Below are 68,586 nucleotides of genomic sequence, written 5' to 3'. Positions count from 1 at the left end.
TGGAATTCAAGGATAAATAAATATAAGAATAAAATTTAGGCTGAATTCTTTGCTGTCTGGCTCTGGTAGTGAAATTGTCTCAGTCTGGCTACAACAGTTGTATCTCTTCGTATTTTTTGAGATCACTGTCACCTACAGCACAAGTCCACTGATTACACTTAGATTTTATCCGTATAGACGAGGCTCAACATTCACCAGAAAAAGAAAAAAAAACTGATTTACGACCTCGCCCTTAAAACACTGAAGGAAAACAGGCATCTTGGTACAGACTTTGTCACTGTGTCTCCCAGCAGAAACACTATTCACTACTGCCCCCTGCTGTGACCATAAATGCTAACGTGGACCCTTATGTATCTCATACTGTGGACACTTACACCAGGGATGAATAGGAGGCTAGATTATCCTACTGACATTTACTTATTTGTACGGGAGACTATGTAGCACATTTGAACACATGAGTACAGCCACAGGTTAAGTACAGCATCGTATCTATTCAGTCTGAAGGCCTCTAGCTAGGTATGTTCTCCAAGAAGAGACAATCATCTTAAATAAATAAGGACATTTTCAGAAAAGTGGACTAAAAGAAAAAAACTAATTTAAATGGAATAGCCTATTCTTGTCTTTTCAGAAGGAGATGGTCAAAATATGCTATCAAGGAACAGAATAAGTAGAAGCAGAAAGTGCTTTTGTCCAGAAAAAGGCAGAGAATAAAAGTATTCACTTTGGGCTGTCATGTAATTAAGTGTAATTTGATTGTCAGACGATAATCTGCAGAGTGAACTCTGTAATCGGTCTCAGCTTTTCAGTCAGAGAAGGAAACTTTAAAGTGATTTTAAGGCATCATCTTATCTTAAGCTTCTCACCTCTGGATGGAGTTGAGCACCAAGGTGGACGTCAGACAGATTCTTATATCTCCATCAAAAGGCTCAGTTTGAATCTGCTGAGGAAACTATCATTGACACTTCAGTCCACACTGAAATCTCTCAACTTCTTTTGGCTGGATTGCGATGAACCAGGGGTCAGACACTGGAAATCTTCAAATAATGAATCCTAATGTCTCTGATGATCTCCTGACTCTTCTTCTTGTGCCACGATGAGGTTGACACTTGTGGTTTTGAGTGAGATATCTTGAAATATTTTGGACAACTTGAAATTATTTGAATCATCCCATTCATTTATCACCATCACTAGCTAATTTTTTTTGTTCAAATATGTGGGTTACGATGAAACATCTGCAAAAGTCACCTTTGGCTGGACTTTGTGTTTAGTGCCACCAAATGCTAGCTTGCTAACATGTTAAATAACACTGCTAAACATCAGCTGTCATGCTGTATTCCACTGACTTTGGAAGTCAGAAGTAGAGTTGGGAATAACATCACATCTGAGTTGACTGGGTTACAGTCACAGCACGTATATAACAGATGGATGTAGTAACAGTGATGTCACCCAATGGTTTGAGGACTATCTTTATAAAGCCTTGAATTTAGCATTTGGCTATTGCCAGCCTGGTCTTTTGAAACCGGATACATTGAGCCTGTCAAGTAAAAAATAACCCTACTCAAAAATACAACCTACTTCATCATCTATTTGACTTTAAATGGAGCTATAATTTACCAAATGAACACCACAATATGTTTGCTATACTCCTGAGACTACATATTCAGTAGGAAAATGTTTACCGAGGTAAAAATCAAGATAGAAGTACGGTTAATTATTTATTGACTTGAATACAATTGGACATCTTTCTGCAGCTAAGGGAGCCACCCCCTGCTGGCTATTAGAAAGAATGCAAGAACGTACATGCTAGATTTCAAGCACAAAAAGTCAGGAAACCAAAGACACACACTTTTAGGAAAACAGTTCGTTACAGATTAGCCATTGTTAAGCACTTTTATCAGTTATCAGTTCATTCACAGTCTATGGGTTCCTCCAACTTTCCAACTCAAAATTCAACCACAGTGGGCATCAGAATTTCCAACTGGGATCTCAGTCTGACTTCCTATGAGCATTTTCTTTGTGACACTTTTAGCGTTGTGGCATTAGCATTTAGCTCAAAGAACTGTATGAGCAGCCTCACAGAGCTGCTATTTGTCTTTAAAATATTTGTATTAATTGTATTGTTTAATGTTTAAATCTGTGTGTTCTGTCTCACATTTCTGCAAAACACATTCCCCGTTTAGACAACGAAAGTAGGTCACAGTGTTAGCATAGCATCCATATTCTGCAATTACTTTTGCAATCCTGAGTAAACTTTACTCTTACTTTACTTGAACTGCTGTTATTTCAGTGTGACAAAGAAATAAGTTACGAAGGAAGAAAACATCCCTGCAGCAGCCTTTTTAAAATGTAGCATGGTTTATGTAATGTAGATCTCCATTCGTCTATCCAAGCTGACATCAAGGACATCCTCTGATCTCTGTGGTTTAAGCAAGGGGCTGCCGTTGTCAGTTTCATAACTCATGACCCATAGTGACAGATGCACATGTCAGCACTTCTGCAAACAGATCTGCATTTAATAACACCTACCACATCCATCTTTTCTCCAAATATCCTCTCCCATATCCTACTCTCCTACCACTTAAGCATAAAAAATGAGCAGCAGGGACTTGCCAAATGGATTTTTTCCTCATTACTATCCATTTCTGTGTCACGCTTCCTCACATCACACATCTTCTCCTCTCAAATACAGAGTGACCCAGCTCCTATTCTCCAGCCACAGCTGATTAATTAAGGGCAGAGAGATGCAGATACAGCGGGACAGATCAGATCCTTGAAACTTTGCGGCACGCCGTAGTGCTGGTGTTGCTGAACTGTGGAGGCAAGATAGCCGGTGGGCATGACTTAGATGGGGACCTTTCAAATCCAATCGCATCGCGTTGGTCCCCGTCCCGGCCTGGCCACGCTATCAGAGCAGATAACGTGCTCCAGTAAAGGTTACGACTCACCATGACATTTCTGTTGAGACCCAACAAACCCTGATTCCTGTGGACTAATCTTGAATTCATGTAAGCGTGCGTTTGTGTGAGCGCTTCCCTGCTGTGTGGGAGTGGGCTGCATACTCTGTTGTTTATAATAAAAGGTTATGGAATAAAGAGAAACAGTTGGTAAATCAAAACAGGGGGAACAGACAGTCGATTAAGATAGCGGAACAGGAGCCATGAATCACATTAAATCACACTTCATGTATTCTGGGTTCAGAGAGCATCGAGGGAGCAGAGCACTTTCCACAGGCAGGAAATCACTGTTGCACCCCTTTTGTTGACCCTTTTTTATAAGCATATAGTGTAATATAGTGGAATTATCTGTGAAGCTCACATCTGTGCTCCTTGTCTTTGGAAGAGAAGTCCGTCTCTTGAAAATGCATTTCCTTGGAAATGCATTAACTGACGCTACGATTTCAGAACTGAAATCAGAAACATGATAAGAGGACAATCATTTCAGAGCATTATGAATCTGAAGCAAGAGTCATTATGGTGTTAAGGAAGGTTGTTTTTTTTAGCTACATCTGAACTCTTTCAACTTTAATTCAACCCACATGAAAATATGAAAACAGTCTTCTCTTGGTGTCCCATGTATGTACCGGTGCATGACTGTGTGGATATAAGGCAAGTATGTGGGTAAATATTAACTATATTTTGTTTACTTGACATGAATAGTCTGTGGTCAGCATAACAAGGGTACAATATCATGAGACAGGAAAGTAGGTGAACGCTGAGGCTGAGGCTTGCATTCACGTGACTGTTAAATATTAGCATGCCTCCTCGGTTCTTGGAAGTCTTTGCACAAGATTTTGGAACCTGGCTTCATTCTCATTCATTTACAAGTGAGATCCGATGGTGGGTGATAAGATCTGGCGCGCTGTCGATGCTGCAGCACGTCAGTCAAGTTCTTCCACACAAAATCATGAAAAGCAAAACATGGCTTTGTGTAACTGGATATTGCAATGCAGAACTAGTAGAAAACAAGTCTGAAAGCAGCGCAGCGTTTTCAAAAAAGTGATTCTCAAGCGAGGTCGGCGAGATTGTGAAGTGCCTCAGCAAAAGTGCCACTTTTAGCTGATTAACTGTCTGAAAATAACCAGTTCAAATGAGCACATTCGTAACAGGATTGAGGGGCATTGGCAAAACCATGACAGCAGGAAAACTACTCAAAAGTATGTGGACTTTTGGCCACATGTGTACTGTTCATCATGAGGGTGGCAATTAAAAAAATAAGCAAATTGCATCAAGAAATAGATGCTTCTAGAACACTATGCTCATCACTTTTGACATTCAAACTTTGTCCAAAAATTAGAAATCATTGTTGGTCCTCTGTATTAGATTAAATCTGGTATCCAATCAGCAATTTCCCTGCTGAGGTGACCACTGTGACACTCCTTTGTGCCACAGCTCTCTCCACTCTCATAACAAAAGCATTTTTCTTCTGAGATCCACTTCATTACCCAGACTAATATGGAGCAAAATGTTTATTCAAATGAGCCAAGATCAAATCCTATAAAATGAATGAGAAAACGCTGAAATGGATTATATGCTTGCAGAAAAAAATCACATTTGAATTAATTACAAACTGAAAGGGCATCGGGGTTGGGGGGAGGAAAAAACGCTTGTTCTTCTTCCATTTCCTTAGTTATTTTCTCATTATCTTGCATTTATTTATCGTCATCATTCGTCACTGCCCAATGTCATCGATAGGTGTCCATGAAAACAGGGAATAATTGCATTTTACCAGGATCAACATGACAGCGACAAGCATTGTGAACTAGTGATTGGCTGTTGTTTCCAAGAGAGGCCACATTGTGAGCTTTTGATTGGCCTGAACCAGAGGAAAGACTTTCTATTAGCAATTGATTGGGCAGTGTAATTTTCCACCTGAATGGCTCCTGGGCGCGCACGGTTATTGTGCGACTTCGGCTGGGGCCACCTTTGTGTAGCAATGTGTGTGAGTGTGAGTCTGCTCTTGCTCTTAAATGGCGTTCCCTGAGTTCTGATGGGGTCTTGCGGGGCAGGGCTGGGGTTGAGCGCAGTGCTGGATAAGTCACATGTGACAGTCTGTCAGGTCACCTCTCATCAGGAAGCAAACAGCAGAGAAAGCAAATCCTCAACGGCAATAACAAACAGATATTATGCTTAACACACAGGAAAACTAAACGCATTCTGTGATCAGTCGTTGCTGCACATCCCTTTGATATTTTTATACTTGAACTTATGTGCAAATACATCGATCACAATCAGCTCGCCTGCATCCAGCCGTGTGACGCACGACTGCAGGATGTGGCCTGGTAGTGATTCTGCCAGTCGACGAGCAGCTTCTAAGTGGAGAGATATCAGAGCTCCATCTCCTAAGAAATAGGACGCTGTGACCTCCCCAGCACTCCGCTTTTTTTTTTTGCCTTTTCATTTCTCGACTCCGATTCACCGCTCAGATTTCATTTACTTACATGGAGATGCGATAAAAGGTGATTCAAACACCACTTTCTATCAGTTGTTACAGTCTTCTCACTCACAATCAGCTGCTTTTGGTTTGAAATAGAGCCGTGCAGTTTCAGTTCATACAAAAGGTGCTGTTTACCATTTGCAGAATCCACATAAAAGGTCATGCGCTTCTTTTTTACTTGTTATGGTAAAAAGCTGAATGTTCCTTGTGGCTTTCAGGAAAGGAACAGCATTCTGGAACAAAGACTGGAAACAGCTGACGTGGGTCTGTTGAAAGGATCACAAATTAACATGTTACATTTTGTTTATTTAATCTGAACAAAAACCAGCTGACACCGACAAGTCACAGCTCCCAACCAAAAGGCAGTTGATTACAAGTCCTCCAAATTAACTCCAGAATGAAACATCCAAGCATTTTATGATCTGATGCCAGTTTTGACAGGATGAGGTTTCAAATTTAAAGTCTTTTTTTTTTTTTTCTAAAAGTGCAATGGAATAGATTTGGCTAGGCTTAGGCACAAAATTTCAGCATCATACACAAAACCATACCCAAAAAGACACAAAATGACAAAAATGAGACACAAAATGACAAAAACAAGACACAAAGCAACAAAAGTGAGACAAAAGGACACAAACGAGACACAATTGAGACACAAAGCAACAAAAATAAGATACAAAAAGACAAAAGCGAGACACAAAGCAACTAAAGTGAGACAAAACAACACAAATGAGACAAAGAGAAACAAAAACAAGACACAAAATGACAAAAGCGAGACACAAAACAAAGAAAACGAGACACAAACGACAAAAATGAGACACAAAATGACAAAAACAAGACACAAAGCAACAAAAGTGAGACAAACAACAAAATGACACAAACGAGACACAAAGCAACAAAAACCAGACACAAAATGACAAAAGCAAGACACAAAACAACAAAAATGAGATACAGAGAAGCAAAAACAAGACAAAATGACATAACCAGACACAAAACGAAGAAAACGAGACACAAAACAACAAAATGACACAAACGAGACACAAAGCAACAAAAACGAGACACAAAATGACAAAAGCGAGACACAAAACGAAGAAAACCAGACACAAAACAACAAAATGACACAAACAAGACACAAAGCAACAAAAACCAGACACAAAATGACAAAAGCAAGACACAAAACAACAAAAATGAGACACAAAATGACAAACGAAACACAAACGACAAAAATGAGACACAAAATGACAAAAATGAGACAACACAACACAAACAAGCCACAAAATCAGACACAAATTGACAAAGAAGTCACACAAACCACAAAAATGACACAAAACGACAACACTTTCAGGTCGGCGGCTAGCAACATCTGGCTGGTAACAATAACCACTGCTAACAAGAAACAAATGCTGACTGTCATCTTCTGTGGCAAGGCAAGACTTTTTGTTGACCCATCCCTCCAACCCAGCCTCCTCCCTCACATGTTACACCACTAATTTATTTTAAAATTCTCAGTAGAGCCAAACTTGCAGTTTCCCCTGACTGCTGTCTACGCTTAGCTACCCACCAGACATCTGTAACTTCACATTTAGTGCAGACACATTAGAACAGTCTCCGTGTTTTCATCGTCTCTGCAGTATTTATCGCCATGTTTTCAAGGCAAATATCGAGCCTTTAACAGCCTGATCAATGCACAACGCTGTAGCTGCAGTGACGAATGCACGCACAAATCATGTAAACAAGCGCTCATCAGATCTTTAAGAAACCTGATCAGAGAGTCGGCTCCTCTGAAGGACAGACACAGAGCGTGACAAAACAGTTATTAAACCAAGAGCGCACAAGACGATCTCTAGACCGAGCAGCAGGGAAAGGAGAGACGTGACCATGGAGGGGTGACAGAGCGAGACGCCAAAATGAAGAAATGCAGAGATGAGAGGATAGAGTAATAGAGGGGCCTGCCAGGCCTGACAGAGGATGGAAGAAAAAGAGACGACCACTCCAAGCAGACAAACAGATCTGAAAGGCCTCTGTTAACGTATTGAAAGATCATTTTCAGGTTTTTGATATCATTTAAAAAGGCTGCTTATGAAGCGTGAAATTTAGTGTCTTTCATCAAATAAAACTGCTTTTGAGGTCAAACTGTTGTGAAATGTCAAACACAAGGTGGCAAGGTCTAAAATTCAAGTTTGGCAACAACATCGTATTCTGAACTTGAATAAGGCAAGCTTTTTCCAAACAGCACAGCATCATTTGGCCATTATTTCTCCTCTATATTTGGACAGGCAGAGTGAAGTATAGGTTGCCAAGGTGAAGAAAATTATAATAATAAATATAAGGACAAGCACCGTTGAATGTGAATGTGTGCAAGAGCACTGTTGTGTTTTTTCCTGCCATTATCCAGTTATTACAGGTAAACATAGTGTTTTAGGACATGTATTACATTTTGTCTTGTTCAGAAAACTGCTGCACAATAACCTGCAAAAACCCACATTCATTTAAAAAAAAAAAAAAAAAAAAAAACCACACAGGCTGCAGATGCCGTTTTTAAAAAAAAAAAAAAACATCCATCTCCTCCTCATTTCCTCACAATCCAGCCAGTTATGATAAAGCAGGAAGTAGGAAACAGCAGGGCCTTGTGGGAAACTGTTCTTCCAGTCGGCTGAGCCTCAGGGGACAGAGGAGGGAAATTACTGTCAATGGCACCAGTTTGAAGCTGTGGTGGCTATCAGATAAGACAGCATTGTAAACGCTACACGTAAATCAATCAAGGTCACCTTATCCTGTCTTGGGTCTGTTTGGTTCTCTGTTACAGTGAGTTTAATTCATTGCTGACACTCCAGCTGCTGCAGAGTTTGGGTATAAACTTATTAAAATCTCACACATTGAGTCAAATGTGTTTTTTCCGCTACAGTTATTCGACTCTTACTGCGGTGGTTACTAGCAACCACAGCCCTTGATGTTTGGTGTCTTTCTTTTATGTTAGCTGTCCCATAACACCACCTGCTGGTCATAAACCTGAAAACAAACATTTAAAATGAAAACCTCAGGATGCAAATTATAGGTAAGTGGAGTTTAAAAATAAAAAAATACAACGTAACGTGTCCAGTTAATATTAAACATCCTCTCCAAATAAAAGCAGGAAGACATATTCAGATGCTTCACTGAAAGCCAAAGTAACAACAGACACCTGAAGAACAAAAGTACAATCAGTTAAAGTGTCAAAAGTGCCATTCAGGCAGAGAGGCTTTCTAACATATGTAGTCAATGTACAGACAATTGAACTACTTTATATATTGTCAGGTAGTTTTGTCTGTAGCAAGAAATCATCGTATTTGTATGAAAAAAAATCCACAAATTAACTATAAACGTTAAAAACATGCACCGAAGTGACATTACGTAAACTTAATTACTTTCCACCACTGGCTGTCTTAGCATCAGCAAAATGTGTTTACATGAAAACTAATATTCCCAACATAATGCTATAGACTTTGTTTCACAGCAGATATTTGAATATGCTGAAGCAAGAAGTGCACACGTACAGTTAATAACATAAATGATGGCTGTGTTCCACAGAGCAGGTCCAGGGTCTGCTATACAGAACCACTGTCAATGTTAGTAGTTCCACTTGTGAGTCAAACTGTCTGCCGTGGATAAGTTCTATGACAATTAAGATTATAAATTCCTTCAGGAATGTTTGAAGGTGTAGTAGTGCCCCGCTTTGAAAACTAAATTCCACAAAAAAGCTTCAGTTAACTAGTTAAAAATTCTTAACATAAAATCATAACTCGGGGGTGCACAGTGCATCAGTGGTTAGCACTTTCATCTAGCAGCTAGAAGATCCCCGGTTCACGTCCTGTCCTTCCCGGGATCTTTCTACATGGAGTTTGAATGTTCTCCCTGTGCATGCGTGGGTTTTATCCGGGTACTCCAGCTTCCTCCCACAGGCCAAAAACATGCTGAGGTTAAGTGGTAACTCTAAATTATCCATAGGTGTGAATGTGAGTGTGATTGTTTGTCTCTATGTGTAGCCCTGTGATAGACTGGTGACCTGTCCAGGGTTCCTTCACCCTAAATCATAAAGGATAGACTCCAGCCCCCTGCAATCTTAATGAGGATTAAGCATTGTATAGATAATGGATGGATGGAAAATCATTACTCAGTCTTGTCTTTTATCCCATATCTTAGTTATAGTAGTGTTGGTGATTTGTACATATTAATGTTTTGCTAAAATTAATATACAGAATAAATAAATCTTGGAATTTCAATTACTTCCCCAGAAACCAGAATCTATGCAAATATTATTAAACTGCAGGACACAAGATCTGCTTTCTTCACTGACGAGTGACAAGCTGAAAGTTTCCACATCACAGCTGAGCAAGTCGCTCATTGAACCATGACTGGCCTCCAAATCATCTCGGATGAACACGTCCTGAACTCAAATTAAAGGTGAGCACAGAGAAACTTTTTTCCTTCGGCAGATGTCGTGCCAAACTTTCTGCACAGTGAAGCTCAAGGTAGCAAAAGCAAAATGTTTGACTGGAAGTGTATGCATAAAGCTGAGTTTCACCACTCAAATGAGCACATTTAGCGTCATTAAATGACACATTCTTCACTTAGAATGAAACAGTAATTGCTCAGTAGAAAGCAGTCTGCATACACTGTAAACTGGTGTTTTATTTTAAAAACTAATATTATCAAGAAGAAAAAGCAAGTACAAAAGCAATTCATGAATAAAATCTGACAGTCAAAAATTTCCACTCACAAGAGACCACATTCACTCTTGTAGTTCTTAATTTCCTGACTTTTACAGATGTCACTGCTGTTCATTAGACTAATACTGTCACTAACTTACGTACCTCCGTAGAGAAAAGTCTCATCCCTGAGTTGGCTCGGAGCAGCTCTCACCACCCCAGCCAGGATAACACTTGCACTCAAAGTCAGACTTCATCAGCTTTACGTTATGTGTCGACATCCGTCCTAAAACTCTGTAGTTCTTCCCTCCTAATGGTCTCTTCTCAGACACTATCTTCCACGCAGCAGGGTCGAGGTGAAGGTAGGCCGTTGAGTTCGGGTTCCTCCTTTGGCACCTTCCCTGGGAGGAACAGAGTGTCTGACTGCAAAGCACAGTGGCCGATGTTACATTAACCAGGTAAGGACCCAGATACTCATCGATGTAGGACTTGACAGCTTCACAGGTAGCCTGAAAGTAAGACAGAAACAAAATACAATGAACTGCAGATGCTAAGAATTATGAATAAAAGCTTCTGTTTTCAAGTGAAATACTGGTCATTACCAAGAACAAGAGTTGGTGACATAATAACATTAGTACATGCGCATGAGATGTCATATGACTTTGGTCCATAGCAAAAAAAAACAAAAAAAAAAAAAACAGCTGCACTAAGCCAACTGAAGATGGTCTAAGCTAGTGGTGTCAAACATATGACCCACGATCCAAAACTGGCCCTCCAGAGGGTCTAAGCTGGCCGCTGGAAGACTTTGTAAAGTGTAAAAATCACAGAGAAGACAGAATTACACTACAAGTATCACTCAGATTGTCGAGTAGTCATTTAGCAACCTATTTGGCAATATTTTTGCTTTAATACTATGAGTCCAACATCAGCTGTTCTGTGTGGCCAAATATAATTTAATCCTCTGTGCTATAGAGCATCACTGTTGTCCAGAAACCAGTAAAGCCATAACAAAGAGTCACACTGTTACACTGGTGTTCTTTCACTGCCATGAACACAAGCACTGTATGTTATTCTGACTCAGTCCCATTTACTGGACACCATCCTGCTGCCATAAATACTTTCATCTGCAGCAGAAAATAGTCTCAAGCAAAGGATCCTTTTACTTCGGTTTGAGAAGTGTTTGCTAAAAATCCCGGTACCCAGCTGTGCAGAGAAATACTAAAGTTTTTGGGTTTTTTAAATGAAACTGTATATTTGTAATTTGGTGCAGGATCAAGCGGGCTGAAAGCCACAGGTAACAAAAGAGATATAGAATAATGCCACAGATATTCTGACAGAACACCAAACTAAAGAACAGGAAGGATCATTTTAAAGTCTCCAAGCACACTGAAGTTCATCTGGAGGGATCACATTTTTTTAGATTTCTAATTTTAAGAGCAAGATGAAGAAACTTTTCATTTACCTGTTATATTAGACAGGTGCAAAGGCAAATAAGAGGGTTTAAAATTTCCACAGACATCCACATATTGTCTAACGCACAGAAATGCATTTATTTGCAATGTTTCTGCGCTTGACCTTTAATAGGTGTAATGAAAGACCAAATCAAAACTCTGCATGAAACATCACAAATAAATGTATTCAGCAAGTTAGACAGTATGAGGAAGTCTGTTTGCAACTTAAAAAACAGACACATCCCGTGACTGCAGACTTAAAAAGGAAGTCTTCCTAATTTCAAAACATTTTGCAAAAGTCACCACTGTGCTTGTTTAATCAGGGTTGTGTCTGACGTTTGTTTCCTGTATCCTCAAACACACTCCAGTGACTCATAGATCACCATAGATACAAAGTATACAAAACTTTGTCTCTGTAGAACAGTTTGTTAAAAAAAAAAGCTATTTTGTATAGAAATATAACTAACCATAAATGCAAAAAATATACACTGTTTTAGCCAGTGTGAATTCAGTCAATTGATAAAAAGGTTCAATCTCCATTTTTCAATAAAAAAAACTTTTGTACTCTCCAAAACTATTATCTCCTTTGCTTTTACTAATTTTACTGTGAAATCTGTCTACATTTAACATGAACACATCCCTCCTTCAACTAACGGATAACACTCTAATATAGGCAAGTTAGCTACAACATTTGTGTAAATAAAGCAAAAAAAGCACAACATACTGGAGAAAGGATGCATTTTAAGACTTTTTCTAAGATTTCCAAGATTCAAGACTACCCTGCACCCAGATATAAAAAGACACTGTCCGCATAGTTCAATTATTGGAAAAGTTTGGATACTTTGTTCAAGTCAGTTATTGTACCTGAGATCTGGATAAGAGGTGGTCGCCCCAAAGCACCACACCTGCAGATCCTAAGGCAGCACTCTCTCCGATAGTGTAAACCAGGTGCTCCTGCAGAAAGAAAACAAGAGGTGAGCAAAATATTAAGATGAAATTATGCCAACAAATAAATGTCTCAGTTTTAAAAATTTGCTGCTTGCCTGGGAGAGGAAGTCTAACGTGTAGGTGTAGACAATGCGAGCGTAGGGGAACACAGGCGGCGTCCACGGAGTCACCTGAGCTCCTGCTCTCATGGCCTCCAGGATGCGATGGTGAGTGTAGAGCAGAACTTCTCTGCTGAGGCCTCGCATCTCCAGGCTCAGGTAGATGTCAGGATACAGAGCAGAGGAGGCGGCCCACAGCCAGAAGAGCTTGTCGTTCCTCTTTCTCTCTACAGCTGGACACTCCCCTGTGTAGTTAGTGCTTTTGCCACTGTAGTAGTTGTAGCAGTTGGGGAAACTGTAAAAACCCCACAAACCATTCGGCCTTTCCTGCTGCCCCAGTTTCAAAGTTTTCTCCATGAAATTTCTCCCAGCTTCTTCAAACTCCTTATGTGCCACAGCGTCTACCTGTGCGGGGCTCCAGTCCGGATGCTTGGACCTCACCAACGCCCTCGACCCCTCCCAGTACACTTGCTTACTGTCCCAGTTTCTCTCCCACACAGGTCTCCAGTTCTCCCAGTCCACCACAGCCAGGCCCTGGAAAGCCCTGTCAGGGATACAGGTGTGGATGTCTTCAGCGGCAGCTCTGAGGTGTTCTTCCAGGCTGCTGTTCTGTGGCACCCCGCCGTTAACAGCTTTCCCCTGACCGGAGTACCTCGGGTACAGACCAAGCTTTTCAGCATAGAAGATGGTTATGTTGTCACCCATAAAGGTCTGGTTCTGGTTCTGGACGATGCTGAACGTCCCCAGGTCAAGATCGACGCCATACTGAGAGAGGCAGTTGGCAGTCGGGGCGTTCCACACAGAGAGGAAAGGCACCTGGGAGAAAGATGAACTTGCAAACTGCAGCCCAGAAACAAGGCTGATCAGACTGAAGAGCAACAACACCTCAGGATGAAAAGACCTCATCTCTGGAAGGAAGGAACAGACATTACTACTAATATTACCCAGCTGAGCAAAATGGCACTGTAGCTTGAAAAAAAAGTGTTTTAGTTATAAGATCAAAACCAAAATTAAACATGGTGCTTTAAAGCTTTCACAATCTACATTTAACACCAAGAGTTTGAACTTTTGACCACACCATGATTTTCTAGATAATAACAAAAGGTGTTTGTAATGTAACTGTACTGGACTAAAACAGTCAGCTGTAGAGTAAAAATGTGTATAATAGACTTAAGAGCGAAGTCTGACTTACCTAGTAACTTAACCTTAGGACTGTGGTTTGTGGTGAAAGCAGAAGTCTCATGATCTGAATGACACAAGCAGGAAAAGAGGAAGGAAAAAAGAACCAATCCCAAATGTGCACAGGATTTCTACCAACCAATAATACGAGACATGCAAATCAGTTGAAGGATCAGGCAGATTTAAAGTCACAGGGACTTTAAAACATAGTCCCGTTATTCTGTCTGTACTGAACACAGTTTTTAGTGTTTTGATTAAAAAAAAAAAGCAAACGTAGCCAAAAATACACATTTTAATGAGGAGATTTGGAAAGACTACACAGTCTTCCACTAAATGACTGTTAGGCAAAGCCATAATGAACTCTTCCTCCTTTGCTCGACTCTTAAAAGTAGTAAAAAATAACTCTTGGTTAAGACACCCTACAATTACATGGGGAAGGGGTATGAGGCTGCAGCCTGCAAAATGTGTCCCTCCCTGAGAACTAGCTGGTTTTGACTCCCCTGGGCAATGGTGAGTCACTGAGGGTTTCTCCTGTAGCTGAATTTTGACTGCACATACAAAAGCATACCTGTGTTATGCAGAAAAAAACCAAGCAACTCATTTCAACTTCACGACTACTTTTCACGGCAAGATGATGGTGCAAACACATCTTACTTTCTGTAAATCTTTAATGAAAACACAAAAAGAGCTCAACAAAGGAGTTTATTTACTGTCAACTTTGAGAAAACAGCAAATGTTTGCATACGAGAGGCATTAACGTCAGTGAAACTGCTGAACATATGGAGTCCAAAATGTAATTTTTATACTGTGAAGATCAAACAGCTGCTGAAATAAACAGCTTAAATGGGAGAAATGTAGTATTCAAAGAGAAAACTAGTAGTCATGTTTTGGACATAAAAATAAGAAAATGTCATATAAAACATCTAAAAAATACATTCAAATAAATAGTAATACTGTAATTGCCTCCATAAAAATATCAGATGCCAGAGAGAGAGGTCATGTTGAAAAAAGATCAGGCACTTCAAATACATTGTGCTATTAGCAGATTTAAGTGCATCATTTCCGCTTCCGCCACTTTCGCTACGACATACATCAACTCATTCATCACATTTACCACAGAAGCATCCTCACGATGAGAAACATGGAATCTGACACCTTGGGAAACAGTGACTGAGAGGAAACTGACAGCAAAATGTAAACAAGGTCATTTCCAGCTAGCCCTCCACTGATTAAAAAAGGATTGAAGGTTATAAACAAATATTACTTTGCAATTGCCACAGTGTTTCTTATAAAAATTTCACTTTGTGCCATCCATATTTTACAGCAACAGAAGAAGGGGGAAAAAAAGGCACTCCTCTCTCCATTTAACTCCTGATCTCTTGTGCTCCAGTATTTACAGCTACTGTGTGTTTTTGGTGCATCAACAGAGGAGCAGAAAGGCTATCAGTAACATCACACACTGTGAGGCTGTGGCTCGTGCTGCCGTCCCTCTTTGGTGCTCAGGGTCTGTCCGATTGCGGCCCTCTCCCTCAAAGCCGCTGTAGTACTGGCACTGAAAGTCCTCTTCAAACATCATCTTGTCTGCGTCGCTAAGCCCCCCGGTGATAGTCGGCTTGCCGTTATCCCCGACAATGCTGTGGGAGAGGGGGTTCAGATGCAAATAGACGTCACTGTCTGGTTTTTTGCGCAGACAGCGGCCGTGAGAAGCGCATAGGGTCTGGCTGCATAGCTCTGCTGCCGTGGAGACGTTGAGGAGGTATCGGCTCAGCGTGCCCCGGAGATATGCATCCAGGTCAGAGCAGCTTGTCTGGAGAGAAAGAAAATCAACACACTCAAAACTTAACATCAGAACTGTCCCAATTCAAGCCTTTCACAGGTGTGAAGTTCAGGTGACTTGAATTAGTTGAGGTTGTAAGAATGTCACAACTTTATGTTTTAGATTATTCCCTAATCTCAAGTAAAATATGGTTCATATATACGTTTTTATGCTCATTTACAGACTCATGTTTTTCTTTTTGGGGTCTACTAAAATAGGTTTACATGCTTTAAGGTCTTCTCACATTCTGTCTGAAACACTCCGTCCTAGCGCCTCTCTATTTAAGACCTTTTCTCGAAAAACTAGCCACACAACATGCTAACACTAAGGATTTTCCTATTATTGTGGGGGCGTTGCTATCAAAACATAGCTAAGTAATACATAGAATCTTTAGAGTGCATCGAGATACTTTGGTTCACTCATACACTTTATATAAAAGATGGATGGGCTCTGAAAATGCATTCTTTCTCATGGCCAGCAGGGGGTGACTCCTCTGGTTGTAATAGTCTGACTAGCCAGATGTAATTTGCAAGTATAAGTCTGCCACTGCCTGTGAATTTCATGCACACCATTACCACATCCTTCACGTAGCTTTGCCAAAAACAAATGTGATCGGTCCAAAGACATACAAACAAGCCAGAGTGCTTTTTTCCCCTCTTACAGCAGAATGAAAATGAGGTGACCATTCTGCTCCGTAGAACAGTCTGGCTACATGAGACTAGCCACCTCGCACTGTTCATGTCTGCTTTCAAAAGGTCAAGATGGCCGCAGTCAAATTCCAAATTCAAGGCTTCAAAATGGTGTACAAACCATTGGGGGATGTCACAGTCACGACATCCATCCTTTACAACCTCTTGCAGCCAACAGCAGAAGGTTTGACATGCTTTGTTCGAGGCTGAGACATTTTAGAGTTAATAAAAGCAGCTCTAGTGAGGAAATAATGGTGGACTTTGAGGTTGACACTGTTTTTTTTTTTTTGCTTGTTGTATTGTGCAAATGTGTTACATGGTGATACAGGTAAATGATGGAAGGAAAGACTGGACTTCATCAGGGTATTTCAGGCAGGTAAGGACCAGCACTGATTATTTTTCATTCTTACTAGTTACAACTGAGGCAAAGTTGCACCTTTTAAATGAGGCATGTAATGAAATAAATAGACACTCGATGTGGCGCAGAAGTCCTGACCGTTAGTAGCAGAGACTACTCTCATAATTACTACAACTCATTTCAGATGTGAGGCATGCAGAGCCAGTGTTTCCAAAAATAGAAACAAACACAGGCAGAATACAAAGCATTGTCACAGGAATCATAAGCATCACAATCATTATGTGTACAATATACTGGACATCCCCTACATACCACCCCAATGCTACAAAGAATATCTAAAAATGAATCACACTGATCACTTGGTGCTGCAAAACACACATCTATGAATGTGTCATGAACATTTGTATCTCCAATGAATGTCTGTCTAACCTGCACATTTTTTAGAGAAGTGTTTAGTGCTTTGCTGCAAAACCTGTCTGTTCACAAGATTAAACAAACTCTTCACGGCTTATTTCCAGATTTTAAATCGGCTCCAAACGAGATCAAAGTCCTTCAGACAAATATCTCGTGTTTATCTGAAGAGCATCCATGTGACTTAAGTTACCAACTGTGACCTGAAGCCCTGAGGAACAGCCGGCATCAAATGACTGCACACATGACAGCAAGTCAAAGATGATTAGGATTGTGGTTAAAAAAAAGTTGCGTGTGACTGATTAATGTGTTTGTCTCGTAATTAGTGTGCTGATGCTCACCCTGCTGCTTGCATAAGCTGCATCTCCCCACAGGATAATTCCAGCGGCTCCCAATGCCACACTCTCCCCGATGGTGGAAACAAGGTCAGTCTGTAAAAGATGATACAGCACTTTACGTTTCAAGCCAAGCAAAGGGAAAATATTCTGCTACGAGGGTCAAACTGTTAGTGGGTCATAAGCTACTGTATGTGAAGCACAGCGCCAGCTCTTATCTGTTCATTCTCCCATAAGGAAGCACTCTATAGGGTGTTCAGCCAGATTTTCAACTGGACCAACACCCATCCTGCCTACTCCACACAAATGAAAGGTGTTGGGGTGTCTGACTGCTACCAGAACAGGAAAGGACTGTGGCAAACGATAAGGCAAAGTAGAGAACCATGCAGCATGCACTGATATGGAGGGGTGAGTGGTAGTGCTGTATGTTAGAGCCCCAGAGTGACTGAGAAGTGATCTAAGACACAGAGGAAAAAGTCGATGCTTAAGTAATGCATAAATGGCCAACAGTGCACAGGAACACATTAGTCAGTTGAAATTTCACTAGAATGACATAGAAAAAGCAGAACAAGCGTGTCAGGAAGAGGAACCGAATTCAGCATCGGCAGTGCTTCTAAGGTCAGAGCGTCACCTCTGTCAGCTGTTCCAGGGAATTGGCATAGGTGGGCCGGGTGTACACAAAGACCGGACGTGCCAACCCTGTGCCTGACGACGCCAAGCGCATCCCCTCCTTCACACGGTTCCGTACAAACTGGCGTCCGGAATCCGAGGAACGCAGCTCAGTGCTCATGTAGATGGAGGGGTAGAGGGCCGTGCTCTCGGTCCACAGCCACTTCAGCTGCTCGTTGCGGGCCACCTCCACATCCGGACAGCGGCCCGTGTAGCTCTCCAGAGTGTGCCTGTAGTCGTGGTTGTAGCAGTCGGGGAACAGGTAGAACCCCCACAGCTGGTTGGGCCTCAGGTTTTTAGCGTGCTTCAGCGTCTCCAGCATGAAGTTCCTGGCAGACATCTCAAACTCCTGCTGGGCCACTTTGCCCACCTCTAGATCAGACCAGGTCGGGTTCTTCTGCCGCACCAGCTCACGAGAATGCCTGCGATAAATGTCTTTGTTTTTCCAGTTACGTATCCAGAGGGGACGCCACTCCTCCCAGTCAATAACTGCCAAACCTGTGGCCCTTTCTTCACGTATATACTTCCAAACACCTTCTGGCATTTTTTCAAGGTGCTGCGTGAGACTCACCACCTGAGGCAGCCCTCCGTTCACCGGCGTTTCATCTGATTTAAAGTAGGGGTACAAGCCCAAGCGGTCTTTGTAGAAAATGGTCAGATTCTGTTTAACAAAGCCCTCATTGGGTGAGGCCACGATCTGGAACTGGTCCAGCTGAAAACGAATGCCATGCCGCGGGGCACAGTCCTCAGTCGGGGCATTCCATGCGAGGAGCAGAGGCTTTTGGGAATACAGCGGCCATCTCGTGGGTTTCAGTCCCTCAGCCCAGACTCCGTCCCACAGCAGAACAATCAGCAGCAGTACTTTCCAGTCTGGCAGAGTCCAGTACAACATGTCTTCAGATGTGGCTGGACAGAAAGGACTGTCACTCTCTGCTCTACAATTCAGATTGAAATGTGTGTTTTTAGTTTAGCGTTCTGATCAGTCACACTTCACCTCCCAGTACATTCATTCATAAAGTCATCTTTTAGGACCGTTTGGTGTGAGTTTGTTTGTAGTTTGTAGTGTACTGAAGACACACTGCTGCAATCACATAACCATGAGGGTGTGGAGATAAAAAATACACACACACACACACACACACACACACACACACACACACACACACACACACACACACACATATATATTACGTCTTGAAAGCACCTTTGCTGGTTTGGTAATCTCTCTTTCCTTTGTTAAATAAGTAATGATTGCATATTTATTCAGTTGTCACTGTCATTTCAGACTTGAAATTTAGTTTTTCACTTTAGTTTTCCTGGAAAATGACAGTTCCAAATACACATATTCATAAAGTTATCTAATCAAAAGAAACATTTAAAAAAACTCTGTGTGAGTTTAAGTACAGTGCACCGAAGACACAATCAATGTTTCTTGTGAGGATGAGTAGATTTTTTTTATTTAGTTTATTATTTTACATAAAGTTTTTGTTTATATATTGTATTTGTTGAAAGCATCTTTATAATAATGTGAGCATAACACCTAAGCTTCTGTGTTTCATTTCTTTGACTGTTTGCTGAAAAAAAGTGATGATTCTTCATCATTTGATTCAGTTATCAGAAACTCTGTGAATTCAGAGCTGTAATGTAGATCGACATTTAGTTTTCTGATAAGCAAAAGTTCCCAGTATAGTAATTTCTAAAGTTTCTTTCTCAAAAGGAAAGAAAAGCACCCACTGTGAGTTTGTTTTCATTTTAGTGTATTCTATTTACTGAAAGCATCCATGTTTGTTTTTGTTTTCTTTATTTGTCTATTTATTTTGCTCATAAAAAGCGATTATTCTGAAAAATCCACTAAATTCAGAGCTGGCAAGACAGTGTTGTTTAGTTGTGCACAATCAATGTCAGAAACTCAGTTTACAAAAAGTGGTGCACAATGTTTCCAAAAAGCATCTTCACAGGGATGTCTGCACGTCTACTGCCAGACTTCAACATTTAATCGTTTTTATTATAGTTAACATTAACCGATATCAATTAAATTGCAGTTATTTAGCCATAAATGAGAAAAACGTTAAATATGAACAGACTTGAGTGTCCGTGCAGATGGATAAACTTACCTTTACTTGCAGGCTGGAGAAGCATTCCCAAAAACCAGAAGCCAGAAACTTCAAGCCGCGTTTTTTTTTCTTCTTTTTGCGCTGCCTCAAAAAAAACCAGAAGAATTTCAAAAAACGTTTCAAAGTAGGAAAATGACGACGGGATGAATTTACAACGGCATGTGTCGAGTTTTGTCACCGGTGCTGCCTGTGGTCTTTGAGGCGAATAGAAGTGAACTTACCCCCTGCGATGTTGTCAGTTGCAACTCGCCCCTCAGAGAGCCAAACCACTTTCAGGATGTTCCATTCCGGCTCGGAAACGGGGGGGCGGAGGGGCCACTGGCGAAACTCGCCGGACATCCTAAAAACTCTGTCAGCACGTCTAAAAGCTTACAGCGACGTGTTTGTTCACCTCGAATCTTCACATGACTTCAGCTGCCCGCTAGCTGAGACGTGGCTTTGACTCTGTCGTGTTTTTCAGTAAAAAAGATGAACTAAGTGTCCCGGTTACAGCGCGGAATGAGTCCGTCCAAGAAGTTTGCCACCACCGCCGTGAAACGGATCCACTGTACGGAGCGAAGTCAAGATCTAGGGAAGGTCACCGTGGGCCAGCCTGCCACATCCCCGAAATAAGATCACCCCCACGAGTGACCTTTCAGCTGCATTTCGATTACACATGGTATATAAATAATATGGCATTCAGAAATTAGCTGAGGACTTATTTTGGTTTAATGATGCACTGATTGAATGATGCAATGATTCACTTTAAAATATTTATGTATGGAGTTCAAAAGACATCCTCTCTTTCATTTTAATAAACACTCAGTCAACCCACCCTATGGATGTGATTTAGTCAGATTTGACTGGCAGGAGCAACCACTTGCAAGGATTTTTATAGTGTAAACTTTTGATGATCACAGCTGAAAGTAGCAATAATCTTTATTTGTAGGGCTCTATTCATAATCCAAGTTACAACGTGTTCTAAGTTATAAAATCATCAGAATTTTAAAGACAAATAAAACACAATGTGGTGTACAAAATACAAAAGCATGTTAAAAACTGTTGTAGTTTACAGGAAGCTGAAATCAAGGAAGGCTCTCCAATCAAAGTATGTTTTTAAAAAGCCACTGAAACAGCTGACCTCATTTCCTCTGGCTGATTGTCCCAGAGTTCCAGGACCCTGATTCCACTTTAGTTTATCAGTGATTCCCCTGGAAGAAACAAAAGACCTCTGCCCAAGGACCTCAAAGTGCACTGAAAGTAAACGTGACATTTTAAAATTGCATTCTTAAATGTACAAGAAGCCAGCAGATCAGGAGTGATCTGATCACATTTCTTAGTTCTGGTTAAAAATCTGCTGTTCTGCACCCATTTAACAGCAGTATGAGGAACACAGAAAACAGGAGCAATGCAAATGTCGCTAATGTTTTATTCTAACTTTGACAGATGGTCTGATCACTTAGGAACAGATTGCTTCTGTGTTTTCGATGGTTTTAAGGGTACCTTTGATCTGCCAATGAACAAGAGCAGGAAAAGCTCATTTACTCAACTATTACATTTGTCACCAACTATTGTGATAGTCGATCAATTTAGTCTAGGTAATTTTTAAAGGCCAAAAGAACAACTTCTCTGATTGCAGCATCTAAAATGTAAATATTTTGTGGTTTCGTTACTTCTGTGTGGCAGTAAACTGAATATAGTTGATCTGTGGACAAACCAAGACATTTGAGGACAACATCTGGATGTTTGAGAAACACTGATAGACATTTTTTTTTATCATTTTCTAACATTCTGTGGAGCAAAAAACTAATAGAGAAAATAATCAGCAGTTGAAAATGAAAATATCAATTAGTTGCAGCTCTTTTGTAATTTAAATTACCCACTGTAGCCACATCACACTTCAAACTTTTGTCCGTACTGAAATAGAGGCAGTAGGTGCACAGCATGTCTTAGTGATCAAGGAAGTTTTCATGTCTTTTAATTGTGACAGTAATATTAGTATAATATTAGTATTTAAGTACCTACACAAGAAAAATATTCAGTCACAGGCGCACAGTAAGTATTGCATTCTTTTTAACTAAACTAAAAACCCAGATGAGTTATGGGTTTCAAGCATTCAACTACTGGTACTAGATGCAACTTTTTTATAAGTTGGACTCAACCGTGATTAGATATATGTTGTAGAGTAGAAAGTACAGTATTTGCCTTTGAAACATGCTGAAGCAGAAGTAGCACAAGGACAAGGATCACTAAGCTGTACTTGAAGACACGTACCTTAGTCATAATACATGTCTCACTATGACAGGACAACTGATACTTATACCCACTACTGCATCAGTCTGAGAGCAGGAGATCTTTTTCTTTCAATACTGAAGTGCATTTTTCTGGTGATTCTTCCTTTTACAGGTCTTCTGGTTTCATTGAAGTACTTTTACTTTGTTGTGTTGCCACTTAAGTGAGGATTTTAGTGTTTTTTCCACTAATGCTCTGTGCACACTTCAGACAGTGGGCACAAGGCATCTGGCATGCAGATGTCACTGCTGCCTGAGGCATGTGATGACAGCCACTGGCAATGGCTCAGTGAAGTAACCAAGTACCACATGCTGTCATTCTGCCAAGTACATCAGATAGGGAAGTGCAGGGAAGAGAGTAGAGGTCGTACATTGACACTTAATTAACCAACTTAACAAGCAGGGCCGTGTCGATTGGAGAAAGAAGTAGGAAATCCTATTGTGAACAGTTATTTAAAATGCTTCTGTCAGCACTGATAAAACTGTTGCTTCTGCCTAGTAGTCCAAAGGTGAGTTTCTCAAAACTTCAGATGTTCCCTTCACACATGCATGTGAGCTGAAAGACAGTCAAGCACATGATGGAGGCCTGGAAGTACAACGTCTTCCTGTGTCAGAGTCCGTTCTGCTGCTTGTCCTCTGAGCTTTGCTGACTCACCTCACCATGTCATCGGTTTCTCTCTCTTTCTCATCCTCCCCTCTTTCTCTGCGGAGTGTTTAAGGAAAATGTGGGCCATGCACGGTCCGTGCGAATGAAAAGGGAGGGAAAGGAACAAAGGAATAGTTCAGTTTCCCTCTAGTCTCGGCTTCCCTTTGACCTCTGCTTCCTGATAGTCACATCAGCAGGAGTCAGTGACTGTCAGGAAGTGAAAACAATGGCAGGGAAACTGGTAACACACCCTGCCACCTTCACTTTGTGTCCCAAACACTTTGAGTAATGCTGTAAACTTGGATCGCTGAATTTCACTGGAACAAGTTCATTTGACCTTAACAAGAGAATATTTTAACTTAAATGTACACAGTAAAACAAGACTGAGACATCATTTATATTAAGAACATTATGGCAAATGTAAATGTGCTCTGAAGCCCATAACATCTTAAATTGAGGAGTATACGCATTTCACTGTTTCCATCTAAGCTTTTTTCGTGTGGCTTGGCGTGTTGACTACATAAACAGGAAATTACCATAAATTTTCCCAACCATTATTTGTTTTCTTTCAGTGCTGTGGTAGGAATAAGTGTGATCGCACTATAACACAGTCAAACATAACATAATCCACCTGTGAGCTGAGATAAATCAGGCTACACTATGCACTGCTGTTTTACTTTAAATCGCTACACTTTGTTAAATGACTCCAGAGAAAACCATATATCTCTTTTACTGTTTATAATTCAAAGCATGTTTTAGTGCTTTTTCGAGGCGGCTGATAATTTATAATGACAGTTTCTCTCAACCAAAGCCACATGGACAACTTTTCCCAGTTAAAACACATTGTGTACATCAGGGAACACATTGCACAGATGAAAAAAAAAAAAAACCAACACAAAAACACACGATACAGTGTCACATTCATGAAGTTCATACATTTGTATGGTCATATAAGAAAGGGTTCATCTTTTTAATTCAAGTGGGGCTATTCATGAAGCTTCAAAGAACAGCGGAGAGAAAACACATCAAAGTGACTGACCTCTGGCCCAAAAACGCACCCAACCGCATTCCTCACAATTATAGGCACCAGAGAATGCCTGCAAAGGAAGCCCTTCCCATGTATTTGTCTACTACACACACTGAAATATGTTTGCATTGCCATCAAAGTTTGATTCTGTGCCAGCTGGCAACAGCAACAACCTCCACTGGTCACGACTTGAGTCTTTAACTCTTTACTTCAGACAGCATTTAATTTTATCTTTTATCTTTGTAGGGAGTCTAATTACACACAAATATCATTCGTGGAAAGCAAGTAAACGTATATGATAAATGCCCTGGAAATGTACACATGAACATAGTAAAGTTAGAGCAGGTAAAGCGTTCTGCTGCCATCTAGAGGTGACATACTTTGCAAGTTGCAGACCTGCAAAATTAAAATAATTCCAAAGTATTTGCAGATTATTCTCATATTTGCATAATCAGAGAAACGAAGCAAGGAGGAAAAACTGACTTTTGTTGCTGACAGCAGCCTCACACCTCAGCAAGGCAGAAATTTAAGAAGGCAATGAGGAAAAGCTAAAAATAAGCCAGAATCCTAAGATGTCAGGGTTATGTTTACAGCTGTCGCGGAAGTGAAGGGATGGTCTGACCACAGATTCAGAAGTCACCAACTTAATGGAATCTGATCTGTATTTGCCATTCTCTTCTTGTAAGCATGTAGACTTTGAGTTTTCAGTCTTAAATACGGTTCTTCCTATATAGTTGGCAACATTAAAGCTACAAAATACTGAAGCTGTGTATGATGGTTTTCACACACACAAAAGCTTGGTTACAAAAGTTGCAAACACTCCTCTGTCAATGAAAAACACAGAACATGATAATTCAATTTTGGTAATTTCAGTTATTTACAGAATTAGCTTGGCATTTTGGAAAATCCACTTATTTGCTGTCTTGTTGAGAGTTACACAAGAACACTGACACCATGTTTATGTCTGTACTAGCCAGTCACAATAGCTGAGCAGATATACTGGAAACAGGGAAAACAGCTAGCCTGTCCAAAGGTGATAAAATATTTTACTACTTCTGTACTTGACACAAGATGTTTCCTACTTTAAGTCCTTTGTGAGACTTCAACTTTCCACAAACACTCACAAAACTTGCGTAGGGGCCCATGATGAGCTCCCAAATGACGTACATTCTTGACTTAAATGCTGATTTTAAGGAGAGCACAGAAAAACATGCTCTCTTCATGCAGTAAATGAGGATGGTTTTGCATTGCAATGCTAAGCAAAGTGAAGTAACAATATGCAAGACATTGTTGAGTGTAGAGGGACAGGGTAATAAAAACTCACTGGCAATAGGAACCAATACAACAAAAGATCTCGACTCATGATTCAGCTCAATAAACCATTTATTCAAGTATTTCCAACTAAGAAATCTGAAGGTATTTACAGTACATTATGTTCACTAGTGCAGGTCTGAGCTCCAGAAACCGAGACAGACTCAGACATGACGATACAGAAGATGATCTTATATACAATAAATTTGACAAATCTTTCATTACTCCTACCCTGTATTAACATCTCACATCCCTTTTTCACACATCCTCTCAAAACAGAACTAACACGTGTACACGTACGACGACATATACAGAGTCTAACACTCTACGTCTCACAGAAGGCATGGACCATTAAAGCCTTTTCACATCAAAAAAAGTGTTTCCCTGCAAACAAACCTCACAGGAGAAATACAACTCAACTTGATGTATTCTCAAAGACTGCTTACATATCAGCTGGGTAGTGGAAACACAACCTGTACCGACACTACTTCGATGTCAAAATACGGATATTAGTGAACAGGGCACTCACTGACCAGAGTTGAATCCAAATGTATAACATTTCATTCAATATATCAATTTATGATGACTGTTGAAATTTTCCTTTTTCCTTCCAGACCACAGTTCCAATCTTAACCGCGACACACGGGAATGGAACAACGCTTTGCTCCAAGTTGAGTATCTGCAGCTGCTCATCATAGTAGATCAGTCCTGTGCAACTTTTCACACCTCACAGAGGACAATGGGGAAATCTACATGAATACAGGGGTGGTCGAGCTTCACGATTCCCTGAAAAGTAAAAGCAACAATATTCACATTTAGTAAGATTGACAATTCTGACAAAACATCCCTCATCGTTACCATAATGTGTCCTTAGCTCACCTGCGGAATCAGATTTTTTTGGATCCTCTTCAACTTGGACTTTTTTCTGCCATTTTTTGTCACCACCGTCTCTTCATAGAATTCATGAGCTAGGTCGCCATCCTCGTCATAGTACAAAGAACTGTCAACACAAAAACGGCATGTAAGGAGTGGCAGTTTTCATGAGCTCTGAGTTAATTCAGTGTTAGCTGGTCAGGTATTAAGCTAGATTGGTTCTGTTTTATGTGTTGACTTATGTGCCTTTTATGTTTACTAATATCTAAACTGATGAAAATGGGCAGTATTGTTTAGCTCTGTCATGCACGCTTTGTCCCACTGGGAATGAATAGATCAAATTAAAACATGCCTGTGGAAACCAGAACAACCTGCACAACTGATTATGAATCATATTTACTGAGACTAGTTATTCAGTAAAAAGTAATTCCAATGAAAACATTAGACAGTGAGGTCTGTTGCCTGTGTAACAGGGATATCAGCTTCAGACACACACAGAGCTACTGAGGCAAACCAATAATATGATGTTGCAGGTGAACCTGTGGCCTCGGGGTCAGGGTCATGACCTTGAACTGTAGTGTCCCTGTTTCCATCTATCCTAGGAGTTTTGTGTAATGTTTGCCAGTTCCTGTCAAGTAACATTTACCTCCTCCTGGTAAAAACAAATGGTGTCGCATTCCTGGAACCTTTCAGACGGGCCAGGGATTGCTCGTTTCCTTCATTTCCTGAATCACCTCCACCTCCGCTGCCTGAGAAAGGCCAGACACCTTTGGCTTTGGATCCACTTCCTCCCATTCTCAGAGATAAGGCATAGTTAGTCTCCAGTTAGAGCTTTCAGTCTGGTGGATGGCCAGATGCTCTCAATTGCTTACCAAAGCCAGGACCTACAAAGTGAAAGTGCACAAAGAAATCAGAATTGAATTTCACTGCCTGGTGGTTGAGTGTCTGCTTTACACTGCTGCCAGTTGTGGCACCCGATGTTTAATGTCTGTTTGGAGCCAACGGTTTTTCATATGTGGCTTATGTAATTTAACCATGTGAAGTAAGTGTATACAGTGCAGAGACTCAACTGAATTATACCTGCTCAAACAAGAACTACCGAGTGAGACTTTCATGCGTAATTTGCATTTAAACTGTAAAACAAACCAGCTCGGTATATTTGTCATTTATACGGTCTCTTTCGTATTGTAATGCTACATTATGCTAGCTTAACCACAAGCTAACCCACCGGGCCACACAGAAACCGAAAACTAAACGCAAGCAGTCTGATTCATATCGCTACATCGATTCAGAAACACAATTGTTTTATACATACATTATGTGCACCGTCTATATTCCACAAACACACTCGTTGTACATGCTGTAACCTACATTTGGCTAATAATAACTCGCTAACGGTACCTGCACATTTAGGTGAGTTAGCCAGTTAGCTCTGACCACTGACGCAGGTTAGCTAAACAGTCAGAGGAAGCGGTGCGCCTGTAGACACACACAGGACTACTGTTTTACTCTACCAGAGCCTGTATTCTAAACTGAGCTTCTAGTCAATATCCTACCTTATCATGTGCTGTTAAAACGGCACGTCCTGTCATAACTTTTACTACCAGCTACGGTTAGCTAGCGTTAGCTGTTTTGGTCGGCGCGTCGTCGAGGCGATCAGCTGATCTGTCTGACAACCGGTTATCACAGTTAAAGGCAAAACGTCTCATTAACATAATGTTACACGTTTATCTAAATATCCAGCTCTTAAACGTGAATTGAGGGTTATAATTTGAGTTTCCTATGGTGATTAAGGGGTTTGTCCATACGGAATATCACATTACATATGATAAATGTATAACTTTTAGGCCTTAAATATTCTTGAAAATCCTTTTTTATATGTGGAAAAAATACAAAAGCTTGATAGATTTGTGAAATTCTTTACTAAACGCAGTGCACAGTTGTCACGACATTCTTAAGACTGCTACAACATGTAAATGTGTGCATAGACTGGTACACTGAAAGTGAACTGAAAAATAGAAGACAGACATTTTGTTCAAGGATTGAAAAAACAAATATAAGGAATGACAGTGAAACACACGTATAGCAATATTCATTCATGATTCCACTCAAACCAGAGTGACTTTGACACTGCTCTCTGACATTCAGAGTTGCATACAAATGTCCATACATCAGTCATACTCACAAACTGACAGTGACATAAAGAGTTGCACCCATCAGGGGTGTAAAGAGAGGACATGGCAGACTTCTGAGCCCAGGTCAAATGAAAATCCAAGTACCTTTCAGCAACAAATGCTATATGTGTTAACTTTCTAACAGGGAAACAGTCTAAAAATTGTTAATGAAACCAAGAGACATGATTTCTATGGGAGGTTGTCAAAGGTCAGATTGAATGTAAAGGGCAGTAAAGTGATTCACAATACTAATTTTATGTCTTCAAGATGTTATTCTACCAAAAGTACATATTTTAGCAGTGGCTACTAATGTATAACTGAGTGTTTCCATACCATAAAAAGGCAAACTCATTATTGATATTCATTTTTTAAAGTGACATAGCTGAGGTACAGGATAATCAGATGGCGCCCGGTAGCTAAAGACATTACTGGATACAACCAGTGTCTCATCTGCCAGTCTCTGCTTCTCTCAACTCATTCTCTCAGGCACATCAGACTCTCCAGGTGTAAGGCACTTCTCATTTCTCTCGCATCATTTCACACGCACATTCGCGCTAGCTCTCTCTCATTGTCTTGCGCCCTGTCTCACACTCTCGGTCACCGAAGAGGCGTTTTGAGTTGTATTCTCTAGGATCTTTGGATGCAACGATGACTGGTCATCTTTGGGTGATTGTCCAGCCAAGAGGTGCACGTCGAACCCTGAGCGCAGAGTCCTCTCAGCCTGGGGTCGAGCCTGCCAGAGCCTCCTGCATCTTAGTGCGAGCCAGAGCGTAGCGTTGCACGATCTGCTTGACGTGCTCCTCTTCTTCACGCTGCAGGATGCGCAGGAAGTTCTTCAGCTCGGGCATGGAGAAGGCATGCCACTGCAAATAAGGAGGTGAGAAACACTGTGTTAGTGTATGTAAAGTATGTGAACGACCAATGCCTGTGGGAGCCAATGTGTCATTAGGATCAGTTATTCTGATGTTCACGTTGCACTCACATTGACGTCGCCAGTTTCATTCTCTTTGAGCACAAAACTGAGGATTTTCTCATTGGGCCCGGCACACAGGCGCAGACGGAGGGGACGCTCATCATCAGACAGTTTGCGAACATAAACTGAGGAAGTCAAACAAAAAGAATGAGGTTAGTGAGCTGAAAACTATTTGTTTAAAAAGCAAATAACATGACAAGAGTTCAGGTCGAATACCTTGGTCATGACGCTCGCTCCGCTCAAACAGAGCAAACTTTCCAGGGTTGTCCACAACAGTAAACTTTTTCAGTAAAGCCTCGATGACTTCACGAGCAGAAGTACGTGAACTTATGTGCAAATGCTTGGATGCATCTTTTGGCAGGTAGAAGGAGGTGCGGCGCTTCACTCCACTGGACCTCCTCCCTCCAGCATCCTGACTTCCTTTCTTTGGAGCTGGAACTGACACAGGTCGTGCCAACTTAAACTGCACCTTAATGAAGCCAGTGTAGGACCCGTCCTTGTTCTGTTGAGAGAATTAACATTAATCTCAGTGGGAAAAATGGGGTTACACAGAAATGATTTGTTGGGAATAATCGCTACTCACTATGTTCATGAACAGATTGCTGTTGATCTGAGCATTGTATTCCTTCACCTTCTGCTGAACATCTGCAGCTGTCCACTCCTGTTTGCCCGAGTCAGTTTGTTCATCCTGGAGGGGACAGGAAAGAGTTGCAGTGTTACACCACCAGATGTCAGTGCTCCCTTCCAAACCACAGCAGGGACAAGCCAAAGATCACAGTATAATAATTCATCAGCAAAATAAAGGACACTTTGTATGATCCTGGGTTGAAGCATCAGCTACTTAAGGATGCCACTTTCTGAAAAAATGCAGCGGATACAGCTACTTTAAATTAACCAAGTCACAAAACTAATCAGTTTACAACATCCTACTGCTGTGTGAAAACACTGCTTGTCTTTTCCAGGAATTCAGAATGGGGGTTTTATTGCTTAATAAGTTGGGAGAATGTGCCTTTCCTGCAAACTGTGAAGTGAGTGAAATTTAATTTAAAACAAGTTATTCATCTAACAGTATTGCTGGAAGACAATTACAAACACCACCACTTTGATAAAGGTATTGTTAATTTGGCTCTCTCTTAGACTCCATTATTTTAACAGTGAACACCAGTTGCATCAGCCTCTCAACTTCCCGACAACGCAGTATGATGTCAGCTCTGTCCAATCGTGTTCATCTGCTCTGATCTCTCGGTGTAGGAGGGCTAAAGGGAGGAGAAAGGATGAGGAAGGAGGAGGGGAGTTTGTGCAGTTTGCAGCTGTTTGCTGTGACTGCGACCAACGGCTCTGCATTGCATTCCTCAACTTGGTATTCATGTAAAAATAGCCACCCCTCTTAGACTCCCACAAGTGGGAGAGACAATGCTCTGCCTTGTTTTCCAGACACATCCTGTGAAGTCAGCTGCCTCATCAACCGCACTCCCGCAGTCATGTTTCAGTCATGCACATTTGGCCTCCAGCATTTGTGTGACTGCTCCCTCAATTTGGTAACAGTCACATTGTCTTCACCCACCAATTGGTATTTCCTGTATAGCAATCTGATTCTACTCTGAAGCAGCACAAATTTAATTTCCACACTACACAGCAGCTAATTCCTCATAGTAGAAGTAAGGGGTATTTCAAGAAGTAAAATCCAAACATTACTATCTAGTGACCTGGATGTTATTAAAATTGGCTCTGCTGACTTCTACTTAACCTTAAAATAAAATCTTATAATTTTAGTCTTTCTCATTTCAAAACCAGATGAACTGTTGAAAGACACTGTGTAATAAAAGAAATACAAGCACTGACAGAGCTGAACAGCATTTCAATCAATATCAAGCAGAAGATCAATAGTTGCAATCCTTATGCAAATGTGCTGCTGCTAGAAAGTCAATAAATCAATATCTGGGCCAAGTTGGGCTTTCCATAACGTAAGAGAAAAACATGCAAAATAACTGTGCCTCTACATGCCCAGTAAAGGAGTGTCACAAAAACATCATGCACGTTTGCCAACATCAAATTAAAATGGGTTCTGCACAGAGACGGAGGGTGGTGAATGCCAAATGCCTCTACAGTAAATGGCATATGTTTCTCACTAAAGAAAGCTGACACCCAAGTGGGCGTGTGTGACTAAAAGACAAGCAAATGAACAAAACCAAAACATCCCATGACTCAACTGATATTGAGAAATTAGTGTGAAAAACCTGCAAGACAACTCAATGAATGGGGGTGTGTTGGGATGGAAACTTGAGAGGCGAGTGTGCGTCACAAAACATGACATTTGGGTTGGTTTCAGGATGAGTTCACCTATGGGTCCCTGCATGATACAATAACAAAAAAAAACCCATATCCATGCCGGCACCGGCATCTGCTTTTTTCCCCCCTCAGTGTTGATATCCACGTTATAAAGTTCACACAACTCTGGTGTGTTAAGTTAAAACTGGAGGAACCAGAACTCCACCCATGAGCCTGCAAGCTTCCCTGGCAAGCATCTTATTTGATGGGGTGCCCTTGAGCAAAAACAAGCCGTTCCCAGGAAAAGATACATACCAGGCTGCACAACAATTCACATTCTACCTATCATAACAAAACTACAGAGAGGATAAAACACTGGACTTTAAACCAAAAACTGACAGCAAAAGCGGAACTGTCAAATACCGCGAGATTACGAGTAAGCGAATTGCCCCATCTCTTGAGTCTCACTTCCCTTTTCTAAAAAAACACTTTACAAGGGCCTAGGTTTTGTTTGCTTTATTTTTTTTATTATTAATGTTATTATCCTTCTCACCTTCTTCACGCTAGCAGTCACGGGAGTTTTCCGTGTTTTTGGGAAGAAAGATGTCCGGGCGGTGAAGTACTGCTCGAACTCGGAGTCGGACTCCTCGTCGCTGCAGTAGCCGCTGCTTGTGGAGCTGCCCCAGGTCATCTCGAAGGAGGGAGTTTTGTCCGAGCTGCTAGCCGAGTCTGTCATCCTGACTACGGTTAAAGTCTTTAACACTACAGCCGAGACTGGGAACTTAACTTTAAACGACTGAATGTGTCAAAAGTGAATTGCCTGTCGCGGCTTCACCGACAAAAATACAACTAATAAACAGGAAGCTAATAACGGCAACGAACGGTAACTAGCTGTAATGGTTATGCTAGCTAATCTCGCAGAAAATGTCTCTGTAAAGCCTCGAAAACTGTCGATATAAATCTCTAACTCTTGTCTCTCAACCGGCCACGTTTCCACTATGCAAACTGTGTGAAACAGGATGTGTTCAGGCCCCCGCCCTGGACCGGCTTCCTTCCCCCCGCCGAGGCCCCACCCTGGTCCGTTGACTTGCGTTTGGAAAATACACAAAACCCCGCAGCCGGTCGCGATTGGACGCCGACAGGAAATACCAGACTTCTCCCCACCCTCCGCCGCCTCCTCCCGCTATCATGGACGAATGCTGAGCGCTTTTCTTCCACGCTGGATCTGTCATGTGATGCTGGCCCCCTCCGGTCGCACAGCCGCGGTCAGCATGTGATTTTTTTTTTTTTTTTACTATTTACCAGGCTGCAGTTAAACTTTTAATACAGCTCTGGAAATCATTATCGCACCACCTGTTGTTTTCTGCACAAACAGACCTTCAACACTGATAATTTTGTCTGAATTTGATCATAGTGGTTAAATAATCACAGCATCTTTAAAATCACATTTAAAATAATCCTGAAATAATTGAACTGTGTTTAAAACATAGAATATAATACAATATCCTTTATTGGTCCTGCAAGGGGAAATTTGCAATGCCACATATATGATGTATTGCAACTGTAAAAATTTCCAAATTCACACTAGATTACTGGAAATGTTTTTATGAGTCACCATTATTTTGTGTGTAGGCTGTATATGTGCCAGTTGTCTCGCTTTGCCAACCCATTCTGTATAAGATAATGGTCACCACACAATCATTCTTCTACAGAGGAATAAACTCTCTGATTTTTTGTATTTCTTTCACCCAGTCAGTGGTCGTGGACAGTGCTGAACAAAGGCTGCACTTAAAATTGTGATTGGTGGAATCGTTGGGAGGGAATTCTCACATGTAAGCACTCAAATACTGTGATTAAAATGGATAATCCTCTGAAAAAACTAGCAGGGCTGCTTTACAAAACCATCATAATCCTCTGCAAAACTTGAAATTGTCAGTGTGGTAGGTTGCTAGTCTGGAAGTTGTTGTAGTGAAGAAAACAGTAACATGCAGGCTTCAACCAGCATCCTACTATACATCCACTGAGTTAGACTCATGTAAGGTCAACAGATAATCCAACCTAAATGATCACTTAACAATCCCTACAAGAGGAGAATTGTGAAAAGATGAGAAGACAGTCATTTTGGTGCTTAATGAAGAGAGAGCCCCTTAGCAGTGGTTTGGAAACAGCAAAATTGCTGTCAACTACAACCATAAGAAGAAAACACAGTATCGGTGCAGCTACAACCACAAAGGAAGAGGCAGAAAACGGTGGTCTCAGTGGTCCAGTCACTATTTACAAAGCTATATGTGTGCCACATAAATGCTAAACTGATTTACACTGTCATAGATAGTTCCTTGTTTCATCGCAATAGATACTTCCTTATTTTTACCTCGTCGGACAAGCCTAAGTGATGAAATTAATGTCTTTATAAATAAAGGATCTAGTTTAGAATATGAACAAATTCTGCTTGCTGGTCTTACACTAAACAGGCTTTAATCTCTGATATACTCTGAAATAAAAATCTCCTTTTGTGTGTGTGTGTTTTTCTTTTTTGTGTTTTCATCTTAAACATCCCACCTATCATGTCCCCTTTAATGGATTCAAGCAATAACACAAAGAAGAACATAAAACCACGCGTATTTCTCTGTTTCTTCACCAGTTTCTCTGTATGCTGACATATACGTTTGCGTATCATTATTGGCTACATTATAAATCACGCAAGTCAGGGGAAGTATTAGCACATAAATGCTGGCAAGAAACACTTTGGAGCCTCCTAGTGTGAGCTGGTGAGTTCTACTATGTAGACTTCTACACCCAGAAATCCTGTTCTTACACTGAACAGGCTTCAAAGTCTGGGTAAGCCAAAAGCAAAACATTTAAATAGAAAGACAGCAGAGGTTAGTTTTTGCATTTTTTTTTTCTAAATCTGCTATTGTTTTTGTGTTTGCATGTTTTTTTGTAATGGTTTTTCTTCTTTAGGTGTTGTTAATGACAGTAATCATGGCTGCTTTCTGGTCAGGTGAGGCAGCTCAAGCCCTTTTGCACTGCACAGGCTGACTCTGCCGTGGTTTATTAAGGTGCATCAACCCTCCAGAGCCCTGAGGTCAGCTGACCAGACGGTCCTTGACGTTCCTCGATCTCTCATGAAAACCAGAGGAGATCGAGCCTTTGCAGGTGTGGTTCCCACGCTGTGAAAACGCATGTTAGAATAGCCTCTCCATTTTTAAAACTCGTCTTTAGACCCACTTTTTCACCCTGGCCTTTGGCTTTTTATCTGTTTTATTTTACTGTTTTATTGTTCTCGTATTGTTGATGACTTATTTTACTGTAATAGGCCTTTAAAAGTGCTATACAAATAAATCTGACATTGACATATTGATGTGCTCAAATATAACAGAGCCATTATTAATGTTGTCATTTGTATATCTGTGCTTTTCCTGCTATATAAAGTCTTTTTTGCTGTGTAAAAGGCCTACATTATGCAGTGAATAAGACCAAACTCTTCTGCCCTAAACAACTACTGCTCCATAATCTTCCCTCTTTAGGAATGGTGCTATTGTGGTCCAAAGAAACCGCAGTGAGATGTTTATTTTTACACATAAAGTAACCAGGACATGACTTGAATTTTGCTGAAAAAAGCTTAGAAGTGATACAAGCTGTAACTTTATCTTGTATAGTTGTATAATACCACCACTTAGCATGTAAACTACATAATACTTTTGACATTCGACCAGAATCCCTTGATGGTTTGGTCCAAAAAATCAATTAGCTGATCAGTTGGAAATTAAAGTGATACTCAGGAGATTTAGAATCAGACTTTCACAGATATAGGGGACCCACAAGAGGCAGGTAAAAAGAAGCAAGATTAAATGAAAGCAGTAAAGGTCCAAGTATCCTACGTAAGAGTGCGTAGTAGCTGAAGAGCTGAACAATTTGTTCATTTCCAACCAGAATCATAATTTTAAACAAAGCAGTGAACAAATCGCAAATGATGCGGTTAAGAATATGCATCACATGGCATGTTTGACCAAGAGTTTAAACTGTGCGGTCAGTGGCTTTACAAATTCATGCCCTCCTTAATATGTGACAGTCATGCCCTTCAGTGTCGTGTCATGTCATAATGCTCCATCACATGTTTAAAATCTTTGACACAGCAAACACTGAAGTCTGACTTTAAAAAAAATACCAAAAATCAAATCACAATTGCAGTATCTGTCAGAGAAGTTGCAGTTTTATATTTTCCCCAAATTGTCCAGCCCTCATAGTAGCCCCTGAAAGAGTAGGGCTTAAAACTCCCATAATGCAACAGAAGACTTTATTCATTATACCATGTTCAAATCATATATGAGCCAAAAATAAGTAAATGCTGACTTCTAAAGAGTGTTCATGTAAACTTTGAAGTTGAAGTTATAACTGAAAAGCTCAGATTTTTCTAAAAAGTTTTGAAAAATTGCCTGAAAACATGCCACAGCAATGCCTGATATCATGTTAAATAGTAATTTAAGAAAGAAATAGATCTCTGGTCTTGGTTTAGTACTAAAAAGAAAACAAAAATAACTGCTAGTTGTAGCTAAATGTGTTCAGTATGCATATGCACCAATGCATACCATTTATAAACCACAAACAATAATACGAAAAAGGGACTAAAGATGAATAAGACTCAGTTCTAAGTCTGTACCTGTTGTAACAAGGATCTTGCTGTTGAAAACTATAATCACACATGTTGATAAAATTGTCTTTGTTTTTGTTAGAAAATGAACAGCTGCAATGCATGTGTTTTTTTAACATCTATAATTTGAGATAAACAATCCCATTTGCTTCTGTTCCTCTGAATCATTCCGCCTATAATGTTTCCTTTTAACTCATTCAAGTAATAACACAGAGAGGAACATAAAACCAAGAGCATGCGTCCCACTGGTGAGGTATTTCTACATTTCTTCACCAGTTTTTCCACATGCTGAGATGTTTGTGTCATATTTTTGCGTAACATTATTGGCAACATTACAAATCACTAAAACAAAGGGGAAGTTTTGGCAGATACACACTTTGGAGCCTCCTAGTGTGAGCTGGTGAGTTCTACTATGTAGACTTCTACACTCAGAAATCCTGTTCTTACACTGAACAGGCTTCAAAGTCTGGTTAAACCAAAGGTGAAACATTTAAATGTCAGAAAGACCGCAGAGGTTAGTTTCACACAAAATCTACGTCTACATTCCAGTCATTCTTTGATAAGCAGCAGGTAGTTGATAGAGCGTGTAATATCAAGAGGCCAAACCCTGCTGTGCTGAACAACTATTGCTCTGTAAACTTTAAACGTTATGAATACCTTACCTGTGATTCAAAGTTAGCATAGTCAGGTGTTTTCTTCTACTTTCAGAGACAGAGCAAACAGCAATTTACTTTAATTCTGCTGAAAAATCCTTCCTAAAAGGATATAAGATCCTCCCTGACCCTAGTTGCCAATTATTAGTGCTTTTTTTAAGCTAGGTCGGGAGTATTAAAATAGTTTTGCTACCTCTTATGTGCCTCTACAATTCTACAATTTCATTTAGCAGACGTACATCTGAAGGTAGATAAAACACGAGCAAGGATCTAGTCAAAACATCCTTGATAAGTGCCATTAAACAAGTTCAAGTGTGATAGGCAGTGCAGATGTAACAGGATTTTTTAGTCAAACTCTAAAACACAAAACTCTTTCCCATAGATAGAATGACACACGTCTGCCTTTGCATTGTGTACAGTACAGTAGCCTTTACTGTTTGAAATGAGCATATTTATGATACATCCCACTGAAATGTGATGATTTTTTTGTTCTTTTGTTTTCTTTAATGTATAACATGGCTGCAATGAAATGCTCAAGAACTTTGCAAGCACATTTTTCTCCCTAGTGACCAAATTAACTGAACCAGATTTTGCAAAAGGTGGAACGTTTTATATTTCTCAACATTACCGGCCTTCCCCTTTGAATCGCTTTACTTCCCTTAAATCTGATGAGGTTAGTTGTCACTGTAGGTGGGGAAGCAATGCTTGATCATTACCAGCACATATATAATTACTTCTAACAGTGTTGTGCTATCTTCAGATAAATCTGAAAGTGAAACTGGGCCAACTCTGTGTATTTATTGCTGTGCAAAAGTGGTTCCTACTTTTGGCCAAAAAGAAACTGATTTGTTCCCTAAAGTCTTCCAGCACAGTTACCATGTATCCAGTCAGGTAGCACACAGTGCAACATGGAGACCTGTAGAAGCCTGCTTGCTATTTGGTAACAGGTCCTTGATAATAAAGTTGACATGAAAAGAAAGTAAACTGTGACTTTTACCACATTTGCATTTGAGCTATTAAAGAATGCCAGGTCAGCAGTGCTGCCAAACATAAAGGTTCTTACCACATTTGTGTCCGTTTCTATGGTGTGCTCGACAACACAAGCGTGGTCGGCCGCAGAGCTTCGTTCCCAGCTGCAGTCCAACTGAATCAGAGCACGACAGCGGTAGTGGCATGTGAATCTACAGTCTGTGAATTTAGAGAGTGAAAGATTTAGACAGATTCTGTCACATATTCAAATGCACACGACAAAATCACTAACATTTAAGAGTCGGAAATGAAAGATGTCCTCAGCTGTCCATTAAAGGTCAGTGCAGTCACTCAAAGTCGGCTCAAACCTGCAATTAGGTACTCTGCGTGTTTGTCTCACAATAAATAAATTGCAAACACTTGTCTCAAGACTTACGAACAGCAACCACATGAATACAAGCGTCTTTATGTGGCCTTTGTGAAAACAATCTGCTATTATCATCTGTATCCAGCTGTGTCATTGTTTCATTATGGTTTGATTGTGGTTTCATATTCAGATTACAATTAGGATATGTTCTATTTTTTTCTGTAAACTAAATGCTTTACACAAGCACAGCTTTTTTTCCCCTAATGAAAAGGAAGTTCAAGACACGAAAAGCGTGAAGGTCTAGAGCCGACCCTGAGCTGAGATGATGACGAAACCACCAAAACCACACAAACAATTGCATGCATAGCTGCCTCCAAATCAAAAACAGTAGGCTTGTTATACTAGTTCTGTCTAGAAACCAACCGTTTTCTTAATTTTCACAGAAACACAATATGGAGAATATTGATGTTAAACTTCTATTTTGTTTAAGTTGAGTGCAGAGTTATCTGGGCCTGCAGCTACACTGGAGGCTGCATCTTTCTCTGTTTTGGTAAATTTCCTCTTTCCCACAGTGTGGCTCACATTTCTGATCATGCATATGCACACTGGCAGTCACACATGCACACACCCACATGCACAAACGGCCTACAGAAGCAGACTCACTGACACACCGCAGGCTCTGCTTGTAAAGGCCCCAGATGAAGTCTCCACACAGGTCGCACCACGTGGGCTGAGCGTGGCTGCAGGGTTGGAAGTTATGTCCTTCTCCCTTCTCCTCTGGGAGCTGGGGGTCCTGGCTGCTGCTCAGGACTCTGATGATGCCCACCCGGCTCAGCAGGTCCGGGACTTTGCCCGGGCTGATCCTCAGGGCGTTGGTTCTCTCCAGGCGTGGAGGTGAGCATGGAGAACGTGAGCCAGTCAGCTCTATCTGCTCTCTGCTGGACTTCAGGTCACGGAGCTCGATGAACTCCCCCCAAGACATTGTGACACTCAGAACCGGGCTTCTTACATTTTCACTGACAGGCAGAAATACAGGTTATAATCAAAAAGGGGTGCCTAACCTGCCAAAAACACCAGGAGGTCTTGTTTTTAACTTACATTTTTTTTCTTTTTTTGATTGTGTTGACATCCGAATATATCATCTTGTGTCACTTTATGAGTTAGTCACAGAAATGTGGAGTATTCACTAAGTTCGTGGTAATGTTTGTGTGATGTTTTTGAACATTTCTACCTAAATACTGGTTGTGCTTTGCAAATTTTCAAAAAACAATAATTAAAAAAAAAGAAAAGAACCGGATCATTAGAAAAAAGTTTTTAAAAAAAACTAAACACTTAACTATTATAAAACCCTCATTATTATATAAAATGGGCATATATTTTTAATACAATATAACCTCAATACTAGTATTATCAGCTTGTTGTACTTCAGGTGAAATTATAGAGCTGAATACTCCATTTACCTTTTATCCTAGTAGACTACTTTTACTGATGTTTTATTATGTACACAGCAAGTTTATGTTTTAGATGGTCCAGGTGGAGCAAACTTTACTTCCATTTATACAGTAGTAGACAGTTCATTTTCTTCAAAATACATCATTTTAGAAATTGGCTGCTAATGAATACTGTAGACATTTTAGTGTAACAGAGTAAAAACTTCACATGTAGTAAAGTACAAACATAATGTGGCATAACATGGAAAAATTCTTGAAACTGCAGTTTTGTACCACTGATTATGTAAGTACACTGTTTTTCCAATTTTTTTTCTCTTTAGGTCATTTTCAGTAGATTTCAGACAGATAGTTTACATTTGTATGATAGTTAGTCATGTATAACTAACTATAACATCTGCAAACGAAACCCATGCAAAGCAGGATATAATTACTGTAACATGTTGGTGTATGAAATGTACTGTACGCTCAGTATGGCTTTTTTCTTCCCAGAGGCTAAATCACATGTTAAGCACAAACCAACACTTTTGATTATAATCAATCAATTTTAAACACTCAAGTCAAAACAACATATAGAGTCTAACTCACCGAACTGGGGAAGAAAACAGCTCCGTGGCCGCTTTGTCTCAAAACTTCTTCCATCCGAGGAGAAAAACTTTCCGCACATATTTCTGAGGGTTTCCAAGTAACGGAGGTGTGCAACCTCGGCTTCATCTTTGGAAATAATCTCTCATCACCGGCCTGGACGCAGAAAAAACAAACAGCTCGGATCTGCTTTAAGACGCGACCATCAGAGGGACAGCGGCGCCTCCTCAGTCCCAAGAACCATCTGCTTTGTGGGCCTGAGCTGAAGGAGGAAACGGCCCATCATGAAGCGGAGAGAGTGAGATGAGACTGAGCTGCTCCGACATCCGGAATGTTTTCACATAGGGGGTGCTTCTGAGCCCGAACACAGCCGAGTGGGCGTGCAAAGTCCCCCACCCTCAAACCAGAGTGTGATGGGTCTGGGTTTCATTTACCACCACAGCGAAAACCTACAACATTTAAAGAAACTACAAACACAATCGAGGCCACTAACATGCAACAGCCAGCCCTGCCATGTGGTATTATTTTCCAGCTTTTTTTTGTCTTTTGTGACATGCCAAACTGCAGAAAGTCAGCATTTAGAGGTGGTTAAGTCTGGACATAACTAGATGGAATATTAAATAGTTGGTCACAAAATCCCATCCACTTTGTCTTTGTTAGTTTAAGTGTGTGAATGCTTGAATGCAGAGAGAATGCAGTTTGGTTGCTGTTAGAAACCGCCTGCATGTCCTTGTTCCTCATAGCAGAGCGGTTCAAGAAAACAGGTTTGAGGGAGTTAGTAAACTGTCTGCTTGTGTTAAAAAGTGATTTCCACTGTCACATACCAAGATCATAGTGTAAAATCTGTTGAAGGTGAAGGAAGTGGAGAAAGCTTCCTGGGTTCTTTCATGAAAGAGACACAGATTTGGTTAAAAAAAAAAAACGCAAAAAAAGTGAACTCAGGAAGTCAAAAATTTTATTACAGCATTTTCAGCTAAAATCTTCAGTGGTGCATAAAGATTTCCAGCAAAGATTTCTGCATTAATCAGAAGCAGTTCTCGTTCCATTGTGTAACTTCTGAATCTGCCATCAGTGAGGGTTCCATACAGCGTCTTCTTCAGCTGCTGATGTGCACGTCCTTCTGGATCTTCTCTGTGGCCTCGGCTATGAGCTTGCAGGCTTGCTTGTGTTTGGGCCAGTGCTTCACCTGACACTCCCTGTAAAATGCAACAGCATCAACTGAACTTTGTATTTTATTTATTACTATTAATATACTTTATACAGCAAGAACACATGAAATATATTATATCACTACTTTCAGCAGCTTGAGTCAACTGTTATCAGTCATAACCCAAATCTCTTGACTGGCAGGTGAGAGCTGGAAAGTGGATGAACTGGTAAATCTTAGGTTTTGCCTTCAGGCTGTGCTTCCCCTTCATCTTGACAGTCCAGCACAGTGTCTGCTTTGAATCTTACCTGTGACAGTACCATTCTCCCTGGCATCGAGAGCATCTCTTTGTAGCCTCTTTTCCACAAAATCCACACTTTGGTTTGTCAGGGAGTAAGCTCTCCATCACATCCAAGTTGTATGTCTGAGCCAGTCTAGTTAAAATAAAAAAAGATTATTCACAGCGCCAGAGCAGGACTGCGCTGATTCTCTGTAAATTCACTGCTAAGTTGGACTTGTGCTGCCAGGATTACCTCTGCGCTTGTTGCTTCAAGTCACTTTCTGATAGGTTGAATGTTCCTTTGACTTGATACTTAGCTATTGCCTTCCACTTCCCAGAGTTCTCTCGGGCAATGTGGTTCCACATTTCTGGGATCTATAAATGAAGCGCCGAGGACAAATGCGAGTTCCTTAGTCTCCAGGTTGAGTGATCGGTTGCCAGCGTTACTTTCATGAGGGGGGAAAGTGCTTTGAAAATCCCAGCATTTTCAGGGCCTTGAACTCCCAAAACTAATACAGATTACATAACATTTATCTTTACTGAACGTCAGCCTTAAACCAATTCATACCATGTCAAAGAAGTCTTCAGTGTGGCTGCATTTTGTTCATATAAATGGGCAAAACTGTCGAGAGTAAACTTTGCAAAACACAGCTGCTAGTCACAGCTCAACAACCAACTTTTGTGTTTTAACGCTAAAGATTAAAATGTTAACCAATCAGAATTGTCATATTTCAACAGCTTTGGTCTAATAATACTTTGAAAATGACAGACACATCCAGCGACAGCTTCTAACGAGTCTGCCAGTAGCAGCAGCTGCACCCAGATCAGTCTTGATGTGAAGCCCTCTCTTTCATCAAAATGCAAAAGTTAAATCCCAGTGGGAATTGTCAAATTAGGTTAAAATGATTTAATATGTTGCAAAGACTAGCTTTTTATGTTTATTTCTAATTCATTTAGGCCAACAAGGCTTGCAGGTGGAGAGCACTGTGGCTCATTAAGTTAATCTAGAGAGAAAGTTCAGTTATCTAACAAGTATGATAATGAGTTTATGCTATTTTCCTATGACCAATGTATTGGTTAAAGACAATCTGCAATTTTGCTCGATCAAGGCTGTTTAAACTGACCACAGCCCTAGTAAATGCATAGGGACACACTCATATGATAGAGGTATGGACACATATGTGAGTGTGACTGTACCTGTTCCAAAATTAGCTCTTTTTTTGGAGGAGCTGGGTCTGTAACGGCAAGATGAGCCAGGAAGCGCTGCAGCTCTATCAGGTTTGGAAACTGATCAATCAGCACATCTGTCAAGAAACCCCGGAGCTGAACATGAAGGATAACAAATAAAACAGCAGCTAAAATAACAATTTCAAAAAAGTCATAATAACATGAGTCTGTATGACAAAAACAGTGTTATTACAAGAGGATGCACAAGGCTCTCTGGTTATATAATTAATGTAACAGGAAGAGGATGACAAAGCTTATAATAGGAGGAAACATCTTAGTCAAAACAACTTGGAAACTGAATTTGTGCCCAAGCAAGAGAGGAGATCAGATATGTTGTTGGAGGACAATGATCTGGCACTCACACACTTCCTTAACATCAGTTTACAGCGAATATTCAGTAAGAAGAGGAGTTGTTTGATCAGATTCAAAATGAGTTTAGACATTGTTGAAATAAAATACCGCAAAAAGCAAGGCAAGCAGCAAGACAAGGCTCAGAACACAAGGTTATAATGCAGTCATTTAAAGTTGCAAAAAGTCAGTCCAAATGTCACTCACCTTGAGAAGCTGGTTCTTGTTGAAACTGTTGAAGTCGTATTTCCTTTGGCAGTCCTCCTTTAATAACAGATTGTAAAGGGAAAGCCAGACCTGGCCATCCAATTTTGTCATCTTTAAATGATCTTCAGCAGGAATCTTCTGCCATTTGCCATTTATGTACTTTTGTACTTCACCTGCAGTAGGAGACAGCAAGCAGACAAGTGAGTGAAAGGTTAGTTACCAGGCCAAAAAACGTATTTTACCTTTTGGGTGGCTGAAGGCAACAGCGTTTATAGCATCGTTTGGACAAAAACTTGGAAATGGTGAGCCTGGCTCTATTCAAAGGTAATAAAATCCAAAAAATACAATATGTCTGGTTTGTTTTATCAAACTGGCTGGCTGTTTGCCCTTTGTTTGATCTATGAAGCACGCTAAGCTAATTTTCGTGTTTCTCTGCCTTCAACAGATAGGAGAATTTAAGGGTGTATTTGAAATGCTTGCAGTGTGAGTTACCGTCTCTGCAGCGACTCCAAGGGCAGCAGTCAATCAGCTGAACCAGCACACAAGGCACATTATGCGTGCACAGCATACGACTGATAACACTGATACTGAAAGGAAAAAGAAGACACACTCATTTTGTCAGTCGCATTGTGTTTCTCAGCATCAGCATCTCTGTAGCAATGCTGAGTGTGAATGCACAGTTTTAGCTTGGAAATATTACATCGTTTTGTCAGAATAGAATTGTAAGTAAATTCTCAGACACCACTGCCATACCTGTCAGTGTGATCTGTGATGTAGCGCAGCACAGATACAGCTTTCAGGGAGATTTCAAACTCCAGCGCAGCGCTCTGCATCTGCAACTCCTTCACAAAGCGAAACACACGGCGTGACCGATCATTTAAAGGAAGAGTGAGTCTAAACAATGTCAAACAAAACATACATCTCAGACTTTTACCTCAATAGTGCTTATCACTTTGTGTTGGTCATGAGTCAAAGCACATTCCTTGGTTGCTTCACTGGCCAGCAAGGTGAGTTTGCGGTGGCAGTAGTCCACCAAGTCAAGAACAGAATCATCAGCAGCCTCACATGAATCCTGCACAAGACACACAACTGTTTCAAACACGAAGTGTAATAAACAACAATGTTTAGAAAGAATAAAGAGTTTCCACCGCCTTTCTGTATCAAATAAAATCTTTAAGATGTTTAAAATACACTGCTAATAATATAGAAATCGAGACATTTGATTTACCTGATGAAACATTATTGTCTCAAGTAGGTTTATGATTGTGGCTTCATGGTGGATCTAAGAAGGAGACATTAGAGAACAAATGAATGATGATGACATGATGATCATCTTTTATGTCTCATTTCACACTCACCACCATGTAAAGATGAAATGTGTTCTTCGGATTGAAGTCTTGCAGCTGACATAAGATTGGAAACACTTTTTGCTTCCATACCTCGACAACAATCATCTCATGGACCAGGACAGGTATCTGGAAACAAGGAGGAAATCTCTCACCTTAAGAGACTTGCTGTACAATTGCAGGGCTTGTTTAAATGCCACTGACATTTGAACATCACATATGTGTAGTGATGGCTGTTACCTTTCCGTACGACACCAGGAGCTCCTTGACGAATTCATCTTGCATGGCAGAAGCGTTCAGAATTGCCTGCATGTTGAGTTTCTCAATATACTCATGCTGTCTGAACCACCTGTTAACACATAGAGAAGAATCACAACACAACACACACAGTACATTTTATGAATACCTACATTATGAACCATTCAGACTTCTGAGTTGGTCTGTGACAGGTTTACCTTATTTCCCCACTGTAAACACACAGAACTAATATTTAGTTTTCATGCACCACATTCCTGAAATGAACTCCTAGGAAACGAGAAGTTTGCCCCGACTCATTTCTTTTACAACAAGGATCAGCCTTTATTGTAATAAAATACAAACTGTTTATTCAAATCTTGCTCATATCTTACCCACTAATATTTTAAGTCATATATCAAGCACTTTGAAGTACCTTACTGATGAAAGATGATACACAAATAACTTGCCTTGCCTTCAGAAAAATATTTTGTAAATAATATTTCCAATATATATTTGGGCAGACTTCCAATTTCTGCCTCTCTGCTCCAGCATAAAAAAATCTGAAATAAATGAGTGCTGCGTTAAAGTGTCAAGTCTCAGCTTTAATGAGAGGAGATTTACATAAAAAATGTCATAAAAGATGTAGATTTTTGAGCACACTGCACCAAATTTTCACACGAGTTAAAAGTAACTGCACATTTGGCTGCTAAATGTTTTTGTGCAGCTGTGTATCTTTCAGTGTAAGCCCAGAAACAAAAGGACTCAGACATGGTTAAAGTTGACTGACAGTTGAAAGTTGCCATTTAGATTTGGAAAATGGTTTTCTGTCAATATGAGGAATAATAAGGAGACAATGGACACAAAAAGGTTTTAAAAAATGAGGCTCAAAACAAAACTGAACTCAAAAGGAGATAATGTGCTAAATATACCCAACAAATTCGACAGTTGGGTGCATCCTATATATAGCTGCACAGAGAAAAGATTTAAAATGCAAACAAGCTAGTAGATAGAGGACGATAAGCCTCATAGATGAGTGTGTATTTGCATGGAGATAAAAAGAAAATTATGTTCACCACAGCATACAAACCACTGAGAAGCGTCAAAACTGCAAGTTCAGGTTGCATGCATAAACCAAAGCAGCTGTAGAACAACCTTATGTGAACTGACAAAAAATAAATAAAATGAACCTCTCTCAAATTGATGGAAAGAGGAAGTAGAGAAAAAAGGAACAGCCCAAGAGCCAAAACATCACATTTTCAAACATAGGGGTTCTTCTGTTATGGCTTAGGGATCTATGGCTGTCACTTCCCTGGCATTTATTAATGACTTCAACACTGAGCAACACAGCAACATTTTCTACATTCAGACCAAAGAGCTTCTTATGGTGAAGAGGTGCAATATCCTTGACAAGCCGAGAGTCACCTTTTGTCCATCTGTCTGAGTTTTATTCCATTTGCTGCAGACCAGAGTAAAATAAAAATAGATTCCACCACAAGCAACAGCTGAAGTTTGCTGCAGTGAAGGCCTGGGAGAGCATAACCCAGCAAGAAGCAAACATCTGCTGTCTCTGGGTTGAATTCTTCACTCTTTTATTGCTAAGGGCTTTAGACAGTCTTTTCAATTACTTTTGACCCTGTAAATTTTGTCTGCGTGTTAAAGACTAACTGCGTGTTAAAAGAGTGATGTTGTGCCTCACAGAAAAAGACCTATTTTTTTACTTGATAGCAGTAGTTAAAGATTTCTACAGATATTTTCCCTCCTCCTTATCAGTATAATTATGCACATCAAGATCTACAAGCAATGTACATCACAGCAGACACATCAGACAGATTTCAGAAAAAGTTTCAGTTGTGGAAACATTCAAATTTACTTGAAATGACAAAATATGCAAATGTTAACAGCATATTAATTATTATTGTGGCGAATGAACAACTCAGCTTCACTTTCTGATTTGTTGTCGAAAGGACAATGAGACTGCAGTGGACAAGGAAGACAGACATGTTTTTGTGTTTTTTCATGTATAAAATTTACAGCAATGCTTTACCTGAACTCCCCTATTTAGCATTTAGAAGCACTAATTATACATTTAATAAATTCTGAAAAGCTACTCTTCTGCTAAGGAAATGAATTTAAGTGAAAACATTTGATGTCGCAGAACAAAAATGTATTAAAGCGACTTTTTATACTCTCTTGAATATAGTTTATTCTCCTCGGTTTCAACATTTATCTTACGTTATCGACTTTAGCCATGCTAAGCTAACCTACGTCCTCTCTTGCTAACGTTAGCTGGCTCATCTCACCTCTCAGAGCCGATTTCCTTGAGAGAGAAAGTTTCCAGACTTTGAACGAACCCCTCCGCTTCCACCGGCAGAACGACCGACGTCTCCATGCCAGTGCGAGAGATTACTCTGTAAGATACCCGGTAATAAGTAAGTAAATTTTACCACAACTTTAGTAGACTTAGTTGTGATGCTAACTAAGGATATCCATACCCGTTGTCATGGTTACTGTAAACCAAGCGCAGGCGCACAGAGCAGTTTGTGTTCGCCGCCATAGAGGGGCAGCAGATCCGCAAATAACACCTACAACCTAAACCTACAACCAAATCTGTGTATCAAACATTGATATATATTGGACAGTGAGTGTTATAAACCTGCCTAAAAGTCCACAGTGATAGTGAAAATATGTATGATCACTCATGTATCTCAATTAAAGCAAAAGTAATACATTAAAATATGAAAAGTAGGAAAGTATTATCAAATACTTCAAAAAAATTGGCTGTACACTAAATAATATATTATTAGATCCCTATTATTGCCCAATGAGTGTGTACCTTGACATGTACTGTTGCTGTATGTCAAAACTGAGCAAATTTAAGTTTTGTTTATTACATTGCTCCACTAATATATTAATTTGTCAGTTCCTGCATTTTTATTTTTTAGCATTGTTGATTTTGTTTTTTAACTGATACAGGCATGTACTCTTGTTTTTGCAACTTCATTTTGCTGAGTGGATTTATTTTATGTGCCTAGGAACCATTGAAAACAAGGGTTCTCATTCAATCTTTTCCAAGAAATGTTAAATAAAATTACATAACAATGGAAAAGCCAATCGCATTTTGTAAATCAAATTTTAGATATCTAAAGTAACTACTCAGTACATTTTCCTCTGAATAGTCAACATGTAATGTGAATCCATGTGTAACTTAAAAGCATATTAAATCTAAAGATTGTTGGCAAGTGTAAACACAAAGCTATTCAAAGTATGACGTCAGACCTTGTTCATCTGCTTGCTCCGGTGCTTCACTCTGACACTTACTGCTAAATTATATTGAAAGGAAAACTTTTAGATGTTTGGTGACACTCTTTGTTCTAATACAACTCATTTGATTCCATGAAATTCAGCCTGCTGGTTTTGGGAACTTCAGCATCAGTGTGATTTGTCAGAAATTTCAAAGATATTTTGTGTGTTTTTAAGACCTACCATCTATTGGGTTTATTAAATACGCTGCTAACATTTTCTGATAATTAAATTCCATATAAAATCTAAAGTCTCAGGGCTGACAAAACTTGCCAAAGGGGCTGTACCACTGCAGAGAATAATGTGTTTTCTGTCCTTTATGTCAGGATATCTGTTATATAATGAGAGTTAGATGATCTAGGGTTAATAAGTCACAGGAATAAAAACAGTGAAACTGAGCATGGAACCAGTAATACAGCAGACATTTTTAGCTTTAGTTTAATTTAATAATGTATATAACAAGGTAAGCAGGGCTGATAGACAGCCAGACTAATTTTTGCATCATAAACACTATTTTCCTGTGTACAGTATTCACCTTCATCATTGGACTTGAAGACCTGTTGATTCCAGTTCTTTATGAAAAGATTCAAGATTGCTTTAAAAAAGAACTAAGCAAACAAAATTACAAAACCCTATGCTCCTCTCACTAAAGGCATCTTTGGTTGAGGCATCTCTGTGTCTTTCAGTCCAATGGCTTCGTGTCACTTCCAGCACACGATGATGTTGGGATCATTTTCCAAACGTTCATCCAGCTCCTGGTAGCTAATCCCTGTTAAATGAGGACATTGTCAGAAGCCTTGTTTTCCCATCATCGGCTACACCAGGATCAAACAGAGCTTTAAAACCTGCCTGTTTTGCAGCAGATCTCATCATAACTATGACAACCGGTGTAGAGTCGAGGCGGCCTGCTTCTCTCGTCTCGGATCACCTTCACAGGATACTTCTGCAGCCGTCGAATGAGAGCCTTCATCAGTCCAAACTGGATAAGCCTCCTGAGAAGAAACACATAACACACGCACGTAAGATGACATTTTCTGACCAGAATTTATTATGTCTTTTCAGGAATTGATAAGTCCAGCAACACTCACCTCTCATCAACCCTTTGAAGTTGCAGCGAGTAGCGGGAGCAAAGGTCTCGGACTGTGGTTCCTGGACTCAGACCACAGTACAGCTGGAACACATCTCTGAGGCTGGCACGCTTCTGACCTGACAGTGACAGGAAGAAACAGTGCAGTGAACATCATAAAATAAAGGAGAGGTAACACTGAAGTTCATGAATCCTGACCCGTACTTACCCTGCTTAGTAACGTAGTTGAGACACTCCTCCTGAATGGACTTGTCATCTATGAGGCTCTGGACTTTGGGAGTGGTGCAGTACACATTAGAGTACTAGGAAAGGTAAAAAGGCACAAAACAACCAACAAAAACAAGTCAGCTCTTAGATAGTTACCACAAAGCACCGGTGACTAATGAGGAAAATATCAGAGATTTTTAGAATAATCAAAAGAAGAAAGAAAAGGGTATTCAATTTTAATACTCTGAGAATAAAGTTGGAAATTTACCAGAAAAATGAGTCATAACCTTTCAATAAAAGCTGCCCTTTGGGGTAATGTCCAAACAATCACATCTTTCTCTCAGAGTATTACAGTAAACCTGCCAGTGGGCTTAAAAGTCATTTTATGTTTGAAAAAAATAACTAAAATTACATAATTTCAAAGAAAACTGTAAAAACTGAATCATTTTTCTTTTGTTTTAAATCAGCCTTTGAACTACTCAGGCCTGCTGTGCAGCTCAGTCAGAAGAATTAAACAAATGTAAGCTTAAAATTATGGTATTTATTAAAAATCATTTCATTCTACATGTCTCATTTTTATCAAAAATGCAAAATAATGAAGTATTTGCTTGAAAAGCATTCAGTAAAACAAACAAAAAATTAATCCTGCATTCCTCAGTGTAACTGAAAAGTCATGAGTGAGTCAGCTGAGATCAACGATCACATAACAAAAGTTCAAGAATTATTCTGCTGAACTGCAGGCTGTTTTTACAGACCAGAGAGGAGACAAGTATGGACACAAATTAACAGTGGAAGTAGTAATATATCAACACAATGTACAGACATCAGTTTATTTCCAGTATCTGTAACTCCAGTTGGCATTTGGAAAAAAGATGTACATGCTGATTTTAGATTTTTTTTAAATAAATATGAAAATAAATACAACTTTTCCTTGTTTCTTTGTTTTCATCACATATTTTTGCATCATTTACGGAATTATGACTTTGTTATACTGCACAACATACATTTTGTGGTTGTCGTTCTCTCTACTTTTCACCATGGTTTGTACTGATTAGTTTCACGCGCATACTGCAGTGAAAAAAAGTACAAAAATATGACTGGAGCAAAACAATGCAGCGGAACTGCTTGTGGTTCAGAGGGTTAATGTATTATTTTCTGAAAAAGCGGCCCTAATGCTCATTCACAAATTATTCCGCCACACTTCAGATGCACAGTTGAAGGGGAAAAGGTCAAGTGTGTTGTATGGCGAGTGTTTAATACCTGGAATATTGACACCAGAGTCACTACTCCATAATACCTGCAGGAGAAAAAGGAGTATAAAAGTGTAGCTTTTTTGTTGCACATCATTGATGAGAAATAGGATAGAGGCTTACTCCCACTATAAGTACAACACCAAAGTGCTGCCCTTATCTGAGCTTAACTTTGTGTAGTGCTTTGCTCATTGAAATATACTTACAGGAGATTCTGCACCGCGATGCGAACGAGATTCAGCTCTACATCCGCTTCAGCAGAGATTTTCTGAATGTGTCTAAAGCCATCGATGTAGGGCAGGATCTGTAGTAAACAACACACAGCAGAAGGTTTAGGATTGGACTAAGCTCCATGACCTTAATTGCTGGATTAAGAAGAACCACTACAGAGTTGTAAATAAGTTAATCTACTAGAAGAATAACACATTTTTGCACCGAACAACACCTTCTTCAACACTAATCCCTCCCACAGTCAATAAAAAGTGTTTAATCGCTGATCTTTCTTCTCATGCTCTGTAGTTTTGTCACACCTTATCTCAGTGTCACTTGTTATCAACAGGCACTTGCTCTTGATAGAGAAGGCCTACCTGTTGAGTGGTGAGGTCCCACTGAGATTTGATAAAATGGTCTTTGCACTGGGTGAAGACAGGCACATCGTATTCCTGGACTATCGGGGGATCCTTTCGCAGCTGGATGAGCTTTAGGTGGATGGTGTTAGACTCATCTAAAAGACATACAAATAGACAACTTTAAAAAAAAAAAAAAAGTTGAATAACTACTGTTGCTGCCAATCACTATGTTTTTTTCTTCAGAGCCAGAAGCCTGTACATTCAATGTGAAAGTTTATTTGGAACACCTGTAGTACCTAATGTAGTGTCATTTAATACAACAGCTCTGCTATACACTCTACTTTAACATCTACATTTTCAGTTTTGTTGATGTAGTCAAAAAGGTGATATTTCTACTTTTATTACTGGGGTAATGTCTGGTGCTTGTTAATACCCACTGCAGATCTTTTAACAGCGGAAGAATGAAATATACACTGTCGTTCTAACAGTTTAGGGTCACTTAGAAATGTCCTTATAGTTGAAAGAAAAGCATTTTTTTCAATGAAGATACCATTAGATTAATCAGAAATACAATCTAGACATTGTTAGTGTGATAAATGACTATTCTAGCTGGAAACAGCTGATTTTTAATGAAACATCTCCATAGGAGTACAGAGGAACATTTCCAGCAACCATCACTCCTGTGTTCTGATGCTACATTGTGTTAGCTAATGGTGCTGAAAGGCTCACTGATGATTAGAAAACCCTTGTGTAGTTATGCTAGCACATGGGTGACCCCAAACTTCTGAACAGTAGTGCACATGAAATATTACATATTAAAACAATAATAATTTTGTTGAAGCTGAGAAATAAAACACTTTGTCAGTCTGTGCATTTAAATAAATTTCAAACTCAGCAACATATCCACACTTTTTGTTGAATCCCACGCATCTTTGTCACAAAAAACAATTACATATTATGACTCAGATTGGTGCCAGTGGAACTGGAGTGTTAGACAAAGTAAGTGGAATAATAAAGGAGGAGGATTACCTCCACATTCTTTTGGTAAACCACAAAACATAAGTCAAAGGGTTGTAGACTGCCCACATGACAAAGTCCTGACTTGAAACCCCAATAAGAACTTGTGAACTGTGTTGAAGACACAGGTCTGTGTCAGAAAGCCGATAAATTTAGTTTCACTGAACCAACTATGCCAAAAGCAGCAGTCAAAGATTCAACCAGAAGCTTGTGGATGGCATCAAGTGATGTTTAACCAAATATTAGCATTACTGTATGTATATTATTGACCTGGCAGTTTAGTCATATTTTCAAAAAAGCTATAATAAATATATTTAAGAACCAAAATGCATGATTGTCTTTTCTTTACAAAGATGCATGTGTTTCCATCATTCCATCGTAGAAAATCTTCAGTTACAGGAGACGTTTTCAAAACTATTCCAAGACTTTCACAGTCAACAACTCAGGGCTGTTTATGTAACACATGAAGACATACTTTGCATTCCACTGCATCTTCATTATATATGTAAAAAGTACTGATGGTTCTGGAAAATACATCGCAAAACACAGAATAATACCTATGGGTAATGTGCAGGCTCCTGTGGCGTTCAGTTCTTCTAACAAGGTCGACATGATCGGTAAAAGTTTCTGCTTGCTCTCCTCATTAGATATAAAGCCACTCTCCAGCTGCAACACAACAAAGCAGAGAAATACAAAGGAGGTTATCTCTAAGATGTCTCACTGAAACAACATGATAAAAAAAATCCCACACAGATACGACAATGAATCGCTCATTACCTCCAGAGTTGTGAGGTATCCAGACAGCTTCTTGACAATCGGCTCGAGGGCACACGTATTGGTCTGGGCGTCGCAAACTAGGCCGAGGTTAAAGAGGAGGGCATTTCGGCTATACTTTTTATGTTCGATGCACACAGGACAGCCGATTAGCTTCTTTCCCATAGCAGTGCTGTAAGTATAATGAAAAAGAGATGACATTAAAACTCAATATAGGCAAGAAAGCAGCATACCATTACCAAGAAAACATGAATAAATTACAGATTTTAAGACAAAAAAAATAGAATGCATTAAAGATTGACCAATTGCAAGTCTGACTGATAATTGGATCTGATATTCAGCATTTTTCAGACTGACTATAATATAAATTCATGAAAAAAATGTGCTCATATAGCTCTAATACACTCTTCCACCCAAAGCAGAATCTGATCAGTCAAACATAAAGTGTAGTAGCCAAACAGCACTAAAGGGTAACATTTCAAAAGCTCTCTTTAAATTAAACATATATGAACAAAGTCATTTCAGCAACACTGTGTTCATGGTTGTGATCTTCTAATCTTATGTGGCTAGACTCTCTGGCTGCACCATCATCACACCGCTACACAGGAGCACAAACTCCGGTGTGATTGCATTTTGTTACATCAGTCATGGGAAGATCTACATCTGTTGAGTCAGACTAGTGTTTTGCGAGATTTTCACTTCTAATGCGACTCTATGTCAGTTTGACTACTCTGAATCTGCATCGGCCCTGAAAAAAACATATTAGTCAACCCCTACAATGGATTATGGCAAGGAGACAGATAAATGGATTTAGAATACATACACTGTTATTAATTTGTTTTGTAGTTCTGGCTTGGTGATAATATAAACTTGAACTGTGTCAAAGAGCTCCCGTGAAATGTATTCCTCTGGGACCTGTCAGGAGAGGACACAGGAAACACAAAATATATCCAAAAATCCAGTTTAACATTAATAAGAACATTGATTCAAACTGTAAATGCTTTATACAGAAAGAAGCTAACAATAAGGACAGTTATGAAGGTAATTATAATGGCAGTAGCTGTAATAACTACCCAGAGTGAAACTGTTAAATATGAGCTCCACTTTACCAAATGTAATATCTGCACACTTACCTGATATGTTATCTTTGGGCCCAGAGTAGGATGAAACTCACTAAAAAATATACACTCTATTCGAGTGGGCATGCCCATCATACTTTTCTTGGCCAAGACACCCTCATTCAGAGGTATAAAAACACGGTTTCAGTCTGTTGAGTGTCTTCCCTGTTTACCTTCAGCTGAATAACAGCTCACGCTAGCTTCCAGCTTTACCGTTGAAACACCGGCTAGTGACTAATTTTAAAATACATTGAGGTAGTTCTAACGTTAAACAACGGCCTAACAAATAAGCTGTTTATTAATTTAACCAACGTCTGTCCGTCCCATATGTCAAATTCTCCAACAATTCACCACATCCATGCACGTAGGAACAACAATACTGCTGCCTTCAGGGACTCTGCGTTACTTACGGACGCAAATAACGAACGAAAGAGAAATTCGTTGCTGGTGTATCAAAAAAACATTTAAACATTAAAATAATGATACAAATTTTGTTGTGTTTTGTATGAAATTATCACTTAGCCGTTTTGTGACTGAGCAAGACCCTGGAAGGCAGCTTCAACTACTTCAGAATGGGTACGTTAGCTAACAGTTTCACTTAGCATCAACCTATCACATGTTTTCATCAACTTAAACTACATCAATATTTTTTAGCTAAATATGTTATCTTGCCCACTGCTACTTGCAGCTTACATGATAGCTCATTTTGTAGCATACCCTGCTGTAGAGCGTATATTTTCCGCAGTACGTGAATGTAACACTATTCATTAGAGTCACGGCTGCGCAGTCTTTGACGCATGTAGAGACGTTTCCGTTAAAAGGAAGCTTTGGTGAGGTTTTCTGCGCCATGTGTAGGAAGCAAAACACGCAGGGTCAGCCATCGTGCTGTCCGATTCCTGAAAATGCTGTTTAAATGTCATGTAGGGCGATAAAAGAGACACATACAACGCAGTTATTGGACCACTGACCGTAACTATCGTGATGCAGCGACTTGAGCTGGAGTCTAGACAAACTGTGCTATGAAGCTAAATGAATAACGATGCAGAAACAGTGTTTGTGTTAAACATGTGGAGAAGGTCACTAAGTGCAAGTTACAGGTGTTTTGGCTGCAGGAGTGTTGGACCAAAGGTAACTGATTTACTAGATTTTTGTCTCAGGGAAGTATTGTCACATGCTACATGTTTTGTAGACAGTAAAAGAGCAGAGTGTTGACAGACAGTATCACAATATGTGATGTTTCTGTAGAACTGTCAGAATGAATCTGTTACTACGGAGTTATTTGACTGGAGCAGCTAAAATACTAATAATACTAACTGGTACACAAGTAAGCATAAATGAGGCTCTGTTAGTTTATTGATTCATTTGTCTATTGATGGGATTTTACATTGAGTTAGTATTTAAAGGAAGATGTCTATGGGAAACATGTCTAATTGTAGATTTTTAAAAACATATTGTGATTTGTGATGTTATTTGTAAAACTGTAGCTTAATATGTATTGTGGAATAGATTTTTAAAAAACGTGATAAATCCTTACAAGACCCCATCAAAACAGTAACCGCTCAATATACTATTACAAGAAACATAAACTACTTAAATCATGTATTTAGTGTCAAAATTATCAAAAATGAAATAACTCCAAGAAAAAAACTATAAATTTAAAAACTCTCTGACAATGTAGTACGTGATTGTAACATTATTGGCTTAGGAGCAGCATCTAAGTTTTGCACATTCTGCAATCAAGTTAACAATACCCATTGTGCTGCATACTGTATATCCTTGATTCCATTGCTCAGATTGCAAATTTGGTTAGAAACTACAGAACTACTAAGTCCTACTGTGGAAATACAGAATTAAATGTGTACGGAAAACCATTCTAAAATATCCAGCAGCAGGCTGAATCCCATACCCGACCAGTAAATCTAAAATGTGAACGAATTATAATAGGCACAAGAGAAAGGAGGGATACGTGTTTATTAATGTGTGATGGTGAGGTAGTGACAAAACAAAAAAACAGTTGCTCAGAGGATCAAAAATAACTACATGATTTGTTAGAAATAAATCAGTCAGCTATTCATTGTCCTCCATATAATCTTGATTGGTCAAATGTTTCTCTGTGTACCAATACATACACCTGCAGAGTGAAACCTATTTTTGTCGTTTGTTTGTATGAATGTTCTCTTATGAATTTATTACTTGTTTAATTTTTGTATGTCCAAACTGGCACATTTCAAAGTCTCAGACTGGATATTTAGTTTGATTCAGAGTCAAAAGCTCTCAGGCATTAATTTTCCATTCGTTTTGATAAGAAACAAACAAAAGGATGCAGAAAAAAATTAAGAAGCTATGTTCCCCCATTTTTTGGTAGGTTTCAAAAATCTTAAAATTATCATCTTTGTTTTAAGTGTAAGAACAGTACATAAGCTCAGATTAGTAGGAACCCATCTGGACAGTATTAGACCATTTAGATATCTAATAATAATGTGACATAACCTAATGTAATCCTTCACTGTGCTGGAATTGATGAATGTTTGTAACTTGCGGGTGAGATGTGTCTCCAGCGTACGTTAATCAGACGTGTTTGAAACAAATGTCAATTCAGAAATTAAACCACAGTGCTAAAAACCTCAGCTGGAATGTATGTATTGTTTTAGATTTGAGTCTATTTAGAAACTCCTTTATATGTGGTGCTTTCAGGGAGTTTGGAGTTCCCACGCTGTGCGAACATGCAGCTCTCCAGTTTTACCTGCAGGCAGGATCACTGCACTTGAGGCGCTGGACTTCTGGAGGAGGCGCTTTGAGGAGCGAGGTGTGATTGAGCCTGACCAGTCCAGCCAGCACATTGTTGCTCATCTGCTGGGAGCTAAAACTGTGAGTTCAAATCTGCTGTGTCGCTTTATGTAATCTCTCAGCAAATGCACATTTCACAGATGTGAGAAATATTTATGTGGCATTTCTTTATGCAGATAGAAAATCTGGAGCGGGAGAGGTTAACAGAGTTTCTCAGCCAAGAAACAGCAGAGCAGGTGTGGAAGCTCTGCACTCGCCGTCTCTCCAGGCAAGTTCCTACATAAAACTTTGTGCCTTCAAATGGTTTTTTACTGAGAATACTCACAAGCCCATGTCTTTGGTGTAGAATGCCGGTGCAATATGTGATTGAGGAGTGGGACTTCAGAGACCTGACACTGAAGATGAGGCCTCCTGTGTTCATACCAAGACCTGAAACTGAGGTTGGAGAGGACAAACAGAGACTGTGCATGTGCACAAGGTACAATAAAAACCCTATGAATAATCACACATAACCAGTAGTGTTTTTTTGTCTTTTTGTTGGTGCAGGAGTTGGTTGAACTTGTGCTCACTGATCTGCTGATGAAACTTGGGACTGGAGTGGGTGCAGACACTCCGCATACTTGCTTGGAAGTGGGATGTGGGTCTGGTGCCATTTCCCTTAGTCTGCTGAAGAGTCTGCCTCAGGTGAAAAAGCATTTATTCTAGGAAATAGAGGCTATATTTAACTAGCAGCATGGTATTAGGAATGGCATTGTCCGTCAGTCCACTTTTGCCTGAAATATCAAAGCAACCACTGATGACCATGAAATTTTCTAAATACAATTATGGTACCAATTGAGTTACCCCTTACTTTTTCCCTTGCACCAGCAAGTGTTTACTTAATCAGTGAAATTACTCAACATCTAAGAGACGGAAAATGGACACAAACATTCTCTGTTTGTACATTACATGTGTTATTGAGTTTAGTGTTCAGAACATTAGTGGTTTTGGGTGAAATCTCCTAACAGCTGTTGCCATTGACATTTGTAGAGACCCTGACATTTCCTCTAGCAAAAAAAGTAAAACTAATAGCATGTAATGATCAAATGGTAACATGTTGTACTAATCATACTGGCTAGTCAGAAGCATGGTAGTATTGCTATTATGATGCTGACATTAAGAGACTCTTGACTGGCAATCTAAAAACAAACCAAAATCTACATCAGATCCAGGGAATCATATTTTTTTTCAGTCCACACATACAACTTCCTTGTTAACACTTGGTGCCAAAAACAACCGTAGGTTTAGCTCGGTGTGTTGACGTGTAGTAGTCAAGTTGACATTATTCATTTATATAGTTTAGTTTGAGAAGCTAGAATAATATATACGAAACCAAATCACATACTTGACCAATTTAAAAAAGAAAGGTTTAGTCCCTACAAAATTGCATGTGGAAAACCCAATGAAACCAAAGATTTATTGAGAGCGAGCGCTTGGTGATAGAAGTAGCAGCTAATGAAGCCTCAGGCAGAGATTAGGAGACTGCAGAAGTCTTCTAAACTCACTTCTTTCTAACTAAACACTCAATTTTCAAGTTGTACTCTGTCGTCTCCCCAGCTGATTTCACATCTATCAATTTTTATACAAGTTTTTTTCACATTACACAATGCAGATGTGCTCCCCAAGACTCTGGTGTGCAGAGTTCAGCTTTCTCATTTAGCTTGGCTTTTGCGGATGCATAAATAAGCGCAGAAGTGATTAGTCATTTAACTGATCAGTAAATACAGAGGGATTATATTTATTATTAACTGGCAGAGTTTCAAAAAAAGTGAATAATGGGTTTTTGTATAAATTGAACACATCATTTTATTTCAGCCAGTAATTTTGTACTTTTTGGTATCTTGTGATGTCCATGTGTGTATTTTGACATTCTAAAAAATAAACAATTTTTTTCTTACAAAAACCAATACTTCTGGAGGCTAATAATAACACATACTGATGACAGAAATCATGAGGTATATCTATTCATCAGACACACGTGGTCCAGTGAAAGGGCTTTCTAGTAAAATACACTGTTGTCCACACATCATAAAACGTTGTACATATTCTCCACTCACTCTGACAAAAACATTCTCTGTACTATCTGGTCGTAATTTTATTAAGCTGTCGCGTTTTATTTGTGCGTCTCTTATATTCACAGATGGTGCAGTAGTAAAAATGTGTGAATTTATTCATGTTGTTAAACTGACAAATAGAAATTCTGCCTGAGGTAGTTGTATCTGATCGGTAAAGTGCAGTTTTTCATTGCTGTGTTTGTTTCTCGTTTACTAGCTGAAAGCTGTAGCTTTGGATCAAAGCCAGGATGCAGTAGATTTAACAACAGAAAATGCGTTAAGGTAAATGCACCAGAGTGCATGAAGACCAAGTTATAAACATCCTTGACTGTTAATTGTATATACTCCAGTTAAAGACTTAAAAATAATGCTATTTAAATCAGGGTTTACTGTAATGCATAATAGCTTTTCTTCTACAGGTTGAAGCTTCAGGACCGATTGCAGGTTCATCATTTAGATATAATGAAAGGTAAGTGAAAACTCTGCAAATACTGTATTTTTAAATAACATATCTAAGCCCGCTGCTAATAAAAAGCTTTTTTTGGGTGTGTTTTGTCAGATGCAGAGACTGTGCTGAGCCTCTGCAGTCCTGTTTTAGTTTTGGTCAGTAACCCTCCATACCTGTTTTCAGAGGATATGGCGTCACTGGAACCTGAAATTTTGAGGTGACTAGAATACATTCAGCCCTCCTTAATTTATAAGTACTTATAACATATTGTAATAATGCAGTTTATTTATGGATTTGTCAGCAACAATACTTACGTATCTATAGCTGGTACTGATCGCACCATTTAACAGAGTTGTTATCATGTGGTAGATAATAATAATGCGTCTGCCCCAATTTTACAGCATGCTGAAAATAATTGAATTGGCTTATTCAAATCATTCACGAGTGGCTTCAAATCAGTAGACGATAATAAATTGTAAATCCATTTCCAAGAACTCAGTAACTGTTACTATTCCAATTATGTGCTTCACAGGAAGTTACATAAAAGGTGTTGTACTTACTCAGAAACACATTGAAAACAGGATTGTAGGTGTTTGAGCTGACTGGTTAGACTGTACACCAGACTGAAATAGAACATTAACATATTGACCATAAAACTGCACATTGGCCCTCCATAAACATCTGAGAATGTGAAGGAAAACAAAAACAAAATGTACTGTTTCAGCTTCTAAAATTCGATAATAAATACACTGGAAACAATCAAACAAAATTAACTTAAAATGTAATACATGTGATTTATTTTAAGTATTTTGACCATGAATTCTATTATTAACAGAGCTAAGATAGCAGTTGCTGCTACTCTGCTAAGCTAGGCTAGCTACTGCTAGCTAGTTTAGCCAAATTAAACTCTCCATGACCAGATTTAAGAATTTATTTTATTCATTTATTCACAACAATCTTATTTACTAATATGGTGAGTTGTCAGTTTTCAATTTTAATTTCATTTCAATTACCAGAAACAGAAAGTAGAACAAAGTAATTAGCTTCTCACAAGCTAACTTTAGCTTGAAACTGGACTCTGTCTTTGGCTGTGTGTAGTTAACTGGTTGCTCACCAGTTCAGAGTTTAGTTTGAACTATAATATAATTAAATAGGGAATTACTGCATTTGGTTTTGTTGGTTGACGATGTGTAGCAAAGTGTGTCAAAACTTTTATTAATTGTTTAACAATTGTAAATGCTAAATGGGGATTTTAAATGAATAAATTCTTGCCAAAAAATTAAACAGTTTGTACTAATTTTGATATTTGTTTTAAGGTAATCAAAAAATGTTGTGAAACCTTTAAAAATGTACTATTATTTTTCATGAGTGTATTAGGTGCCGTTTGAAAATGTATTTTTTGGAAATACGTGACATTGTACAGATGCATTTTAGCCTTACTTTGGTTTCATCTGCTGTTTCCAGATTTGAAGACCACGCTGCTTTAGATGGTGGTGAGGACGGCCTAAGAGTGATCAAACAGATCTTGGTTCTGGCTCCACAGATCCTGTCAGATCAAGGGTGAGGAACCCTGTTGCTTAACACACGCACATACAAACCCACCTGGGTTTAATTCCTAACGGCAGTGGCGGCGGCTTGTCACAAGAACAGCCTGTTCTGAAAAACACATGTATCGTGTTGCTCTTTAATGAGTTACGCTTTTTAAAAGACTTCCAGTGAATACAGTTCCAGATACATGCCGCCGCTCTCATCTCAAGGTTACTGCTGATAATCCTGTTCTGCTGATAATTCAATTTTAATCCATTTTGTATCGTTTTTTTCTTCTGGTTAACAGTCGTGTTTACATGGAGGTGGACCCCAGACACCCTCCGCTCATTCGACGGTGGGTGGAGGTGAATGTGGGAGACCTGCAATATGTGGAGACACGACACGACATCACCGGCAGGTCCGTGGAGAAAACCTCTTCCTAAATTATTCTGTCATCATTTAACATGCTGTGACTATATGTTGAAGTTGTATTCCGTTTGGCCATCATTATGACTGAATTAAAGTATAAAATGCTGCACAGATAAAATTGCCATCTTTGCACCTTTTGTTAGTTTCTCTTAGACAGATTCAGCATGTGTGACTCTGATTTCTTTTGTTTGTTTCTTAGGCCGCGATTCTGCATCCTTCAGAAAGCGAAGGCAAAAAGGGACCACAAGCTGGATCTGGACTGAGAAACCGAGATCCTATTACGCTGGCTTTAGCTCAGGTCGCCACAGCCTCAGCTTCCCCTGCCCCCACTGAGCCACCAAGCACCGACTCAAGCTGATTTGATCACTCAAAATTCACAATTTGCACAAGCTCAAACAACATGCATGTCACTGTGGCACTCTTAATCTGGCAGCAGGCGTGATTGCGATCCCGCATCACAATAAAAATGTGTGCGAGATGACACAAAAGCAGGCTCAAAGCTGAAGGTAATTACCGCAGCTTTTCTTAGAACCCTCCCTCTCAGAATCTCACCCTCTTCCCAGGAAGCATTCAGTAGTTCTGTGAATCCGCTGATGAACGGTCCTCCCCTTCGCTTGTCCACTCGCTGACTCAGATGCAGGCGGTGTGCATTGTTGAGCAAAAGTACACGCAATGTGGCTTTTACTTCCTCACACAATCATCGTCGCTCGCACACTGTAAGCTCAAAGGCCACAAAGTCTTTGTGTTTCAAAGGTGATTTAAAGCACAAAAAATATTTCGTAACAAGTGTCACAAGAGCAGTCATCATGTGGTGGCTGATGGTGACAGCGTTTCTCTTGAGCCCTGTGAAAAATGCTGACATTTTAGGCAAAACTCATGTTTAAGAAAAGGCTATAAAGAATAGCAACTTAGATTCCAGTTGAGTTTTTTTTTTAATAGAAACATGTACACAACATGTAAAAGGTACAAAAAATGCTTTACTGAGAAAAATGAAATGGCGTAAAAGATGTCTCAGTGGAATCAGTGTACTTCTTAGGAACAGTATGTACATCCAGAACTGATGAGAGCAAAACAGATATGGACAATCTCCTCATCCATCATAAAATAAGAGTAGATTACAGTACTGCGTTTGTCTCGCGAGTCGTCTTTTGTCGGGTGCTTCGCCGCACAGTCCTTGACAAATTAAGTCTGAAACCAGACACGTCAGCATGAACTGAATTTGTACATATTTTGTCAGCAACAACATGACCCTGTGTCCAGCATTTCTGTGACTGGCCTCCGACTGCTGGGGCAGTTATGTTCTTTACAGGCACAAAGGGCCTGTTGACACTTTATTTCTTCCTCTATGTAAGCTGACATTCAGCCATAATAATGGACTCATACTTTGAAGGGATAGTCCTGCAGGTAACGCAGCAGAGGCCTCGGGAGTGGTAGCTGGTCAGGGCAGTCAGTGTGTCTGTTGATGACGAGGCGCGTGAGGTGCTGCAGAGACGGGAGGTTCTGGGGCTTGTAGACGGCCCGCTTCAGTTTTAGTACCACGGACGTCTCCTGACCAGTCTGCTGGGAGGGTTTGGAAGGAGCCTCCTGTTCAACCTTCCCCTCCTCTGCCTTCCTCTCCGGTCCCATGTAGTGCTGCACCAGACTGGGCACGTTGGGGAAGGACGACAGGCTGGGACGGGCTGGGGAGCTGGAGTCGAGCAGAAACTGGGCGCCGCTGTACTGGATCCGTATGCTTGTGGGACCTCGTGCCGTCCTGACCGAGAGGGTCAGCATGTACAGAGGGTGGCTGCTGTCTCGTACCAGAAAGGCTCCTTCAGATGCCTCTTGAAGTGCAGCGTGGGCCTGAGCTGCCGTTACAGCTCCCCAGTACCATCCTGCACACAGATTCCTGAATGTTAGTCACTGTGAAGAGTACGTGCTGTCCTGCCTGTGGCTTAATGTTTAGCACCAAACAAATAGGTAGTTTAACTAAATCTCTTCCAGCAGAAGATAAAACGCACCAAGCAGTTTTTTAAGAATCATATTTGTTTAGGTCACTGGGCGAAAATGTGAACCACTTTTCTCACTGTACCTGAGTTTTCTAGATAGCAGAAGTTGCTGGCAATCGCCCGGAGATCCTTTGTTGGGTCCCATAGTGGAGGGGAGCTTTGTAGGCAGGGGGTAGGAGGTACTGTTCCTGCCCGCATGCCCCGCGGGGCTTCAGTGGACGGAGCAGCGGGCAGAAGAGCTCTGGGGCTGGAAAAAAGATGGAAAACATGGGTTAATGGGCGTTCACAAACACAACACAAGAAATGATTACAGCAGGCTTCAGGCTTCCAGATTCTATCCAGGAATCATGAGTTATTTGTGGCCCTCTGTGTGACAATATTTGTCCTTTTCATGATTTATAATCCTGTTTGTGTTTAATTCTGATTTATGTGTGCTGTTTTATGCTGTTTGGCTGGAACTCATTGTTACTGCTGCCTGAAAAACTGAACCAGGGCTTTTCCTGGTTCAATAAAAATGCTTATCATTGCCTCTATGTTAGAATGAACTAGTTGCTTTTACTAATTCTTTTGTTTAAATGAAAATTTTAGTTTAGTTATTCTAAGAGGCCTGCATTTTAAGGTTAGATGACCCACGTTTAGAATAATAACCCGACAACTTTTACACGCAATTTAACACTAGTTCAAAACCCTCACAGACAGATTTGTGATATTTGAACAAAAAATAAAAAATAAAGAGAAAAGAGAGACAAAGAAAAGTCAACTCACCCGGGTACACAAAGAATCATGCTATTTCTTTAATCCTCTGAGCTTAAAATCCGGTCAAGGTTCCTCCTCAGAAAATAACGAAAACATACAGAGACGGAGCTTTGTCTAAAGAAAAAACACTTTTACTAAAAAACTGAGCCGTTGCATCGGTTTCATATGAATAGCGCGATTATACTGGGCGCCGTGAAGACACGAAGAGCTCCGTGTCGCCGAGCTGTCGGTTCCGCTGCTGTACTTTCTAACAGAACGGAGGAAAATATCTTTTAAAAGCAGCTTTAAACCGTGAGAGGTCTGCACTGCGGCCGCTCGGAGTGCGTCGTCGCCGGACTGAGACCAAAATGTGTGAAGGACAGAGTGTAAAGGCTTGGCTTTAAAAATTTACCGTTTCCTAGAAGTCTATTCTGAGAACTCTTCACAGCACCGGCGGCTCTGACGTCACATCGACCGCACCAACTCCCATTCCGCACCGGCCGCCGCGCGCCGCCGCCGCTCGCTGCGCGTCCCGGCGGCTCACAGCTCCGTTATTAGCGGCGTTTATGGAGGCTGGTCGGTTCGTTTCTTTCACGACCACTTCTCGGGATAACCGCACCGAGCCAGGACATTTTTGGTGTTTCGGTGGTGCGTGTCTCCCCCTCTCTCTCTCACCCCGCGGCTGCTGCCTTCGCTGAACCGGCGCTCGCTCCCAGGAACCGCGCGGCAGCTTCTGCCTATCCGCTTTCCAGGAATAATTGCAGGGCTTGACTCCGCCCCGCCGGGCGGCCCTGACAGAGCCTTCATTCTGGGAATTCACCGCCTCGACATTAAAGATAATAGGAATGCGCACAGGCTATTTCCAGTAATATAGATTTCCCTCGATCCTGGTGGAAAAACACGGCGAGAGGTTTTCTCAGAGTTTTGGAGTAATTAAGCTCGAGAAAACAGCTAGTTATGGCAACAGTAAACAACAAAAAACGTGAAGATGGAGAAAAATGTCATTTTGCTCCCACTTTCTAACCCTCTCTCTTGTCTTTTCCATTGGATCATGGCTGATTTGTTACACCACGTGTTTCTAATAGCTGAGTTCAGTGCTGGGAATGCTTTGTACTGGAAGTTGTATTTCTGCTTATTTTATCTCTCTGGGCATTTCTTTTTAGGGACTCTATCTAGGAGATCTCTGCTTCGGGCTGCTTCTTTCACCCTCCTGCAGATAAACAGTGACATCTTATTAAATGTGCCAGAATCAGGCAAAATAAGGCCGATTCAGGGTGATGCTGGAGATTGTTATAAAGCTGAGGCACATCCAGTTCAGGCCAAAAGGTTTCAAAATATTTCTTCCAACAACAGCCAGAGCCATCTCTCACACACATGTGGCAGATTGGAAACAAAGTAATATCTCAAATATGCTGCATCATAATCATAGCCATATTCACGAGAGCCTGCTGATCCCGAGCTGAATCTCTACTTTTTCCAAGAAATCCTGAAATGAGCTTTTTTTCTAAGAAGTCTTGTGGACTTTATCTGTCCCTGCTGGATGCGGTTGGACAAATATGTTTTTTGGCCTGTGAATAAAAAAGAACATCACAATTGTTACTGTGAAATTATACTTTATCGTTTATGCTGTATCCAGAGAACCTTAAAAGGTCTGATTTCTGTTGTAAAAGAAACCAACGGCACAAGCAGGCTGTTTACAGCAGTCACATGGAGCACATTAAGCAGGACTTGACAGACGCAGAAGAAATGGTGCTTAAAGAAATTACATTCCTCATAAAACACATTTTGAATGTGATGTTTGAATGCTTGCTATAATCCGACTTCGTTAAAATGCCTGGAATTTATACCATTCCTGGGAAGCATAATGTGATCAGACTTTCACCAGTCAGACATTAAAGACTATCCATCTGGATGAGCTAGTTTGGAGTCTGGGGAGAATTTTCGATGGAAGTTTACTAAGAATTTCAAGATAAAAAGGAGCACGCGCCTCCCAAGTTCTATGCTCCAGTTGAGCTCCATTTTTTTATTACTGCTGAGTATAATTTCATATTTTTGTGTGACAACCCGTGGAAAGTTCATTGCTGTAACAACACAGAGATAGAGAGACGTCCATTTGAAATGAAGGGAAATAAAGCCTCTGCAAACTTTGATGCAAACTGTGGTTGTTGTGCAGTTATTTTCTTGATTCATGGATTAATTTTTAGGTTTCTAGAATGTCAGCAAATACAGAAAAAAGCACACTGCATGGTCTCAGACTCCAAACTGGTATCATATAATGTCTTGTTTTGAACAATTAACAGTCTTAACCCACGCTTATTCATTTTACGGTCATAACAGAGAAAATAGAACTGCAGATGTACACATTTGAGAAGCTGGAGCAAGAATTATTGAGTTATTTTTCCTTTAAAAATTCTTTATTATAATTCATGACTGCTCATTTTTAGCTCTAGTTGAGACTTGGGATGAAAACTGCAGACTGCATTTTAATGTAATGTAATCCTTAAATATTTTTAAAGTCTAACATCCAGCCTGCTCCTGTCTTTGCATCATTAATGTGTTCAGCTGCACTGACACAGGCAGTCATGAGATTAACTGATTGTCGTCATACCAACACTCATTTTATGACGAGTGCAAATCATCAACTAAAATGCAACCATTTTATCTCATTAGTCTTCTAGTACTCTGAACAATCCAGCAAATTCTGGTGATTGTGCTTTTTTTCAGTCTTGGTAATAAGATTACAAAGTTGCTGTCATGCCATGTGAGACCAGATGGCTACACATGCTATGTCTAAAAGCAGAAATGCTGTTAGAAACTATGGGGGTCTTTGTAGACCTGCTCCCTACTCTGCCAGGCATTGGGACTATGCAATTGTAAATCAGGTAAAAGTCATTATTGTACTTCTAGTACCACCAGTACTAATTAACCACCATTTAATTAACCACCAGTTGTCTGTTTTGTGGGCAGATTTCTGCCATTCTTTGGCACATGTTTGCTGTGCGTCAGCTGCACTACAACATTTATCAAGCTGCAGCTTTGGAACAATGCTGCCTTTGAAATAAAATATTCTCAGAAAGATTTCATATTTTGTTTTCCAATATCTTCCCTAAGTTGTCTCTCCACCCTCCACTTCCATCTGTGACTCATTCATTTCCACTCTATATTACATTACTGCACAATTACGCTTGTCAGCAACCACTCCACAAATCAACGCCGACCACACATCTGCTTACCAGTATGTCAAATATAAAAACTTTTCCTGTGTGAACCGGCTGCATGCTGAAAACTTACTAAGAATTAGGGTGATGTCTGGGACACACTGAATAACTGTTGCTCTCCTCCCTCGTGGAAAAAAGAAAGGCATTTGAAGAAGATTCTGAGAAAAACTTTGAATGCTTGGAATTAGTGACATAAATTTGTCAGTGGTGCGTTTGGAGAGGAAACCTCGTTCATGTGGAGAGGTTTGTTCATAAAGAAGGGACCTTGAGCTGTGTAGGAACTGCTGTCGATATCAATTAGATCATCAGTTGATTTAATTGGCAAAATCTGGTCAGATGAGTGTGGTTGTGCATGAGGACAAAAATACAGCCTTCACTGTTAAAATTAAAGCGCATGTGTGGACGTTTAGCTGAGGGGTATAAAATTTAAAATGAAACATTTTTAACCACACAAATGTCCTATCCTTTACTGATCCCGTGGGGGAGTTCATTCTCTGAATTCAACCATCCTCATCTTCAGGGAACTCCAGCTCTACACCAGTGCTTTGCTTAAAGGCACTTTGGAGAATCATTTTTTTAAATAACTTTTCTGAGCCGCAAATTTATCTGGAGCTCCCAGAAAACATGTAAACTCCACACAGAAAGGCCTCAGTGCTGGTTGGGACCTTCTTACTGAGATAAGAGTGCTAACCATGGGGTCGCCATACTGCTTTGTGATGTGGGCCTTCGATGGTGATCATTTAGTCCACCACCTCAGTCCAGGATTAAATTGTTTCCTTGTCTGGAAAAAAATCTTAAAAATTCAGCAAAAAAAATCCCCCAAATTTCTTAAAATTTACAAAACCTTTA

The 68,586-nt window shown here is 40.0% G+C and overlaps 8 protein-coding genes across 17 annotated transcripts; 1 reads left to right on the top strand and 7 right to left on the bottom strand.

Annotated features, from left to right (window-relative positions):
• Positions 1-10,080: 10,080 nt before the first annotated feature.
• On the bottom strand, positions 10,081-13,870 carry hyal1 (hyaluronidase 1). Its single transcript, XM_022208010.2, has 4 exons — positions 13,805-13,870; positions 12,610-13,520; positions 12,431-12,520; positions 10,081-10,624 (listed from the first exon to the last, which is right to left on the bottom strand). Exons 2-4 carry the CDS (start codon positions 13,516-13,518, stop codon positions 10,298-10,300), a joined length of 1,326 nt encoding a protein of 441 aa, XP_022063702.1. The 5' UTR covers positions 13,519-13,520; positions 13,805-13,870; the 3' UTR covers positions 10,081-10,297.
• Positions 13,871-14,480: 610 nt separating this feature from the next.
• Positions 14,481-20,492, bottom strand: hyal2a (hyaluronidase 2a). 6 transcript variants are annotated; one of them, XM_051948645.1, is made up of 5 exons: positions 20,405-20,492; positions 20,184-20,268; positions 18,032-18,975; positions 17,407-17,496; positions 14,481-15,598 (listed from the first exon to the last, which is right to left on the bottom strand). In XM_051948645.1, the coding sequence occupies exons 2-5, from the start codon at positions 20,206-20,208 to the stop codon at positions 15,212-15,214; spliced, it is 1,446 nt and encodes a 481-aa protein (XP_051804605.1). In that variant the 5' UTR covers positions 20,209-20,268; positions 20,405-20,492; the 3' UTR covers positions 14,481-15,211. The 6 variants fall into 6 exon arrangements, with proteins under 6 accessions (XP_051804605.1, XP_051804606.1, XP_051804608.1 ...); XM_051948646.1 differs by having other exon boundaries at positions 18,032-19,004; positions 20,184-20,264; positions 20,405-20,450; XM_051948648.1 differs by having other exon boundaries at positions 18,032-19,004; positions 20,405-20,423.
• Positions 20,493-25,491: 4,999 nt separating this feature from the next.
• Positions 25,492-28,073, bottom strand: tusc2a (tumor suppressor 2, mitochondrial calcium regulator a). Of its 2 annotated transcripts, none has more exons than XM_022207986.2 (4): positions 27,867-28,073; positions 26,957-27,194; positions 26,317-26,437; positions 25,492-26,223 (listed from the first exon to the last, which is right to left on the bottom strand). In XM_022207986.2, exons 2-4 carry the CDS (start codon positions 27,103-27,105, stop codon positions 26,158-26,160), a joined length of 336 nt encoding a protein of 111 aa, XP_022063678.1. In that variant the 5' UTR covers positions 27,106-27,194; positions 27,867-28,073; the 3' UTR covers positions 25,492-26,157. The 2 variants fall into 2 exon arrangements, with proteins under 2 accessions (XP_022063678.1, XP_022063679.1); XM_022207987.2 differs by lacking the exon at positions 27,867-28,073 and adding an exon at positions 27,712-27,847.
• A 140-nt stretch (positions 28,074-28,213) lies between these two features.
• On the bottom strand, positions 28,214-40,729 carry LOC110960649 (ras association domain-containing protein 1). Of its 2 annotated transcripts, XM_022207984.2 has the most exons (7): positions 40,402-40,729; positions 39,029-39,381; positions 38,093-38,217; positions 30,041-30,145; positions 29,674-29,959; positions 29,467-29,582; positions 28,214-29,347 (listed from the first exon to the last, which is right to left on the bottom strand). In XM_022207984.2, the coding sequence occupies exons 2-7, from the start codon at positions 39,345-39,347 to the stop codon at positions 29,201-29,203; spliced, it is 1,098 nt and encodes a 365-aa protein (XP_022063676.2). In that variant the 5' UTR covers positions 39,348-39,381; positions 40,402-40,729; the 3' UTR covers positions 28,214-29,200. The 2 variants fall into 2 exon arrangements, with proteins under 2 accessions (XP_022063676.2, XP_022063677.2); XM_022207985.2 differs by lacking the exons at positions 38,093-38,217; positions 39,029-39,381; positions 40,402-40,729 and adding an exon at positions 32,279-32,833.
• A 607-nt stretch (positions 40,730-41,336) lies between these two features.
• On the bottom strand, positions 41,337-47,923 carry zmynd10 (zinc finger, MYND-type containing 10). The gene is made up of 12 exons (XM_022207988.2): positions 47,491-47,923; positions 45,194-45,302; positions 44,966-45,082; positions 44,836-44,889; positions 44,542-44,679; positions 44,361-44,449; positions 44,100-44,194; positions 43,608-43,780; positions 43,023-43,148; positions 42,079-42,200; positions 41,854-41,979; positions 41,337-41,594 (listed from the first exon to the last, which is right to left on the bottom strand). The coding sequence occupies exons 1-12, from the start codon at positions 47,577-47,579 to the stop codon at positions 41,495-41,497; spliced, it is 1,338 nt and encodes a 445-aa protein (XP_022063680.1). The 5' UTR covers positions 47,580-47,923; the 3' UTR covers positions 41,337-41,494.
• A 987-nt stretch (positions 47,924-48,910) lies between these two features.
• On the bottom strand, positions 48,911-54,931 carry nprl2 (NPR2 like, GATOR1 complex subunit). Its single transcript, XM_022207989.2, has 11 exons — positions 54,528-54,931; positions 54,218-54,309; positions 53,398-53,566; positions 53,178-53,286; positions 51,622-51,758; positions 51,241-51,338; positions 51,045-51,081; positions 49,786-49,879; positions 49,579-49,696; positions 49,340-49,482; positions 48,911-49,259 (listed from the first exon to the last, which is right to left on the bottom strand). Exons 1-11 carry the CDS (start codon positions 54,606-54,608, stop codon positions 49,192-49,194), a joined length of 1,146 nt encoding a protein of 381 aa, XP_022063681.1. The 5' UTR covers positions 54,609-54,931; the 3' UTR covers positions 48,911-49,191.
• A 375-nt stretch (positions 54,932-55,306) lies between these two features.
• hemk1 (HemK methyltransferase family member 1) lies at positions 55,307-62,919 on the top strand. 2 transcript variants are annotated; one of them, XM_051948315.1, is made up of 11 exons: positions 55,307-55,640; positions 57,207-57,380; positions 57,476-57,567; positions 57,646-57,739; positions 57,846-57,983; positions 59,610-59,674; positions 59,812-59,861; positions 60,024-60,057; positions 61,305-61,400; positions 61,675-61,785; positions 61,996-62,919. In XM_051948315.1, the coding sequence occupies exons 1-11, from the start codon at positions 55,542-55,544 to the stop codon at positions 62,057-62,059; spliced, it is 1,017 nt and encodes a 338-aa protein (XP_051804275.1). In that variant the 5' UTR covers positions 55,307-55,541; the 3' UTR covers positions 62,060-62,919. The 2 variants fall into 2 exon arrangements, with proteins under 2 accessions (XP_051804275.1, XP_022063687.1); XM_022207995.2 differs by having other exon boundaries at positions 55,308-55,640; positions 59,952-60,057.
• LOC110960658 (cytokine inducible SH2-containing protein) lies at positions 62,710-65,251 on the bottom strand. 2 transcript variants are annotated; one of them, XM_051948316.1, is made up of 3 exons: positions 64,932-65,251; positions 63,868-64,031; positions 62,710-63,670 (listed from the first exon to the last, which is right to left on the bottom strand). In XM_051948316.1, the coding sequence occupies exons 2-3, from the start codon at positions 63,980-63,982 to the stop codon at positions 63,174-63,176; spliced, it is 612 nt and encodes a 203-aa protein (XP_051804276.1). In that variant the 5' UTR covers positions 63,983-64,031; positions 64,932-65,251; the 3' UTR covers positions 62,710-63,173. The 2 variants fall into 2 exon arrangements, with proteins under 2 accessions (XP_051804276.1, XP_022063690.1); XM_022207998.2 differs by lacking the exon at positions 64,932-65,251 and adding an exon at positions 64,550-64,918.
• Between the last annotated feature and the right edge of the window lie 3,335 nt (positions 65,252-68,586).

This window comes from Acanthochromis polyacanthus, chromosome 5 (genome assembly GCF_021347895.1).
Source record: "Acanthochromis polyacanthus isolate Apoly-LR-REF ecotype Palm Island chromosome 5, KAUST_Apoly_ChrSc, whole genome shotgun sequence".
NCBI lineage: Eukaryota > Metazoa > Chordata > Actinopteri > Pomacentridae > Acanthochromis > Acanthochromis polyacanthus.
This window is presented reverse-complemented; position numbering and strand designations above follow the sequence as displayed.

Coding starts and splice junctions, on each gene's coding strand:
- hyal1 (XM_022208010.2), bottom strand. CDS start 13,518: ATGAGGTCTTTTCATCCTGAGGTGTTGTTGCTCTTCAGTCTGATCAGC. Junction 12,521..12,609: donor CGTTAGACTTCCTCTCCCAG/GCAAGCAGCAAA, acceptor TTCTTTCTGCAG/GAGCACCTGGTTTACACTAT. Junction 10,625..12,430: donor ACCTCTTATCCAGATCTCAG/GTACAATAACTG, acceptor TCTTACTTTCAG/GCTACCTGTGAAGCTGTCAA.
- hyal2a (XM_051948645.1), bottom strand. CDS start 20,208: ATGCTTCTCCAGCCTGCAAGTAAAG. Junction 18,976..20,183: donor TCTCCAGCCTGCAAGTAAAG/GTAAGTTTATCC, acceptor CTTTCTGTCCAG/CCACATCTGAAGACATGTTG. Junction 15,599..17,406: donor CAGCTTATGCAAGCAGCAGG/GTGAGCATCAGC, acceptor CTTTCTCTCCAG/ACAAGCTGCTCTGACCTGGA.
- nprl2 (XM_022207989.2), bottom strand. CDS start 54,608: ATGATGGGCATGCCCACTCGAATAGAGTGTATATTTTTTAGTGAGTTT. Junction 53,287..53,397: donor GATACCTCACAACTCTGGAG/GTAATGAGCGAT, acceptor GTTGTGTTGCAG/CTGGAGAGTGGCTTTATATC. Junction 51,339..51,621: donor GGGACCTCACCACTCAACAG/GTAGGCCTTCTC, acceptor TGTTTACTACAG/ATCCTGCCCTACATCGATGG.
- hemk1 (XM_022207995.2), top strand. CDS start 55,542: ATGAATAACGATGCAGAAACAGTGTTTGTGTTAAACATGTGGAGAAGG. Junction 57,984..59,609: donor TGCTGAAGAGTCTGCCTCAG/GTGAAAAAGCAT, acceptor CTCGTTTACTAG/CTGAAAGCTGTAGCTTTGGA. Junction 61,401..61,674: donor CAGATCCTGTCAGATCAAGG/GTGAGGAACCCT, acceptor TCTGGTTAACAG/TCGTGTTTACATGGAGGTGG.
- tusc2a (XM_022207986.2), bottom strand. CDS start 27,105: ATGGGAGGAAGTGGATCCAAAGCCAAAGGTGTCTGGCCTTTCTCAGGC. Junction 26,438..26,956: donor TTTGTTTTTACCAGGAGGAG/GTAAATGTTACT, acceptor TTGTGTTGACAG/TTCTTTGTACTATGACGAGG. Junction 26,224..26,316: donor AAAAAAATCTGATTCCGCAG/GTGAGCTAAGGA, acceptor TTTACTTTTCAG/GGAATCGTGAAGCTCGACCA.
- zmynd10 (XM_022207988.2), bottom strand. CDS start 47,579: ATGGAGACGTCGGTCGTTCTGCCGGTGGAAGCGGAGGGGTTCGTTCAA. Junction 44,890..44,965: donor CATTTCATCTTTACATGGTG/GTGAGTGTGAAA, acceptor TCTCCTTCTTAG/ATCCACCATGAAGCCACAAT. Junction 41,980..42,078: donor TTGAAGCAACAAGCGCAGAG/GTAATCCTGGCA, acceptor TATTTTAACTAG/ACTGGCTCAGACATACAACT.
- LOC110960649 (XM_022207984.2), bottom strand. CDS start 39,347: ATGTCTTGGGGGGAGTTCATCGAGCTCCGTGACCTGAAGTCCAGCAGA. Junction 29,960..30,040: donor GCAATCTGTTCATGAACATA/GTGAGTAGCGAT, acceptor TTCTCTCAACAG/AACAAGGACGGGTCCTACAC. Junction 29,348..29,466: donor ATGAAACTGGCGACGTCAAT/GTGAGTGCAACG, acceptor CCTTATTTGCAG/TGGCATGCCTTCTCCATGCC.
- LOC110960658 (XM_022207998.2), bottom strand. CDS start 64,569: ATGATTCTTTGTGTACCCGG. Junction 64,032..64,549: donor ATGATTCTTTGTGTACCCGG/GTGAGTTGACTT, acceptor TCTTTTTTCCAG/CCCCAGAGCTCTTCTGCCCG. Junction 63,671..63,867: donor CTGCTATCTAGAAAACTCAG/GTACAGTGAGAA, acceptor ATCTGTGTGCAG/GATGGTACTGGGGAGCTGTA.